The following is a 72089-nucleotide window of genomic DNA, read 5'->3' as shown; positions in this document are numbered from 1 at the left end:
ATCGATCACCTATGTTGTGAGAAAACATACACATTGCAACGCACTCTTTGCACGGCATTATAAATACAACAATGCTGAATTTCTCAATGAAATTATTATGATGATTATTTATACATCCTCTTTGATTTGCAAACAACAAGACACATCTAATTTCAAATGCTACAAAGAATAATCAGCTTCTACACTGAAATGATGCCAAATATTTGCAGAACACACACGAAAGCAATAATATCTATGATTGGTCATGTCATGCATTAAAAATATTTCATAATACATAATGCACTCTCTAAATAAACCAATGCATGAAATAACGCAAGTAAATCTTCAATACAATCACACAATTGAGGACTACTTGTATCCAGTCAAGGATTATAGCTCTTATATTGTGCAATCACAATGTATATCAACCAAATCTATGATGGTGACAAAAATGAAAGACTTCAAGGATCAATATATGCCCAGTACACTAGTACAGGACATGTGACCCTTGACTATCGACTCATCATTTGCATATGCTCATCTTCGAAAACCAATTGCAGCCCTCATATGGACCAATGGCTTCGTTGCAATGAGCATGACTCTCCAAATTCTCTTTTTTTTTGGATTCGTACCTTTATGTTCGATGAAGGATTCAAATATCTTTAGAAGTGGTTACCAAATTAAGAATCACGTTCGTCCCGAAAAAAGGACCTATGATTGTAACCTTAGGTCAATTCACAAGGACATGACTGTACCCGGCACTCGGATACACTCCCCAAGGATTTTCCTAGTCAAAGCACCACAATAAGCATGCGGTCTACTTTATATAATTACACCTGCCGGGTTTTTTTATTTTCTCGGCGAGCCCGTTGAAAAAATATTAAAACCTAGCGGGCCCTTAACACTAGAATGGTAACAGGACACTTTTATGTCCTTGGACACTTTTGTGTCCTGTTAAGTGACCACTTTGCTTGAATTATTTGAAGAGTATGAGAATGGATTTCTAGGTGCTATATATCCACAAATTTGCCTTATGAGCTGAAAAAAACTTAGCATTTTTTTTGGAGTATCGATCTCACCATTAAGCTTACTCTTGCACAACATTTTTGAACCTAAACTGTGTGAAAAAACGGGTCCTGTTTTTGGCTTTTTTTTCAAGTTTTGGCAACTATACCACTCTAAACTTCATGTTTGTGAGGTTTAGATGGCTAGAGGTTAGGCCTTCATAGTTCTCAACATGTTTTGATGCTTGTAGGGAGAGCTAAGTGTTAAAATTGAAAGTTATGAACAATTTACAAGAATTGCATAATCCTGTTTTTTGGCAAAAATAAACACTTTTATGATTTTTTTGGGGGCTTTCTTGATATCCAAATTCAATTTTGATTGTGTAAGTGTAACATATAACATAAAGCTAATCTTCCTTGAGTTTTTGGGGACCTAATATACTATATAGCATAGTATATGATGATGGTTGAGTTTTTTGATTGCTGAAGAATACGATACATTTTAGAGTAGCAAGTATATCTTTCTCAATATTGCTAGTTTCTTAGGCCAATTGTGTGTATTTTGTAGGTAGTAACCATATCTAATCATAGACTACAAACTTGGCTAGATATTGAGTAGTTTCTATGGGTTTCTAGAGGTCATAATGCTAAACCTAGTTTTTTCATGTTTGCTGTATTTAGCACTTTATCATTGCCCCCAAGGTTCCAACTGTAAGAGATCCATTATCCTTTTGACGTGCTCCATGGCTCCTTTTGAATCCAAAGGCCCAAAGGGAACTAAGAAAACATGTATATAGTATCTGTATTGAGCGTGACTATAGAAACTTTGATGATAGGTCCGCAGAATGGCAAAAATGCAACTTTTTTGTACCTATTTTTTTTGCCCAAAAAAAAAATTAGTGAGGTAAAAGCAACCATATGTTTTGGTCACCAACCCATTGAAGTTAACGGGGCATTTTATCTCATGTCCTACAAAAATCCCCACTCTTATTTATATGCAATCAACCGTAAGAAATTGGTGTTTTGGGCAAAATGCACCGGTCCATCAACTTTGGAGGCTTGTAGTGACCAAGGGAAGATAAAAATTACAAGTTTCTCATTTTTTCCATCTGTAGTAGTTATAGAACTATACGCTCATGAAAGGATTTTTCAAAATCAGTGGATCTAATATGGTTTTGGAATTTTTTCCCAAAACTCTGAAAGGACACTTTTATGTCCTATTAGGTTACCATTCTAGTGTTAAGGAAATATGTTTTTACCCGACATGCTAACCGGCTCTATAGATTTTTGTAGGTCATCATCAAAGTCACGTTAACCATTAGCGTGATCACGTCTTTTTCTTGTGTAATTACTAGAGTTATTAATGTAATCGTATGATCATGATCACGTCAATGAAATCCCTACTCTGCATTGTGTAGTGGATGGCCATAAATTTCCAAGCAGATCCTCTTTGTATTTTCTTAGATCGCTTGGTGGAGGAACTTCTATACCTTCTACCGTCCTTTCTTTATCTCCGCATCCTCACTTGGCCATATTGTTTTGATCATATCCTTGGTCACTTCTTTATTGATATCTTTCCATTGCATGTGGTTTGAATGTGCCCATTTTGATAGGCATTGAGCAGTGCACATCGCTTGTTGTGCTAACATACCGTGCGCTAGAGATTTCATGCACCGAAATGCATTAACATGTGCTTTTTGTTGATCATCAGGCACTGATTGGGTACCACAAGTTTGTCCTTCATCAACCATAGTATCTTAGAATTGCAATGGACAAATAGAGAAATATTCAATGTCACTGCAAAAATACATTCTCACGATTCAACAGTCTCACAGATACACAAATACAATAGCGTAGTTCACTACATCACATGTCGTAGGCCCCTTAAATCAAATCACAATGAGAAAAACAAAATCACAACTGAATGAACCAATTGAACCACAAGACAAATGACTAAAGATAATTGATCCGATTGAAATAGAAGACATAACTCAATGAGGTGAACCAGCCCAAACCCAGATAATAGACTTCAATACAAATGAAATACCCAGACAACAAGACAAATGTGTAGCACAAAAATTTTCAGGGTGGGTAAAAAGATGGTGCAAGTTCAACAAGCGGTCGTTGGACAGGATTAGGATCTGTCTTTTAAATGCTCTTTGAAAAATATCAAAACATCGGATGTATTTCTTCTAGTTTCCTGCTCTCTTAACTTCATCCAGCATTATATTTTTATCTGAATGGCCCTCATGAAATCTTGATCGGGGTGGTAAAATACTTCTTTTAGGCACTAAACTTTCCTGGATGCACTCCAAAAGTCTATCAACATGTCGAATAGATAGCCTAATGCATAAATGTTTCTTGCTTTTGTGTACGTATTTGTGCACCGTGGATCATATATGTTTGAAGCAATCCACGATTGCTTTGGAATCTCTCCTTCCCTTGCTTTTTGTGCCTCCAAAACTACAGGGTTCGACTGTCCGCTTGGATGCAAATAATTATTTGATACACACTTAGCTCGCCTTCTAAGCATCATTTCCCAATCAATGATATCAACATGAGGTTTATTTGCGCGAGTAAATTCCAACATTATGTTGAAAGGTTGCAAGTCGTTGTGCATTATACTAGCCAAGTGAGCAGCCACAATGCCATCAATTAAAGTGTGACAAATTGCTGGAACCTGCTCAATCATTGCTTTGATCTGTGCGGTCTCTATCTCTGGTAATCGTTGATTTGTTGGTGGCAATGACCTCCAACCGTGTTGTAGCCTCTTATGTGGCATCTGAACACTTTGGTGGCGAATGGCAAGCGGCACATTATGTCCCCCAAGGTGCCCCCATTGTAGTATGGAAATATTGTGATCTAGGGAGCTTTGGTGGTAAATCCAATGCATCTTACAATAGAGGGGTGAAGTTTTTTCATTCCTTGCTCTATCTAAAAGCTATCAAATTTTGTCTCACTTCCTCCCTTGTCGCATTTTTCCACATATGTAATGTGCTCTGGAAAGAAAGATATGCCTTTAATGGTGTATAATGTGCACACACCAAAGAGCCTTCTCTAGCCCTTGTACCTTCTACCGAGGCCTCATGGGGAATGCTAATCAGATTAGCCCATTTGGCATTCAATGCCATGCGCATGATTGTGTCGGTGCCGTTGGTATATGATGGAACAACCACAGCCACTTGCGCATCTTGGGCCATCTTCAATATCTTGGGTAAGGAAGTTTTGTCATGAGCTTTCACCCACATCATCTTGACCTTCTGTTCCTCCCCTAATTTATCCTAGAGCTCTAATTTTTCCATATTGCAGGTGGGAGGGATATCTTCCATTGAGTCTCTGCAACAGACTTTTATATTGCCGAACACTGTCCTAACCTTTTGGTGGGGGTCAAATTCTTGAATCCCTGCTGAAATCAGCAACTCATATTGGTCTTCACCTCGCAGCATACGCTTTGTGTTCTCCCATATAGTGCTAGTGAGGTCTTTAGTAAAGATGTCGCTTTCACTAATCTGATGTATGCGACCATCTATACATGATGATATTTCTAAAATTCATTCTTTTTGAATGGCACGCATAATAATTTTCTTTTGATCTAGCGTCATTTTAGAACTGGACAATTAAGAACAACATATCAAATACAATTTCATGGATGCACATTGCACTAACACTCTCACACTACTTCAGACAAACCATAACCATGACTTGAAGACTTCAAGAAATGTGCACGATTATATTGATACACATTGGAAACTATTTTCACTTTAAAATGCAATGTTTACCCGTGTAAAATGCAGAGCAAACAAGTAGTTTTTAAGAACTTCATCCAAATCAAACAATATAGGTTAAAAATTTGAAACATTTCAACATATTGTGAGTTTATTACTTATATTTTTTACCGTCCACTCTCACACTAGTTCAAACAAAGCATACACTGACTTAAAGACTTCAAAAAATTGTGCAAGATTATATTTATTCAGGTTGATAATGATTTTGACTTAAAATTGGTATGTTTACTCGTGTAAAATGCAATAAAAATAAGTAACTCCTAATAAACTTATCCAGACCTAATAAAACATGTTAAAAACCCAAAACAATTAAAAAAAAATTGATATAACATAAGACCTGAGTTTTTATTTTGCACGTTATCACAGTTCATTTCAAAAAAAATACCTCTTAGAAGATACATGCATCGTGATGTCCATATTGCCAATTTTATTTTAGCTCATTTTTAAAAATTATGACTATACAAACCAATCATAAATTACAAAGAAAGTCTTGCTCTTTAAAAAGATAAAAATGAATATTTAACATGCAAATTGTGTGCATATACTTTTTTACATAGAATTTTGTGAATGTAGCATTTAAAATAGCGATGATAATTGATGAATAAAGCATTCTTTTGAATATGATTAGCTAGTATATATTTTCATAAGAACACTTAAAAACAACAATATTGAACAATTCAAATATTTGTATATGAAATAATCTTCATGGCCGTGTTACCGACCAAGTATTTCATATACTTAATACTTTAAAAAACGAACTGCACATGCACATACAAATTATATGGCGTTCGTACGTCTGGGTTAATGACCTCAACGCCACATTTATGAGTACATGACCACACAACGCATACAGACACACACACGCACACAAAACACATACACGGGTCGTGTGGTCACGTACTCTGCTAATGCCGTGCACTGCGACGAAGAGCACGCTCCCACACAACCCCCTCTCTCCTCTTGGATATACCTACAAAGAAGTTCGTCGATCTCTCTCTCTCTCTCTCTCTCTCTCTCTTTCACACACACACACACAAAAAGGCTCAAGGAATAACACCCACCGGGCCCGATCGGGGCCCTATATATATTATTTTGCATCCCCATTGGGCTACTGGATTTTCTCAGCGGGCCCGGAGGCAAAATGGAATAGCCCGGCGGGCCTTTTGTGGGTTTTCAAGGTTGCTCTTAACCGGCTTGTTTGTGATCATGTTAAGTGTGATTAAGTGAATGTATCAATAAGACCTTGTGATCACACAAAATTTTGGTAATTACGTAAATATGAAATTCCTGGTTGTGGGTGAAAAATACAAGACCAACAACCCTCACAAATAGCAAGATAGTGTATATCTCTAGGAAAGATGATGGATCCATGCCCATATTTAGGTTTTGAGACAAATATAAAAATCATTTACATCCATGACACAAGAATATATAGTACGTTGTATCAAGGGTATTCAATGAAGCATTGCAAGTCAAGAGTAGGAAGAGTGGATGCTCCACAACCTTCCATTGACAGTATGAATACAAGAAAGATGTTCTACCATTCTGGACATGTCAAAGAGCTAGACGATTTGATGCCACGAGATTGGTTTAATGGACGAACCCATGCAACACCTCGATGAAAATGGTGACATCATAACTACATGCAAGTTTAATGAGTCACACCGATTGACTACTCTGTTCGATGATCTTGGACCAATTACACCAGTATCAAGGAGAACAAGTCCAATAAACCAATGGCAAGTGAATCTTGCAAATTTCCCAAAAGGGATGAAGAAGTACGACAAAAACGAAGATCCACATAATCACTTGGATTATGTTTAAATAATTTCTCATAGTTGAGAAAGTCTATGACCTCCATATGTAGTATAAAGGATTTGGGTCAACACTTTAAAAACAGTAATCAAACATGAGAATGTTGCTCAAATTTATAGCTTTTAGTAGAAAATAGGAAAATTGCATGAGATTGTACTAGCAGATTTGAACAATATGTTGCACGATGTCCTAAGAGAGAATTTCTTGGATTAGAAAGACTAGTATCGTTGTTTTTAGAGAGATTGTGTTAACTACTGACGTCCACTTCTAGTAGTCATGGGCCGGGCTTGTCATTCCAATAGGAAAAGGGTAAAAGTGATCGCCGATGAGAGGTGCACTATAAGAGGTTGTGTGCTCTTGTGACTCTGTTAGCGACGGAAATACACTGGGTTTTTATAACCCCCGACGTCGCTAATAGCGTCGCTATATGCGTCGCTATAAGCGTCTCTATATAGAGACGCTCATAGCAACGGTCATAGCGACGATTATAGCGACGTTTACACAGATGTCTATAGCGACGCTTATAGCGACGCTCCAGATCCATAAATAGCGACGGTTATAGCGACGCCCAAGAGAAATTTTTTTTGGTGACAGGGCATTGAATGCCCTGCCACCCATCAAGCATATTGTACTTGATTCACTTTTTAAAAAAAGTGCAAGGGTAGATAATAGACCCAAAATAGTCACCCACAAGATGCATTGTTTGCAAAATTGACAAGCGTAAAATTGACAATTGTACACTTCATAGGCAAAATGAATTGATTGGAAAATGTAATAATGACAATTGTACAACATCATAGGCATAAAGAATTGATTGGCAAAATGAACTGCGGTGACAAATGTAATAATATACATGGTTCAAAAAGACGTATAAAATCCGTCTCATGATACATAAGCTATGAGAAACCCTAAACTAATGCTATCTAGCTACGGCTAAACTGACGTCGTCTAGTCAGATGTCTCATCGCGTCCAAGCGGCTTATCTGTCGGATTCTGCAAAAAAAGACAATAAGACAGCTTTCAGTAAGTATAAACATATAACGACATTTATAAAACAATACAAAAAATAGAAAAGAGTAAACCCTAATACTAACCATGCCGCCGCGAGAACTGAGAATGTCCATCGGGCGTTTAAGCCCTTCCTGCCTGCGTACTCGCGCTCGTACGGTGTGGGATCACGTCCTGTCATCGACCACTATCAAAACATACAAAGATTTCATTATGTTAGAATTAAAAAACTCATAAACCCTAAACTATCGAACATAAAGAGCAATGTAAAAACACTTACAAAATTGGCCTCAAATGATGCCCATCCACAGCTCCCCAAGTGGTGCGAGCTCCCTGCCTCTACTCGCGCTCTGGCTGCATCCTTTTGTTGCTTCCACTTGTCGGGATTCTCGCGCGCTGCTTTCTTCGCATTCTTCCAATCTTCTTTGGCCAGCCAATCTAGCCTGTTCCACCCATGCTTGATTGCTTTTTGCACTTCGGAATGCTTGTGTTTGCAGTATTCGCGCATTCGAATCTTCATCAGGTCTTCATTGAAGCGATGATCCCGTGTTGGAACGGGAAACTCATCATGAAGTATGCTGATGACTCTGTTTTTTAAATCACTTGGTACTTCACTCCATTTGTTTAGTATGTAGTGTCTAAACAGCTGAGAGCAAAGACCACGCATGCGCGAGATCACCTTCTTGCCGTCATCATCCATGATGATGCCGCCGCTGAAGTCGACGGAGTAAGGCAAGCCCTCTGGCCGGTGATGCATGAACCTGGGTGTCCCGGCAGGTGTCTCTAGCGGCGTGTCGATGGGGGTACGAACTCGCCAAATTCGCGAACGTGCTGCAAAGAAACACGTCTTGTCCATCGCACAGCATGCTTGCATTGATTACAAGGACATAAGATCCTCGTTGAGAGATAAGTGTTTCGGTTGGACGGTCCCACATCCTCGTCACTACTCATAATGAGGATAAAAATCTTATAACCTGGACAACAAATTTAATATTCTATTGGCATTCTTCGTCTTATCTCTCTCTCTCTCTCTCTCTCTCTCTCTCTCTACCTCACATTCTCTAGTCATGTCCAATCCCCGCACACCTCGGTCTAGAGGTGCACGGAGATCAGAACCACCGGGTTATAATCTCGTCTTTATTGGTCAATACCTATATTTGTGGGTACAAGAAATCTATAGACCCACGTCTACATGATACTGCATGTAGTGGACAAAACCCCTTTGCCTCTTCTCTAGCTGTAGCACTTCACAGCATCTTAACATCTTTTCACAGTAGATCTTTTCACTGTTCGTCTAACTCTAAACCCTAAACCGTAAGTAATTCTTGCGTGGACTCGATCTAACGTAAATAAGCGTAAATCTAAATAAACGTAAATCTAACTAAAAATAAACCTAAATCTAATTTAACGTAAGTCTACATCTAACCTAATCTTTAACGTCTTTTGGGATAGTTTCCTACGACGTTAAAACTCTCTTCTTCTTGTGTGTGTGTGTGTGTGTGTGTGTGTGTGTGGGTAAACCTAAATAAACCTAAGTCTAATCTAATATAACATAAATCTAAATCTAACATAAATTATGTTATATTAAAAACAAAGAACTAAACTAATAGGGATTATAAGAACCTTAAAACTGATTTAACACATAATTTTTCACATAACTCGGCAAGAGTTGGCATTCTCATCACTAAAGATGTGAGAGTTAACTTCCGGCGGTGACGCTGCCTCATCTCCATCCACATCTGACTACAGCAATTGGCCCTTTGGACCGTTCTTGCTCTTGTTACTAACTTTGAAGTTGCTGTTGAATGACTAGAGGTTGTCTAGATGGTCATTGTCGGGGATGTAGTGACTCTTGCCGCCCTGAAGATCCACCTTCTTCCCTATCTTCTGAAGACATTTCACCAGTACTTTTGGATCGACGGACCCACCATGAGTGAAGGCAGCAATATCCTATATTCCATTGAGGGCTTTCTTCACCCGCTTCATGCAGGCATCGCAGTCTATGGAGACCTAAATCTAATCTAATATAACGAAAATCTAAATCTAGCATAAATAAACGTAAATCTAACTAAAAATAAACCTAAATCTAATCTAATTTAACGTAAGTCTACATCTAACCTAATCTTTAACGTCTTTTAGGATAGTTTCCTACGACGTTATAACTCTCTTCTTCTTGTGTGTGTGCACGTGTGTGGATGTGTGTGCCAATAAAAAGAGATAAATGGTATAACCTTTCTATCACCCATGCCAAGTATGATAGATTGGTTATGCCATTTCCCTCTTGAATAATAGGTCTTGAGTTCAACTCCTCGTCAGCTAGATCTTTAGGTCTTTTAATTTTAATTAGTTTCCTACGACGATAAATTAGTTTCTCTCTCTTTCTCTCTCAATGTGTGTGCGTTTTTTTGTTTATGCATGTTTTCTCTCTCTTTTCCTCTCTCAATGTTCGGTTTTTTGTTTATGCATGTTCTCTCTCTCTTTTCCTCTCTCAATGTGTGCGTTTTTTGTTTATGCATGCTCTCTCTCTCTTTTCCTCTCTCAATGTGTGTGTGCATTCTTTGTTTATGTATGTGTGTGTGCGTTTTTGTTTATGTTTGTACTCTTTCTCTCTCTCTCTCTCTCTCTCTCTCTCTCTCTCTCTCAAAAACACTATGTGTGTGTGTGTGTGTGTGAGAGAGAGAGAGAGAGGGAGAGAGAAAGAGGGGAAGGGAACATGAGAGTGAGGAGAGGGAAGGAGCATACCTGGCTCTCCTTCCTCTCCTCGTGTGTGTGTGTGTGTGGAGAAGAAAGAGAGAGAGAGAGAGAGAGAGGGAGAGCGTTACCTGCTCCTTGCTTGAGGGCGCCGAAAAACTCAGATCTGAGATCTGAGTTTTTGGGCTCTCTCTGTTATTTTTTTTAGCCCAGTCGGCGTCGCTATGAGCGTCGCAACTTTACTTGTAAATTTGCGACGCTCATTGCGACCCTCATAGCGACGCCGGGAAATTTTCTTTTGAGCGTCGCTGTGTGAGCGTCGCTAATATGAATAGCCTCTTGTAGTGGTGCACTCTAACTGGAACATTCAAGGGTCAGTTGACTAAGCATGGGCGCCCAAGTGTGAATAGGCGAGCTCATATAAAAGTCATCTAAACCTAAAAATCACTCATTCTCTCATTGGTGCAATTGAAGAGTGCTCTTGCTCCATCTCCATCTTCTTCTTCATCTCTTTGTGTGTGTGTGTGTGTGTGTGTGTGTGTATGCGTGAGAGAGAGAGAGAGTATGTGTGTGTGTGTCGAGCATTGCAACGGCACGGCGACGGCAAGGCGGTTGAGCACAGCACGGCGGTAGCTCCCCCTTCTTTGCAGCAAGGAATCCTCCACAAAGGCGAGTGTAGGGCGGTGAGTGACACACCCTTGCTCTCTTGAGCTTGCTAGATTAATTTGGTTATGTGCTTGCAGCCATTTGTGGCTCGCACACAGTGTATAGCAAGACCCTTGCTTTGACACGTGCGATAGATACGCGCACATTTTTGGCACCATTGCCGGGGAGATGCCCTGCACTAAGCTCGAATAGCACTCTATGATGCTTTGTGGTGCAATGTGAGATGTAGGAAAGGTAGAGAAAGAAGGTGTGTGGCTGTTGAGAAGGATTTGTGAACTTTGTTTTTGCTGCAGTGTATTGTTTTCTGTTAATAAGGTGTTAGATTTTTTTGTTGCAATGTACTGTTTTTTGTTCATAAGGTGTTACATTTAAGGTATTAGATCTATAATTTTAGATCTATAAGGTGCAGTAAGTAGATTTGTTAGTTAATTATTTTTTGTAGTACTGTGTTAAACAGTGTGTAACAGTAGCTATGTTAGTTGCAAGTAGGTAGGTTAGGTGTGTTTGTGCGTGCACGCGTTGCGACCGCGGCAACCGTATCCTCCCAAAAAAAAAAACTTAAAAATTTTGTTTATTTAAAAGGAAGGACCGGTATTGGGAACATTCCCCAAGCCCAAGCCCAGGCTCAGGCGTCAATCACCCGTTGGACTTACTTATTTTAGCCTCACGTCCAAGTAAAAATATCCCTTTTGAGGATCATCAGAGCTTTGGGTAACCAAACGTGGTGCTATAAGCATTCCACAATCCCCTGAGCGATACGCTTGTTTTGAGCTATCACACGCTTTAATCCAAAAACCGATTGTAAAAAGACATTAAACATCAAAAAACAAGTGAAAACAGGGTGCAAAACGCCCAAAAAATCAAGTGGTTAACCTTCAAGGATATTGGCCAATGCTTGTAGGGTGCCAAAGGCACATGCATTTGCACTGTGGTCGTGTGCTAGAGGTCAAGAAACTAGTGAGCACTTCAACTTACATGGGTTCTCAATACCCACCAACCTTAGGTTTTGTGCCCTTGGCAAGGACCCAAGGTAGTACAACCCAAGACCCAAACATAGCGGCTAGTGACTTTTCATCTGACTACAATATTATGAAAGGGCATCCTACACCAAACCCCGAGAAAGTAAACAAAAATGTACATGTTTGGACCCCATAGCCTGGATCTAGTGAGTCTAGTCGCTATATAGAAACTTTTAGTAGAGCTACTCGTCGTCCTGAACCTGCGGCTAGTGAAGTTAATGAAGGTGAGGGAGAGATAGATTCGCCTTTGGCATCTCAGGGGGAGACTATACTCCCCAAGAGGGTTAGCATTGCACCGCTACCTAGTAGCACAGTGCCCCCAACAATACCCACAAGTGTGCATCAAGCCTATGTACCTGTCGCACCTCATGCTTACGTAGCTCCCACACCCCCATTCATGCCAAGGGCTCACACTCCTCAATGGCATTATCCGAGCTCTTATTCAAGTGGGGCCATACCATTTAGCAATAACATGTCGTATCCGGCACCCGCTATGCCTAAGGCCACACCTATGAACTTTGGACCACCACATGGTACACCACCATACAAGGTATGGGACCCAAGGGCCACATATATGCCAATGCCAAGTCCAACTCCCATCCCACATGTAGTTCCAGGAGCGCATGCACCTGCGGCCACTATACATGCTTATTTAGGATATTTGGCAGCATTTTCTCAAACCATCGGTTGATCTATTGCTGAGAATATGCATTACACGCCTGATAGAGAGCCTAGAAGTAAGGCAGTACAAATAGCCAAGCTCACACAAAAATTTAGTGGAGACAGGGATGTGAGAAATCATATCGAAGTGTTTGAACAAATATGCGATTCTCTAGGAGAACACAATGACCTGCATAAGAGTAATTCTTTAAGCCTGACCTTAAGTGGAAAGACTCGGTATTGGTATAGAACCCTAAGGGTGGAAAAAAAAACAATTTATCCTACTCTTACGAGATTGTTCTTGAAAGAATACATACAAGAGGGAGTGCTTTGGGGTGTAGCCTCTCAGCTCCACAAAGCCCAACGAGAGGAAGGAGAGTCGGTGAGAGACTTTATTAGTCGCTTGAAGCATTTGAATTCTTGTTGTAATCCAAATGAGCGTTTTAATAATAATCAATTGCTTGATAGATTCATTAGGGGAATACGACATGAGGATATCTACAATGGCCTGGTCACTAGAGGTATCACCACTTGGGAACTAGTCACCACAATGCGATCCAATTGGAGGATAATTTAATGATTCAAGGAGAAAGAGTATCTTTTTAGCCTAAATCTACTAGCTTGCAAGAATCAAGGCATCAGACAATGACCCTAAAGCCTATTGCTAAGGAGCCAAAGATATCTGAGATGAATTTAGCAAATCTCACCAAGACCATTCAAGAGAGTCTTAGAGACAATACTGCTCCACAAAACAATATATGTATCGAACAAGGGACCAACAATGGTGCTTAGTATGCTATGGTCCACATAGTACCAGTGAATGCCTTACTTTTAGAGTAAAATTCAATGGGAATTGCAATGCATGTCGGAGGTATGGTCATCAAGCTAAGGATTGCATAGTATTTAAGTGTATGATGGCCAATAGACCAACCTTAGCATGGACAGACACACCTCGAGTGCTTGCATTGATGCCAGCCCCACCTCTTGAACAAACGTCACAACACATGGTCCCTAGGGCCCAAAATTTTGTTCAAACAATACCCTTACCACCTCCAGTGCTAGGACCACAACCACCACATCCAAGAATCACTTCTGTGAATCAAGTGGGTTGTGAGTCATTTATTGCTTGTTTGGAAGGCTATGAGGAAGATATAGACCCTAATATTGCCTATGGGATTGATGCGCTTGAAGATAGTCCACAATAATTCATGGAGGACTATTGGGGACGAGTCAAACCTGTCTATCAAGTAGCTGCTCTTGCTGCAAGAGGCCAAAATATCAATTACACTGCCAAGAGACGACCTCTTCAATGCTATGAGTGTGGAGGTCTACATCATGTGGCCGAGTGTCCTATTAGGCTACAAAAGAGCGTCACACTAATGCAAACCAATCAAGCAAGCACGTCTAAAATGCGATACTCATGTGTAATCAATGTGGCATAGATCATTTGATTGCCCAATGTCCAAATAATCCAAATGCACCAAAGATCACGCTAGTGCAACAAAGTTATGTCGGTCTAGTAGAATGGTTCTTGCATTGGTATGGATTCATGCAGATACAGGTCAAGGCGGTGAAGTCAATACCAGATGCCGGTAGTGGCAAGCTGGATCATGATGTGTATGCCAAACGTAGCAATTAGCAGGTCAAAGATTGGTTTTTAATCTCTAATGTTCGGTATGCTTGCGGATGCATAAAACATGATATCCGGTTGCTCTATGATTCAATCATTTGGTTACGGGGTTTTTTGGAGATCCATTTCACATTGAAGCTAGGCCGAGGCCATCTACCGTGGTTACATTGAGGGTTGAAGCATCCAATGCTTGTAGCGACAATATCTCCGAGTATCAAAGAGATGGTTTGGTTCTCAAAGGCCAATTGTTATCCTCTTTCAAAGCTTTTGGAGGTGATCGGCGTTAGGTGGGAGTGACCACTAAGTCGCAAGGTAAAAAATCTTGAGTTCTAAAATAACGCCATGCTTTAAAAAAAACCAGAACGAGCTACTGTGTTTAGGGTGGCGCCATCAGATGGTGGGCTAGAGCAGGGAAAGTTGATGAAGGAGCTCTAGGCCACCAAGTGGTGCATGCATTGAAGCAACTAGAGTGCTTCGTCAGCCTGTATACTGGTACAAGCCTTCAAGGCGACTGCAATTAGAGAGAGCAAGCAATGAACAAGAGTATAGATCCGTAAAAAATATTGTCAAAATGAAAGGTGAGAGAGAGAGAGAGAGAGAGAGAGAGAGAGAGAGAGAGAGAGAGAGAGAGAGAGAGAGAGAGAGAGAGAGAGAGAGCACGTATTAGTTGATTTGCACAAATCTTCTTACGCCAAGTGAGTGTAAGTGACTGAAATGATTTGATGAAAATAGTATGCCAAAAATTTGAGGAATTATGAACGGAACATTGTATGTAGCATGCAATGATTTCTTTACAATGAAATGGACAAATCTTCTGTGCAGAAGAGGAGGAGGAATATATTGGTAAGATGCTCTTCAGAGTTGCGCGTGTGGGAAACTAGTTGACAGAAAAATAGTGTGAAACAAATTGTTTAGCTGATTGAAGGTGGCTGGGGACCACGTTAGAGTAATTTAATTCTATGGTCTCGAGTAGGCCGAGCACGTCTGCAATCTGTACGAACAACATACAATGGTGTTTTGTGAAGCAACTAGCCAGCAAGGCGATGTCGATGGTGATTTTTCGACTGAGTGTATCCCAGGTGATGTAATGTGGATGCCATGGGGTAGGTGGTTGAACTGGCCATGGAATGAACTCGCTCCATTTATGCATGTAGTGTTTGAGGACCCGCTCTTGCAAATGTGGGTAAAGACAGTATTGGAACTTGTACATTGCAGTCTCAAATTATGGCTGCTGCTCAATCAGATCAGTTGGAATTGGCCTACCCATTCTAAACTGAAAAGAAAAGGCATTTAAATCAAAACAGTTGATAAGTTTTCATGTCTGCCATAGTTTGAATGGAAACAAAAAGACATTGTTGTAGGCAATGATCAAAGTTATGTGACAAAGACAGTGAACAAAACAATGAAATGAAGACGGCAGAAGTTCACAGCTATACCTTCTTGTTTTTTTTCAAAAAATAATATTTTCTCAACCTTGGTGGATGTCCAGAACAAACGTTATAACCTAATGCAGTTGTTGTCTTGTGTTGTTTAATATAGAAATATTCTAAGTTTCTAGCTTTATGAATATTGGTATTGGTTGCTAAAGTGGTAATTTCAAAATTGTCCTCGAAAGGAATGTGTGTCTTCATGTCCGCTCGCATTCTATTCCAAGGATTGCGCTTCTGCTGGCCAATGCGTTTATGGATGTTATTCGTAACTCCGATATATCTCCTATCGTTCTTCGTGCAGCGTATATTGTAGACTATGTATTCTTCCCGCGACGCTGCTTTTTCTGGGGTGGAAGGCCGATGCTTGTCTCTAGTTGTTGATGAGTGTCTAAATCTGCAGTACATCCAGATTGGTTAGGTCAATAAAAAAATGACATTGCTATGGAGAAGTGAATGGAAGCTAGTGATACTTGTTATCCATACTTGCCTTGGTCTGTTGCAACTGGCTTGTATGGGGAGGCTGGTTGTCCATAATTTATTGCCTTGTGTTCGCTATAGTGCCATGCTACCTTCTGAATTGTGATAGGTGGATTATTTGCGTCGTGCGTGTGGTTTGCCGAAGTCATGAAATTTGTCAAGATAACGGCACATTTTTCTTGAGTAGCTTTTGAAAGTTCAACCAAGTCAATGTTGTAACCAAACCGCAGCTGCTCCATCGCGTACAATGTAATTCCTTATGTTTTTGTGTCGAGGAGTTGTTGTGCTTCAACATTACGCAACATACTCTCATCATCATCGTACTGGATATCAAGCTCTTCAAGTATTTTCTTCATGAGACCTGCAGGATGTAGGAGCAAGCTTCTTAGCACGACAGATAGAAGGCATTATATTTTCCTTTTCTAATAGTACCTGTTGTCATCCTTTCTGTGTTTCGTGTGGCCATCGTTTGGTCTAGAGATTTATATCTTGCGTCGCACTTATTCATGAAGTTGCGACGTTCTTGAAAAGTATGGAACCCCTCAATATACACATGGGGTTTCTCGCCTGCTGAGTTTGCCAATCTCATTTGCTTAGTCGTGAGGTAAAATCTCTTAGGTTGTATCGCTGGTTGCATTTCCTTTGCGTTGTTCGTGTATTGCTTGAAGAGTTGTAAAGAAAAACGAGTGATTGATTTGCATGTGTATACACAGGCAAATGCAAGATCAAAGAAGCGTGCAAAATGTACCGTGTTGTGATCCATTGTTTGATTCAGTTTCTTGCACGTTAAAAAAATTATTTTGATGACATCTTGAAGTATTTTTGAAACATAAGATCTGACAAACGTTTAAACACAAATGAATGAAGTGAAAAAGGGAAGAGCAGTAAATTTACAGAAGGTGGATCAGAGTGAGCAGGGGTGATAGGGAAGGTGTCTCAGCAGTGCAACATATTGAACATGAGAAGTCCACAGAAGAGAAGACAAGCAGTTAAACAAAACTTCCTGCTTTATATAGAAGGCAGTTACAAGGTGATTTCATATGTTTAATAGAAACAGGAATTGATACTGAAGAGGATGTAGGAAACATTCCCGGCTAGAAGTTCAAAAATCTAGATGGTGTGAACATCTCTGGCATAGGTAGCTCTAGTAAATGTAGCCGGGTTCGCTCAGTGACGCGTGATAGCATCACGTATAGAAGGCCAGGGGCGAAAACTTCTTTTACAATGAGCAAGACGTTGGAGTTGATTGTTGCGCCTTGGGACTTGTGTCCAGTCATAGAGTAGGCGAGAGCTAGTGGGAATGTGGATTTCTGGTACCAGTGCCCATTAAATGTCCGTCTGCTATGCTTGGAACGTCGAAGCGTAAGTTCCTATTTGGATGTGTCGAGTGTGACTTTGATTGCTTTGACGTCTCCTTCTTCATCTTGGAGGATTTCGTCTACGCGACATAGTGATCCATTGGCTGCTCCAATTGTTAAGTCTATGTTCTTTGTTATCATTGCCTTTGCTCCTTCTGCTATTCTGTCAATTGCGTGGAAGTCGGGATCTTCAAGCCATGCTTGGAGCTCAGGGACGTTGTGTGCGTTTGTCTTGAGGCCGATTCGGATGATGTGACTATGCTGATGGAAGCGTTCAAAGAGAAGGTTATTATAATATCGAGCGTCACTCTTGTGTGTGCAAATGATTGTCATATTCCTATCCATGTGTTGCTCTATTTGATCCTGCGTTATGATGCAATCACCGAGCGCATCGTGGATCTCTTTCTTTGTGGGGAGCCTGACTCTTATTGTATTGAGGAACTCTATGAAAGAGATATCTTTTGCATGGCACACTGAGCAAGACATAATGTACGTAGTAGTAGTGGACCAATAAGTGGAGCTTGTGATGTGGCATGAGTAGCAATGATCACTTTGATGCCTGCATACCGGCGGCAACTGTGCCAAATCACCGAACAATAAGAGCTTTTTATATTTGAATGGGTCTAGCAGTGTGCCGTTGGTGACATTCACAATTTGTCGTACTATGAGATCAAAAGTTTGCTTTGTCAACATAGAAATCTCGTCTATGATAATCGTGTCTGCTTCTTTGATACTGACGTAGCTGTCATCAGTTTCGAAGATTGATAGGGGATACTGCTATGTGCGCACCGGTATCTTGAATTGGTAATGGACAGTTGTTGCAATGCTGCTCAACCTAGTGGCCGCTACACCAGTCGAAGTAGCGAATGTGACAGTTTTCCCTTGCATTATGAGTTGGCTTGTGATATATCTTATGAGGACGCTTTTGCCACTGCCAGGAGTGCCTCTGATCACATGCACACCACCCTTTGCTGCTGTGAGCTTCTTGTAGATCTCTGCTTGTTCAGATGTCAGTGACGCGTTCTGGACGTTTTGAAGCTCGTTTAGAAGGGCAGAGATACGAGAATTCGTGTCATGTTGCTCGTAGTCTGTTGCACATCTGGAGATTGAAATAAGGTAGCCTTTGTTGAGGATGTCTTCTGTAGTATCATATTCTGAAATTGGTGTGTTTGATCTGTCGTGAGCATATTTCGTTGTGTATACTCTGTGATGTACATCTCAAGGTCCTCATCTATCAGTATCAAATTTCTAAGTTTGCACTCAAGATAGTATGACCTGGATGTGTTCTCCGGTGAGAGCAGCTGGGATTCGTTTCTGAAGGTGATCCTCTTTAGCAGCACACTGTAAAAGAAAGCCTCCGGATGATGCCCTAGGTGGAAGTCTGTGAAACGGACCAATCAGTGTTGTCGCTCCAGTGATTGGCTGTAGGTGTTCGCCTCTGAAATACTTTTTTTCCTTTTTTTCCCTTCATCACTGTGTAATTCTTGTGGAAGTCGTAGAACGTAAGATTCTCCAGACTTTGTGGTCGTGCGCAGTACAGATCAACAGGGTGCAGCACGACATCATTGTTGTGAGAAATGATTCGTTGTCGTAGTGCCTGGGGTGATGAGTAGACGTATTGGACGGTGTCACTCTTTGAAATGATTGGGATTTGCAAATAATTTAATGCCACTTTTGTTGCTGAGATAGGCTTCGACAATAAAGAGGCTGAGATCAGCTTCAATTTCACATTGTCAAGGCCACCTAGGCCTAAGCGCTCTGCATCTTCTGAGCAGATGTTGAGATGGCCCATTGGTTCATTTTTGAGTGCATACTTCAGGGCGTAATAGGACAATGTTGAATTGGTGACCCGCTGTATATTCATATGTGCACCCCATAGCAGAAGCAGTGTAGGGTGGTACGGTACGACATTTCTGTCTTCATGCTGGGGCCTGAAGTATTTCCATCTGTGATTTTGTTCGTTGAAGACTGGGTTTGGGTTTGGCTGCGCATGAAATGGAAAACCGTGTTTACATACTCCATCTCTTTGATCGTGGTAACAACTTGTACGACACTTGTGAAGTTTTTTCCTGAGCACGAGTTGTCGGAGGTGGCTCACTTCTGGCAAAACCACAGTGCTGGTTTCTTGCGGGATGTATGCAGTTATCTCAGCAGATAGTTGCTTTGTCTTCTTCATGCATCCACAGTATGACATGAGCATGCAGTGATCCTCTATTTTGGACCTCATATCTAACCAAGTGGTGTTGCACACGGCCCAACACACCTTTCGCAAGTATATATTTGGACATAAGCATTTGGAATTTAGTGTGGAAGGTGAGGGCGCATTCGACCGGGCAGTCTGTCCAAGTGAAGGAAGCGTTCAAATGACGTGCAATTAGCTCGATCGTGTCAATCTCAGGCCATCTTGTGTCTGTGACCTCATCGGAAGTAAAAGTCAAGAAGAAATCAGGCATTCCCCATTCGTCCACCATTGCTATCAAGTCCTTTATGTTCTTGCGGTGCCACGAGAAGGAGCCTGGCATGCTGGAAGGGGTGCTGTACCGAAGCACATGTCTCACAGTGTCCTCGTCAGTTGCTGTACGATTGGCCTTCTTGTAGTTGTCAATGTCCCTTTGCAACAAGCTCGTGTGTGTATTGTTAGCCAACATAAGAGCCTGCTTTACTTGGTACATTATGAGCAGGTATGGCTTGTACAGGGTGTAAACGAAGAACAAATTCGATGCACGTATCTTTACATATATACTGAAGTTGATTGTACCATCATATTGGCCTTTCCCGAAAGGAAACAGGAATGGAAACGCTGCTATCTCTATTGTGATGTCGTTCACGGAGCTTGATGCGGCAGGCATGCCATTGGGCTTGAAAGTAACTGTTCTCTCAAGCAATTGTTGACGCCCACGGAGCTGCAAAGAAGCAAATTCGTAAGTATCGCTAGCGGTGAATGCTCTTCTCCTGGCTGGTTCAACGATGTTTTCGATGATACCAAACATCAAACTCGTGTCAAGCTACGCCATCAGTGCAAACAGTGCATTGTTTTGTTGGTGCTGAATGATCTTGCTCACACTATCTTGACTTAGTATGCAGAGGCCAAGCTTATTATTCGGTCGTTCAGCCATCGACATGTACTTCTGTAGTACGAAGTTGTTCTCAAGATTGAATGCAAGTATGTCTGCCACTTGTGATGTAGCTAGGTCTTGCTCTGTGAAGGTTGTTCTATGCTCTTTACTCCATGACAGCAGAGGGTTATCTAATGTTGAACGTCTGTCTAGTGTACCACGTACAATTGTTGTCACTGTTGAGATGGTGTTGATAGATATGTCAATGATGCTCAGTAGTTGTATGTGAAGCTGATTTTCGTTCAGTATTCTTCTTGTGTATTCTGGAAGTAGCGGCACACAATATCTGCGACGTGCACTTGAGTTCTCACAAGAGGAGCACTGCACCCATTGTGTTTCTATTTGTGTAGCCTCTAAGCTAGATACCAGTAGACTGCTAGCGAACATTGCAACCGATGTCTCATCTGGAGCTTGAGTACAATGAAAAGAGGCACTTCTTTGGATGAAAACTACACCACAAACAAAGCATATGCTTAAAGGTCTGAATGTCGTTGCTATTTCTGAACTCCATCGGTGTACTAAATTGACGATATCAATCCATGATTGTGAGCATGGTAGAAATCTAGCCTTCTTCTTGATTGAAGTGCGATGTCTCGCTTTCAATCTGCTGAGGTGTATCCTACGCTTTCGGTGATGGTCCATTGAAGGCTTCAGTCAGACTCAATCTTAATGGTTCAGTCCGATCAAAACCTTGTGATTTAGTTACTAGTCACGGCTAAGCAGCGAATAGTTCAAGTGTTTGAAACAACTATGTACCTGGTGCTGGATTGCGCTGTTGTGGGGTTTCGGACTGAGAAGAGGCAAGCGGTTGCTGATTTCTTGAATGTCCCTTGCAAATAATAAGTACGAAGTGTTAGAAAAGTAATAGCACAATGTTTAAGGTTCTGAGAGTAATCTCATTATTTGTATGTGTTCTTTATCTCTTATGTTATAGAAAAAAAAGAAAACGTGCTGGTGTCCCTGACGGGGGAGTTTGCACAGTCCTCCCCAATTTTTATAATACGAGAGAACGTGCCATTCCCACGGCAGCATGCAATTTTCTATGTGTTCCTTTTTACTGTGTCCTCAGCGTTCAAGATTAAAATGTGGCACTTTGTACTCACCGCACGTTGGAATATGGCGCCGTTGCAAATGTAGAGGAGATGCGTCCAAGTTTCTCTTGATCTGTCTGCAATGAAACACGTTAGAGTTAGACCATAAGTAGTTGCGCCTACAGAAATGAGCTGAGTAAGGTAGTTGAAGGTGGACATACACACATAGCTGCTATAATTGCTAGTGAGACCCCTTTATCCTCAGCATGGACACCCCCTACCCGTGCATAATAACTCTCCCCTCCTAGACGTTGCAGAAGGTGGACATGGTCTCAAAACATCAAATTAGTTATCCATGCAAGATGCACTAGCAAGTATTGAAGATCTACAGGACAATTGGCAGCATTGTGAAATGAGGAATCACCAACCAAACAATTAGAGTTGATAAGAGGGATTTGCTAGTAGTGTTGTGCGATGTGACTAGCCTTGTCCTGCTAACGCCATCTGTGTTCTCCATGGCCCTCAAGGTCCTCCAACTACTCTTACCGACAACAGGCAGTAGATCGTATTGCCCCAACGCTACTACCACACCCTGCATCATCGCCACAAACCTTGGAGCATTGAGTTTTAGGGCACCACGACTCTGTCTAGTGGGTATAGTGGGCCAAGTTGGGCTCGGCAAAGAGACGCTCTTGGCTCACATTTCAGAAGAGATGCAACAATCGCAATGTGCATTCAATCATGTGGCACATGTGGAATTTGTGAATGAAAGCCCTGATAGTATTGGGATCAGAGAGACGCAATCATCCCTGTTGTGGCAATTAGGAGGTCAAGCCATATACTTCCAAAGTGTGCTGGTGGGGAAAGGAAAATTGAAAGAAAGGTTCGAAACTCTACAAACATCAAGAGCATCTGTATGCATCGCCATCGACAATGTCTGGAGAGCACAAGACTTGGAAGATCTGCTTCCTGCAAGATTTTCAACTCTTCTGCCATCACTCCATATTTGCATCATAATCACATCATGAGCGACGAGTACAGTGGACATACTGAGTTCTCACTGAGGGGAAATTCTCAGGTTCTGACATTCAAGCACCATATCTGCAGAGCCACGTGCACTCAAAAAAGAGGCAATTCCCCTCTGACTGCATCATATCAATAGAGGTATTTACATGTTGCATTTGATATATTATGATTGCCTCTACGTATGCCTTTACGGGCCTTCTGAGAGAGAGAGAGAGAGAGAGAGAGAGAGAGAGAGAGAGAGAGAGAACCAAGTGAGAACTAACGCTTTTTCACTATGGAGGAGATTGACGCTTTACTTTAGAGGCCCATGAGGCAATTCATTAGCTAGAAGCTGACCCATCAGCAGTGGGAATGCATGATGAAGGAGACCATGACCTGTCAGCACGTGGAATGCAGCATATTATGACATGTCAGAACTTGGATGCGATTCGTGACTTCCCAATGATTGGATGCCCACATCATCGTCTGCAGAACTAAGTACAGCAGATCTGCAGCCCGGGCGTGATCAGAAACTGGAAGCTGATTGGCTGAGCGTCACGAGAGGCCTTCTGAGAGAGAGAGAGAGAGAGAGAGAGAGAGAGAGAGAAGAGAGAGAGAACCTACCTGAAGCTGCGAACTGAAGCGACAAGCACCAAGAAACGTATGCCTTTACGGGCCTTCTGAGAGAGAGAGAGAGAGAGAGAGAGAGAGAGAGAGAGAGAGAGAGAGAGAGAAAGAGAGAGAGAGAGAGCCTACCTGAAGCTGCGAACTGAATCTTGCGGAGTACGAACTGTCAATCTGCTTCAAACTGCCTATGAACTGCGTTTTTTGTACTCTGCGTGTTTGCTGCGTTTGTTTTAGAGCTTTACAGAGCGCGGCAACTTTTCACTTTGTTAGTTACTTCACAGCTTTTTATTTTTGCTTGACGACGCTGCTTTTATTAGAGCTTCATAGCGCCGACTTTTTTAGAGCTTTAGAGGGAGATCGTGTCAAGCCACGTGGACTGCTGAGAAGCCAAGAAGGGGGAAAATCCGCCACTATGCTAACGAAGTTACCAACGAGTTGAAGTCCGTGCTGTGTACAGGTGGAAGTCGTGTAGGGGAAAAATAGTCCACGGCATGTGAGAAGAGGAGGGAAAGTTGGACCAGATGGGGGGGTTGCCAAGTGCGTGGGCAGAGGCAGGAGAAAACCGCCATGCAAGGGAGTGACAAGCGAGGGCATTAGATTATTGAGAAGAGCCTGAGGGGCCGCCAGGGTCATCAACGACCTGGAAAGGCCAGAGGACGAAGGTGTTACGGGGGGTATTGCTGCAAGCAAGGAGGCGGAGGCCATCGCTTGGGGAGAGAGGCGGCCTGAGTGGAGCCAGCTAATAAGGGAGCGCAACTGGGAGCCCAACAGTTTCGAGGCTGCACTGCATGTGGCAAGGGGTCCGACCCTGAGCATGATGAAGAAAGGCAGCGTGCAGAAGAGAAGGAGTCCCATAAACATATGAAGGCGGGAAAATATATATATACAGGCCAGCGTTTGAAGTCCCGACAGGCTGCATAGAAAAAAAAGGCTTTATTAGGAGGTTGTCCATGGGCAGGTAATCGTCAAAGCTGCGAACAGAGGCCATCAACAAGGAGGGCGCTGTCGGGGGGAGGCTAAGCTAGTATAGGCTACTCAAGAACTAAGAGGACCTCCGTCTGCAAACTCGTGAGAGGAGGAAGGTTGTCCAATGTTTTTTTTGGTGTGAAGACGATACCATTGTACCTTGCTCTCATACTTTTGAGATGAATTGAAGAGGGTCATAACCTGAAGGTCCCTCTATTCCTCGTCATCTTCTCTATTCTCAGCTCGACCAGATCTTGTGCCTTGGCTTGGTTGTGTGCGTGTGTCGCCCCCAAGTTATGTGTGTGTACAAGCCAGTTTCTTACAACATTTTTGAAAGGAAGTATCACCTATGGATATGGACGCAAAGCCAAAAGCTCTCAGGCAAGATGTAAGTGAAGAATTTAATGTTTTTCTTAATCGGTTTGAAGAATGTTGGGCAGAATTAGCCACATCAATGCAATTGGCCAACGGTGACTATTTCAAGATGAACAAATTTATGTCATGTCTACATCCCAAGGTATGAGAAAAGGTGGATTTTGAAAGCCCCCAGAACTACAACGGTGTTGTAGCAATTGCTCGAGCAAAAAGCAAGAAGATCAAGAAGAAGATTGAACAAGGTATGATGGGATACGAGCAACCACCGAGCTCTCAAGGCGAGGTTCGTGCATAGGATCAAGCGAATCCTCAACACTGGGTACGTACTGCTCAAGATTTATCGGAACAAATGCAAGAGCTTCGTTTGAGTGTGATGGACAGAGGGCAGCAAAGAGTGGGCAAAGGAAGAGCTAGGCAGTTGCCTGGCCGTTGTTATAATTGCGGCAAAGAAGGTCACTATGCACCGTATTTCCCGTATCCACCAAGGGTAAGAGGAGGTATGTATCCACTCTTCGGAAGAGGAAGAGGACAAGGGCAACTCAACGGACAAAGAGAGCAGCAGTCTGACAATCCTATACCTCCTGCCCTCAAGGTAATGAAGAAGCTCATCGCGTTAATATGATTGGAGTAGATGAACAGGTAGTAGATGTTTTGGCCAACAAGAGAGCACGTGAAGGAAGAGAGACGGAGACAGAGCGGGAGACTAGAGCTTGCAAATGCAAAGGAAAAATCGATGAAGGTAGAGAGCAGGCAGAGACGAGAAAAAGAAGAAGGCGTAAAATCAAGCAATCCGACTACCAACTTGGAAGGGATCATCTCGAATATGACTTGGTGAGTGATGTCAAGAACCAAAAGGCTAATATTACTTTCGGTCAGTTGCTTGCCTTAAATCCTAAACTGCGATTTCAGTGGTCTACTAGTGCTAGCACCATGCTTCCACGGGACAAAACAAGAGTGCATATTGTGGGGAATCTAGCATTGAGGGTTGGGAGTCCAGCAAATGTGCTTCCACTTGTTGATGCTCTTATTGAAAAGAAGATGCAGGTACAGACATACATCGATGGAGGGGCCCAAGTGTGTGTCATGACAGAATCCGCCATGAAGGATGCCGGAGTTAAAACAGTGGTAAGATCTAATGTGCGAATGATGATGGCCAACCATACCAAGGCCAGGTGTTTGGGCATAGCACAGGATGTGAAGGTAAAAGTTATGGGTGTTGAATGCCTAATTTTTTTTGTTATGAAAGCTGGCGACAATGCTTACCCTATCATATTGGGTAGACCATGGCTTCTTGCAATGGGGGCCAAGCAGGATTGGGAAAAAGGGGTATTTACTTTATTTGATAAAGAGAATGATAGAAAGGTGATGCTTGATCTATGGACGAGGGAGAGTTGCTCTCATCCCATGGCGAAGGATGAGGGAGGTGATTCTACAACAAGCTACGAATACGAAACAGAGTCAACCTATGATGAAGGCTACACAGATATAGAAGAGGGAAAGAGTGATGATAATCTCCTCCAAATTGATGCTGATCTCTTTGGGGTTGCTATCGATAACTCTATTCCCAAAAAAGGTATGCAAGCTCAAGTTTCTCCTCTTGATGCTCAAGAGGTAAGAGGTATGCTAGGAGAGGACTTAACAAAGAAAGAGAAGGAAAGTTATGCGCAACTTTGTGCATCCTATTCTAATTTGTTTGCCACTGAGTATAAAGATTTGCGAGGTTCCAAGGAAGTCAAACACAGGATACTCAAGGAGGGGCATAAACCAAAGGCACAAAAGCTAAGGAGGTTAAGGGAAATTCAACAGGAGGCTCTCTGGCAGGAAATCAACAAGCTATTGGATGCAGGTATTATCTATCCCGTGCAAGAATCTGAGTGGGTCTCCGCGGTTGTCATAACACCTAATAAGAACGAAAAATGGCGAGTGTGTGTTGATTATAAGCCTTTAAATGTTGCTACCAAGCGTAACTATTATCCTTTACCCTTTCAGGAGGAAATTTTAAATCAAGTTGCAGGTCATGAAAGGTACTCTATTATGGACGGCTTCTCTGGATACTTCCAGATAGGCGTTGCACTTGAAGACCAGATGAAAACCACCTTCATTTCACCATGGGGTTGTTTTGCCTACCGCAGAATTCCCTTCGTCTTGGTGAATGCTTACGCAACTTTTCAAGATTGGATGAATAAAGTGTTTGGTCCCTACCTTGGTAAGTTCATCAGAATTTTCATGGATGACATAGGGTGTTACAGTTCCAAGGCTGATCATTTGTCCAAGTTAAAGCTATGCTTTCAACGATTGGATGAAGCAAGTAGTCAATTGAATCCTAAAAAGTGTAAGTTAGCTCAACCTCGAGCTCGCTTGCTAGGGCATGTGGTCTCACAGAATGGTATCAAAGCAGATCCGGACAAGGTAAAGGATCTTGTGTTGATGGAGCCTCCCAAAAGTGCTACAGGTTTGGCATCATTTGTGCATAAATTGAAGTACCTCTCTTGATTATTTTGGATGCTTTCACAGTATGTATACCCTCTTCAAAACATGAGTCAACAAGTTCATAACTTTCAATGGAATGAGGACACACAAATAGCTTCTGACAGGGTTAAAGAAATCTTATGTCAATTGCCTATTGTTTGTCCTCCCAACCGTGAGGATGATTTTTATGTTGCTATGATAGTGGGTACAGTTGCAATTGGTGCAGTCCTACTACAAAAGGTAGGGCGGTGTTACAAACCTGTCTACTTTGAGAGTCGGGTCATCAGTCTAGGAGAGATGTCTTACACAGAGGTTGAGCAATGCGTGATGACACTAGTGTTTGCTTGCAGGAAGTTCAAAGTGCATTTAACTGTTTGCACGTTTTATGTGCTTACCCCTAACAATTTATTACCTGAAGTGGTGCTTCACCTACGATCAGGGAGACGCACTATGAAGAGGGTGCTAGAGTTACAGGAGTTCAATTTTGAGTTTAAAATTGATCACACTTGCAAGTCACATCTCGCAAATGTTTTGGTAAATAAGGGTGTAGATTTGCCAGTGTATCCGAGGGTGGTTCGAGAAGAGACAAACAATGAACCGGATCTAAAGGAAGCTTTTGTCATGTGGTTTGATGGTGCTTACAGGAGGGTTGTCAAAAAAGCCGAAGGTGGGGCCATTAGACAAGATCCACAAGATAACACTATTTTGTCAAAAGCTTATGATTTGGAGGATGTGCATACAAACAATGAGGCAGAGTACTTGGCTCTCCACTTGGACCTTAAACAGTGTATCGAGTTTGGAATATCCAGGCTCAGAGTGAAGGGAGATGCCCTTTTGGTTATTAAACAACTATTGGGGCAATGGCAGGTGAAGAGGGATTCTCTCAAGCATTGGTTTTTTTCTATTAAAACGTTGTTGAAGTTTTTTGAAGTGGTGCAATTCAAGCATGTTAGGAGAGAGAAAAATCAAGAAGCTGATTAGTAGCTGAGTACAGATACATGCAACAGGTTTATATGTGACGTCGGCTAGCTATGCAGGTAGGGAAACACTAAAATATGTGGATGATTTCTTGTGTCATAAAATCTAATATCTAACCAACCCAAACTATTTTCTCATATTAAATTGATCACTTAATGTGGGAGAATAAACGGGAACAAGTGTTAAGATATAGATATGTGCTTATAGATCTATCTCAACACGCGGCCAATAGTAAAGGGGCTCAAATGGGAGATGGTCTATCAAGAGCAAGGCTAACCAATGGAGCTTAAGACCTTAGGGTTAGCTTCATTGAAGACCTCCAATAATGTGTGTAAAAGTCCTTTGACCTTAGGTAAGCTAGGGCTGAGCTTGAGGTGGGAACCCGGCCCAAGCTCGAGGTGTTTGTCATGCTTGAGGTGCTTGTCATGCTTGAGGTGTTTGTCCTACTTGAGGTGCTTGATTAAGGTGCTTGAGGTGCTTGACTTACTCCATGCTTGAGGTGCTTGACTTGCCGCTTGATTAAGGTGCTTGAGGTGCCTTGACATGCTTGCCTGAGATGCTTGTGGGAATACCCCCTAGTCCAAGTGCTTTGTCATGCTTGATGACTAAGGTGCTTGAGCTCCTAAAGTCAAAAGCATCCCTACAAGAGGGGGGGCGAGCCCTTTTCCTAGGTATTAGAGAGAGAACACACACTCACACTCACAAGGGAAGCCCCAGCTTGAAGAGGCAGCAAGGACACATGTCAGGTCCCTACCCATGTTACCTTCATGTGTTGCTTGAAGCCTATTGGCTAGGCTTCAAAGGGGTCCAATGATAAATTACTTGAATTATCTAATTTTTTTTGCATTTATCAAGTCCTCTCTCTCAAAGGGGAAAGGGGGACACTTGTCCCAAGGCTATCCCTGTAGCTTGTAATGGCTTCTGCTTGTGATTGGCTAGGCCTGGAGGGGTCCAATGAGCTTCAAGCATGAGCTACAAGGGGGGGTCGACCCAAGCAAGCTAGGGGGGTGCTTAGGGGGTATACTCACCCACACACACTCACAAGAACTCTCATTGTGTACTATGCAAAGTGCAAGAGCTCCCTCTCCTTCTCCAAGCAAGTAGAGGTTGAGAGCCTACACCAACACTCTTGGCTATGGAGTGCAAATCCAACCAAGAGCCATGCTTCAATGCTTAAGCTTGCCATCTCCTTCTTCTTCATTACTATGCTATTATGTATGCTAGCAACAAGAGTATGATAAGTGAGGAACTAATTCTTTCTCCTACGAAATGTTTCTTCTTCCTCTTCCCTACCCTCATTCCCTGCTAGCTCTCTCCACCTTCGAAGGTGTTTGAGGTCTTGGGACTGAGGCTTGGGATAGTTAAAGCTTTCTTCAAGTTTATGTTATGTTTGTGATGCATGAAGCCTTCCATCTTCATGGCATCACCTAGGTCACAAGGAACACAAAGACTGTATTGTAACAAGTCTCTCTTTATGGGAGAAATCATAATACAAATGCCTATTGGAGGGGGGGACGGGATCCACATAAATCCGGTCCTCAACTGTTGTCATGTTCTCTAAACTCTCTCTCTTGCAAAAGTATTGTCTATGCCAAGTTAACTAATTGCTATGATTATGTTGCTATCTTCAATTATGTCAACCCGCTATGCTCACAAAATCATTTCTTGAAAGTACTCTCATTAAATTCCGCTACTCTCTCATTGAATAGGCAAATCCCATTACATCTTGAGCACAGGTCAAGGTCCCGCAGGCATGTCCAAGCTACAGAGGAAAAGGATTACCCAAAAGGCTAGCAGGTTCACTTTGATAGGTGAAGACCATATGGTATAAGGCCATGATGGAGTATTGAGGAGGGTTATCTACAAGGAGGAGATCGGCATGGTTTTGACACAATGCCATGAAGAAAGCGGGCATCAAGGTAAAGATCAGGTAATCTTTCGCATTCTCAGAGCACGTTTTTGGTGGCCATCTCTTGTAAGAGATGTTCATTACTGTTGTAAGACATGTCACGAATGTCAAGTTATGGGTGATCGGCGTTTAGTGGCGGAGTCACAAGGGGCTATCTTGGCCCAAAATGCATTCGAAAAGTGGGGATTGGACGTTAGTGGCCTGCTTCCCAAGTCTACAAGTGAAAAAAAATACATTTTGGTAGCCATCGACTACCTCACTAGATGGGTAGAAGCCAAAGAGGTCAAGGAGGTAAATGCTCTTTCAGTTGCTCAGTTTGTATTTGATTCTATCAGATAGAGGACAGGGATTCCGTAGCAAGCTAGTATGTGCTTTGGTAGAGAAGATGGGAATTCAACACAGATTCTCATCTCCCTATCACCCACAGTGTAACGGTTTGGTTGAAAGTGCAAATGGTGAGATCATTAAAATACTCACCAAGTATATTTATAAACAGGTGGAAGATTGGGAGGAGAATCTTGATAAATGCTTATGGGCCTACCGAACTTCTTATAAAGTGGCCACCAATTTCACTCCCTACGAATTGGTGTTTGGCAAAGAAGCAGTCTTACCTGTACACATCCAACTAGGCGCATTTAAAGGTTTATGGCGAGCTAATGTGAATCAAAGAGATGTTTTGCAGGACAGGATCACACAATTGGAGACTTTGAAGATGGATCAAGAGGCTGCAGCAGATTTCTATGTGCAACAAAGAGAGAAACGTGTGGCGAAGTTCAATCAAAGATTGCCAAAAAAGGAGCTACAAGAAGGGCATTTCGTTATGAAGTACGAGAGCTACCTTGATTTCACGTTCCAGAAAAAGTTCAATAAGAAGTGGATTGGGCCCTACAAAATTACCAAAGCTTTCCCTAATGGTACTTATCAGTTAGAGCGGTCCAATGGTAAGCTCCTTCGACACAGGGTAAATGGAGTTCGTCTCAAGCGCTATTTCAACAGAGCTCTCACGCCAGATGTTCATCAAGTTCTTGTTGAAGAGGTTGGGCATCCCACTTAAGGGTGCAGTCCAAGATAGCAAAAAGACATGAATAAAACTTTGTACATATGACTTTACTTCATCTTTGCATAGTGTTAGCAGGTTTACAGTTTTGAATAATAAGAGCTTTCATTGGTTGAACATAAATGTTCAACTAGTGGGTTGGGCAATGATGGTGCAACAAAGTTATGTCGGTCTAGTAGAATGGTTCTTGCATTGGTATGGAGTCATGCAGATACAGGTTGAGGCGGTGAAGTCAATACTAGCTTCCGGTAGCGGCAAGCTTGATCATGATTTGTATGCCAAACGTGGCAAATTAGCACGTCAAAGATTGTTTTTTAATCTCTAATGATCGGTATGCTCGCAAATGCATAACACATGCTATCCGGTTGCTCTATGATTCAATCATTTGGTTACAGGGTTTTTTGGAGATCCATTTCACGTTGAAGCTAGGACGATGCCATCTACCGTGGTTACATTGACGGTTGAAGCATCCAATGATTGTAGCGGAAATATCTCCGAGTATCAAAGAGATGGTTTCACTACAAGAGGTTGTGTGCTCTTGTGACGTTGTTAGCGACGGAAATACACTGGGTTTTTATAACCCCCGGCATCGCTAAAACCGTCGCTAATAGCGTCGCTACGAGAGCGTCGCTATATGCGTCGCTATATAGAGACGCTCATAGCGACGGTTATAGCGACGTTTACACAAAAGTCTATAGCGACGCTTATAGCGATGCTCCAAAGCCATAAATAGCGACGGTTATAGCGACGCCCGAGAGAAATTTTTTTTGGTGACAGGGCATTGAATGCCCTGCCACCCATCAAGCATATTGTACTTGATTCACTTTTTAAAAAAAGTGCAAGGGTAGATAATAGACCCAAAATAGTCACCCACAAGACGCATTGTTTGCAAAATTGACAAGCGTAAAATTGACAATAGGATATTTCACGCCAACTTTCTCTCGCGCAATAGAGATGGTTATGACCTACATTTGAGCGAGCTTTTCTTCCGACATCTCCAGACAACTGGTTACAGCAGGATGACCAAGTTAGACCATGTTCATTATTGTTTATTTTTCCATGTTTATATATTTACACTAGAAACTAATGCTTTTGTGCAAAGCAAAGTACCGCCCAATGACTTGGCATCATGGTCAATGGCACACAAGTTTGGGGAACTGGCAAAATAGGGAATATCACTCCCTACCAATACCTTTGTGCAAGGCACTTATGGTTTTGGCTCTCAAGTTTGAGGCCATCACTTTTGCCAAGGGCTTAAATTTCTACATGCACGGCATGCTAGCTAGGTACATTCAATTCTACCGCCTTATGAAATATGCTCCAGACACTTTGTCACGGACAAGATAAGTTATGGATTGTTTGACATGATTTTTGGTGTTGTCAACGCACAACACCACTAAAAAGAACCTAAAACATGGACTTGATTCACCGGCAAAGTGCCCTATTCAAGTCATCCTCATACTGTCACAACCCATACACGATAGATGGTCAAGATTTGACTTGTGTTTCCTGTTGCCTCTCTTGATGAGAGTCTCATACAGACAGATTGTTGTATACTTATAGAATAAGTGTAGACGGCTGAGATAGTTTCACTAGGTGGGAACGCTCTCTTGTGAGACGGGTAGTGAATCAGTTAGTAATTACTACGGTAATTACCATGGTAAACCCAAGGCATATAAATAGGGCCCATTACATTGTAATCGGGTTAGCGTTTTGGTGGCAATTGTTGGCAATTGTACTCGAGTCATAAATCACTGGCAGTTGTTGTCGGCTGTACTGTGTCTATCCTTTTGTTCATAAGCCACATCATACTCATTCTAGTCCTTCATCTATAATTCCAACTAAAGCAGTATATTCCAGTTATACTTACTCTGTACTCAGTAATCTGAATCTGAATCTCATTCTCAATACATAGTCTGGTTCTTATTCCAGTAGGTGTATTCCAGTCAGTTTCTGTTCCTTTGTCCAGTCTATTGTCTAAACTAATACATCACCAGTAGTTGAAATCTTCTAACACTGGAATTAGCTATCTCAAGAGATCAGCTCTGATTCCAATAAGCTCCAACCTAGGCATAAGATGCACACAAGCACATGGATTGGGTACGCACTACATTAGGTTAAGAAACCTTCCTGAACCCGCATTCTCTTTTTCTCTCTCTTTTTTATTTCTCTCAAAGAATAATGAAAACTTTCTAAGTAGCTTTTGAACATGTTTTTTTGGGAGTCAGCCTCAGCTAAGGTGCTCTAACTCTCAACTAGAAATTGGGCAAAACGCCCTCTACATTAGTCTTCATCGTTTTGTTGATTGAACACTAATTGCCATAAGGGCTATGAGCCACACATGCTGGTTAAGAGTCATTGTCAGATCTTTCTCGGGTACGACCCAACTGTTGGCATTCCTTGGGTGATTTTTCTTAAGATCGAATAGATCTACCTAGTGGAGTACACAACGACGTTAATGAACAAGCAAGAGTCTTGTCATTACGGATGTTGTGGGTGTCATTTTTGCATGACATGTTTTCAGTGCACCACTTGAGTTGACTTTTTGATAACCATAAACTCAACTCAGCTGATCTCTAACACGGATTTTAGATGCAACAAACCGTTGCGACAGCATGGCTGTCCATAAGAGCTAGGCTTCATACTTGGTGGATCTCCTGCTCTCTCTATAGCACTACGAGTGCCTATGGAAGCATTGTTTTAGGGTAAGACCCACGGTGCTAGTTTGATTTATTCCTGCTACACTTTCAAGGAAAGAATTCCGCAATCTACCACATGGTCGCGAAAAAATTCAACTTTTCAAGTTGATTCTTATCATTCTACGGTTAACTATGTTGGTTACTGTTACCTGCTAGTTGAGCAGTTTCTACAAAGGGTCTTACCAAGGGGTTTGACTACGTTGATCCTACCCAACGGGTTTGGATTGCGAAGAACACCCAGGGTTTCCAGTGCAATGTTGCTTGGTTTTTTCACAGGTGGGAGACGTGCTCCTGTGCATTTGAATACGGGTAACTGAACTTTCAGCTCAATTCGCACGGCCATGCCAAGGGCATGTCGAAACAAGTATTTTGGGCCGTAGTGTCCAATGTACATTATGTTGTTATGAATTCACTTGTCGGATTCGATTTGTCACATGTTGTCACATGGGATACAACATGGTCTAGGGACTCAAGGAGTTCGGTTTAGCCAGTGTGGAGTAATGAACGAGGGTCCCCTTTCACTCTTGTTGCGGAGTGTTTATAGTTACCTCCACACACAAGTACATCTTGTACTTGTAGGATGTTCTTTTTTCAGACATCCTTAGTTGAGACATATTCCACATGTGGAGAATATGAGTCTCTGGGACTAGCACTGGCTCCCCCTACTTCAAGTATGTGTCACGACAAAGTCCCTAGGTGCTGGTCAAATCTGTTTTCTAGACCATTTTTAGCATGACGTATCAGGAGCAATTTCAGTGGCCAAAAATTTTCGGATACTTAGAATGACTTGTTAAGGTACAAGTGCTGCTAAACAACATTACAGATGGTTGTTTTACATATAGAAAGGCTATGAGTTGCTAATGAAAACGTTTCATTGTTTGTACCTAGAAGTGATCATTGTTTCACTTTCTATTATGGTTCAGACGTTTCAGCAAGGATTGCAAATGATTGCAACTGAAAGTATTTAGTTTCTTTTCAGAACTATTTACATTCCTCTTTAATATGTGCTAGGGGCATCACATTTTCCATAAGTATGGGCAAGGATGATCATGGATATAAAGGTTCAGATCTGCTTTTTGCTAAATGCATGCACACTAGGTGTTATGGGCCCTAGTGTTTAGCAAAGGCTGATTTGGAATGGCATGCGTATTCATCAAGTTGTTGCTTATGAAGCATTTTGCACTCTATGTGCAGTATCTCTATGAGATTACTTTTGGGTCTACCAATCACCAACAGAGGTCATGGCTTGGTTTGGGTGCTTGTGGATTTTTCAAGTTAACCACAATGGTTATTCTGGACATTGTTGATTCCCAGTCATCTGGGAAGACTGTCTATAAACCGTGGGGGAAACACACCTCAGTACTGTCAGTTATCCAAGGAGATAGGCAAATTACAAAGTGTAATCTGGTACTAAATGATATGCAAAGTGCGTACATTAGCACCAAGAAATCCAGTTAATAAGCATTTATTGCTCTACTTGGAGTTTGCTTACCATAAGTTAAAGCATGTTTGTGACTGGGTGTAGTCTCTTCATGTATAAATTAAGTTCTCAACCTTGAACACTAGTTATGGTGGGGTTGTTTATTGCTGAAATTGGAAAAAATTCAAGGACTTAAACTTGGTTGCTGATGAGTTATCTTAGCAAGTTACTTTCATGGAAAGTGAAAAGAGGTACTCTTTAGGGTACATCCTTGTGTGATAACTCGTTTTGCATACTCATGTGTGTTCTAAATGGAGTCTACACACAATGATTGGATATGAATTGGTAACACAAGATGGTTACAAATGGACAACAATGTGAAAAATCAAGATGTTACTCCTGGTTTCATTGAACCTCCTGCTGAATCATGTTCCGATCAACCAAACAACTAGATCCATGAAAGATGCCACTATAGAAAACATTAGTGTATCATAACTCTTGTTTTCGAGGACGAAAACACTTCTCCAAGGGGGGAGTAATGTCATGCCAAGGGTAGGACCAGGTACGGACATGGGCGAGGATGGACATGAAGTCAAGGGGTCCCTATATTTGGCAGGCCAAGGGTCTATAAAGGGCACGGCTGGGTGGTGATGAGCATGGTCCAGTCCCATCTGTTCTTATATTTTCCATGGCATGTTTGATTTTGTATATGTATGCATCCTAGCCGCATATCTTACTAGGTGGTGCCCCTATTGTGTACCTCCCATGATAAGGCCATTGTGCATAGTCTTGGTGTAGAGGCCACCGGGCCTGTTTTGCACTTCCACCTCTCAATAAGTTGGCCAAATTTTGATCCACTTCAAAATTTGATAGCACAAATGCAACACTGATAATATTTTAATCACCATAATCATACTAAAATGGAAAATTATCACAAGATGATGATGAGACAACGAATTTCTTTGAACCTTACCTTTTAAACTTTGCATTATCCTTACCAACTTGACACAAGTCTCAAGGAAATTCCATCATCCTTTTCCTAAATTAGCATATAGCTATCAAGGTCTCATGTAAGTTTCCCTACTTCCCAACATCCTAAACAGTCTCTGTGAGGAGTCTATAAGGTACCTTCTAGCGGTGTGAAATCAAAAAACATTTTTTCTAAATGATTTTAAAGAAAGTGATGGATTTTGAGTTTTTATTTGGTTGAAATTACCTCATCCTTGTTACCAATGTCAAAATATCGGCCAACTACCAAGGCTTACCATATCAATGGTAGCAAAGTGAGAACCAAATACACAAATATGCCAATCCATGGACGTTGTTGACTCAACTAATGCATGGAGGATACGAAAGGTAGCCAACCTCTCAAAAAATCCAAGTCTACCGTGTATATTCAAAGCGCATGTCACAAGTGTATGTCAAACACAAAAAGCTAGTTTACTTTTCTGTAAGCTCCAAGTGATGATATGAGGTAGCTCTAGCGCCCCAAATGCACCCAAACATACTACATGAATAGTTCATACCATAATACATGTCCTTGTGATGTAAAATCCCCATTTATACACCTTGGAAAAATCATGCCTATTTTCAACCACCTATTTTTAGGAGATTGGTTTGGGCATCAAAAGCAATAGCATCCCCCAAGTAAGCTTTACCTACTTCTATGCTCAAAAATTAATTTGGAAATGTATTTGTGGACATAATTAAAATCACAAAATACTTCAAAAAACTTATATTAAATGAAAGAGCTTTCACAGGTGAGCGCATAGCTATGCTTGGAACTACAATGCTACACTGTAGAAGGGAGATATGAGTTCAAAAATAGGAAAGAAGACATAGTTGACAACAATAGTTGTATGCTCACTTTCATCATCCCAAACTTAAGTTTGTTTTTACAAAATTGGCCTTGATACATTAGCCAAGGTTTAAATAGAGACTTTTACTCAAACTCATGATAAAATAGTGTTGATTATCATATCTAAGCAAAAGATAATTACAATCTGGAAGCTCTTGGCCCCTATTACATATCAAACATCTTCAAATTAATAAACTCAATTACAAAATGTTGAGCTCGATGAGAATTTCATATAATAATCAAAATGAAATTACAACGGTTGGGCTCAAAATGATAAAAGTGGTGTTCTTGCTAGCTTGGCTGCTAACACACCTCTAATCTGCCTCAAAGAAATTGATATCAAGTAAAGACTCTGAGATTATAAGGATTTAGGTTGAATTACTTTAATCCCCACACCTCAGATAACTAAGGTGTAGAGGATTCAATGTGTATACAAAGAGCATGCACTCAAGTGGGTAGATGTGTTTGTGATTATGTGTTTTGTATACCCATCCCAACATACCCTCATATCCTTGTGGAGAAACTAGTCCAAAGGTTCTATGGATTCAAAGCAAGGAGTCTTGAGAAAGAAGATGTCTTTCCCCTACTCAAGTAAGTAATATCCTCTATCTTCTACTACCACCAAGGGTGGAGGGAACCCATGGTATACTCCACCTAGCTTTATATCCTTGAATTTATCAACAATTGTGTACACATCCACACCAAAAATATTAATATTAGAGCACAAAATACGCCTACCTTCTCTAGAATTTCAGCCATTGATTCCATTGAAAGAGTGCCACAAAGGTAGTTTCCTTGGATCGAGACACTAAATTCTCTTCAAAGATCATTTCTAATAGATCCTTCGAAAGTCTCTTCTAATTACTATAAGTAGAGATCCTAAATGATACAAATTTTGAAACCAACATGGTGCTGACAAACCTTAACAGCATGAAGAGCTTAAGGGTCCAAAAAGGGATGGAAAATAACAATGTTTTTAGGTCTTTAAGTGTTTTTTTGTATTTTGGTTGGATTAAAAAAAAGTTACAAATGAGAAAATATTTAATTTGGGTGCGTGATTATGCATGTTAAAATCCCTGGATACGGGTAAGATTTCCTCATTGTCGCTAAGATCATTGGGTGCTAGACACATGCATAGATTGTTTTGGAGCCCTCTCTAGTGCTTAAATCGCTTTAACACCATATTAATGAATATGGCAATTTCCCAATTCCCACTTTCAAAATGATCTTAAGATTTGACCACATGGCCACATCTTAGCCAAAGCTTTTAGAGCATGGCCTAAAAGATCTTTTCGAGGACTACCTTGTGGAAGAATTGGCCTTAAAAATTAGTTTGAGATTTGTCCATATGGAAAAATCTTTAAGACATTGGTGATTCCCAAAATTCTAAAGTTTCAAACTCTCCAATATTGTGTTTTTTATGCTATTTGTCAAAAATCAAGGTTATGGATCTTGAGAGGATAGCTCTAAGCAACCAACACCCCTATATATCACCAAAAATTGTAATAGCCCAAAACTATTTGAACTCACATCTTTTGTTGCTAGTAGTATATTTTGACAAAATTTTGTAAGATGGAGCCCGTTGAAGGCCTTAATGGAAAATTTCATTTGCTAATGTCAAGTTTTGATTGCAAGCTTTGCTTAAATTGTTTACAACACTGGTACCCAAATGAAGTTGTAAGCAAACCTATGGGTCCTAAACCGTGTTGCCATACTTTACATTCCAACAATGCAATCTTAGCCCAACCTAGTTTTGAGCTTTGTGAGTGTTGCATAAATGCAAGGAAAATGAGAAATCTTTTTGATAATATCATAAGGCTATCTCCACCAAAAAACAAGGATTGCATATTCAAAACTACATGGTCTATAAATAAATAGGGGTAATTTAGTTACAACCACAAACTGGCTTGTTGAAAAAATGATATAAATTGGTGGACTATCATCTCAAGACCTTCTCTCCTCTTTGCTTGATAATTCAAATCTTTGTGACTATTTTGTTGCTTTGACGTAATCTTTTAGCTTGTTTGCATTTGCAGGCACACAATAATACAAACCATCCCTTATATTTTCTCTGATTCATGAATGGGTTAATGATATTTCCTCAACAACATTCATTAATCCCCACATGTGGTATCATATACTCATGAAATTAGTAGTTCCTAATCTAATTAGTAAAGTATCTCTCTAGTTAATTGGTATCCTTTAGTTAATTATTGTACCCCACTAATAAATTGCTTAATTGATCATGGGTGGGCATGTTCTTGGTTTACCTAGTGAGCCACTACCCTTCACAATTAGCTATGATTGATTGGGAAGAAAGTAGAGTTTCCCTGTCATTTAGACATTCATTAATCCTAAATATATTTATGTTATAGTAAACTCTTTGATGAGTGCTCTAGGTAGATCTACTATTCCCCTTGTCAATTGAGCCATTGGAATATCAATGATTATTTGGAGATGGATGTGTTGACATGCTATTAAGCATTTTACTAAATTAAATCAATGTTATTTGAGGAGAAATGATCATATCATGATTGCAACAATGCTTTATTAGTTTCCAAATGGTAGGGGAAGAGATCCAGCAAGTAGCATTGTATCCAATCGGGGATCTTGAAAGTAAGAAACATTGGGAATATGTAAGACAGTCTCCCCATAGAAACATGATCGATCAAAGTGAAACAAGTTTTGGCCAAAAAATACGAGATCCATCTATAATTACCTCCATGATGATAAGGATAGCTTTTGGAGTTAACATCAGTGTGTCGGAAGGAGAATACCCACGAGTGGCCTTAATGTAAAATATGTTGGGCACATCTTCCATGTATAGCTCTGAAAGACGAACTGATACACAAAGGGTAAATTTCATGATAGAGTAATAGAAGCACTAAGATCATAAGCTTTGAACTTGACTACATTGTGATCTACCAGTACACCATCCTCTTATAAGGATCAAGGAAAAAATAGGACGAGACATGTCAAAGTGGCTCCATAAATGGGAGGAATAGTAGGTGACAAAGAACAATACCAAGAAGCCCCCTCCCAAGGAATAATTGTGGTGACTACAACCTCTCAACCATCCTCTTAGATGGAAAGGCCTTGTCTAGAGTTGAGAACCCTCTAGAGAGGGAAATCGAGAGATATGACCCATCAAATAATGACCATAGGGTCCCTTATATGGACATGAAGGGGATAATCAACACTGAGATGATATCAAGAGGAGGTAGGTGCCCAATGCAACTAGCTATGCCCCCCAACACATAGCCAATGGTTGCCAAAAATTCTAGTATGAGTTAAACAATAGGTAGAAACTATAGTGGTTGAGTCCCATACAATGCAATACTACACATATATAATAGAAGGGCAGAAGAACATCCAACTGGATTCTAGAAAACATTCTTCAAACTTTGTCCATACACTGTAGATAGCACTACCACATAAAACTACTACAATCAATTACAGGCTTGTGGCTCCAAGCAAGAAATCAATAGCAATACATGAAAAGAAACTACAAATAACTGAACTTGAAAGAGAGAGAGAGAGAGAGAGAGAGAGAGAGAGAGAGAGAGAGAGAGAGAGAGAGAGAGAGAGAGAGAGAGAGAGAGAGAGAAAGAGAGAGAGAGAGAGAGAGAGAGAGAGAGAGAGAGAGTCAACACAAAGCGGTAGAGTTTCCATTCCAATATTTCTTTCCGCCATGTTTTGCTTGTGAGTTAGCCTGAGCCAAGGTGCTCTAACTCTCAGCTAGAAATTGGCCAAGATGCCATCCAAATTAGTTTTCATCGTTTTGTCAATTGAACACTAATTAACATAAGGGATATGAGCTACATAGGCTGGCTAAGAGCCATTGTAAGATCTAGGGTAAGACCCAACTATTGGCATACCTTGGGTGATTGTTCTCCAACTTGAAGAGAGCTAACAAGTGGACTCCCCATCAATATTAATGGCCAAGCAAGCATTGTCAGGAGTTTTTTTGAGCAAGGGATTGCGCATATGTACATACACATGCATGGTGCATCGAATAAAGGATTACCTAATTTCCATAGCCAGGTGGTTACGTGGGGCCCACATGTGTATAGGTAGGACAGCATGTACATAGTGCAACGATTTTCACTATTATCAATACTAGTGTGTTTTTTCTACAATAAGGAGGAGTTGGTAGCGTGTAAAACTTCTCGAGGAAGCTATCCGCGGGCCGACGACGTAAGGTCAGCAGGTGCGTCAGATGACATCTAGTGGCGTCAGGAGGGCGAACGGGGTCAATATTTGCACGCGGATGAGGACGGACACAACGTGGGTGTTTGCTTGTGAGAATTATGCAGAAAGGTCATCATGAGGACCTTTTTTTGGGGCCACTTCACGTGGTTGCGGAATGCATTATTGGGGAAAGCTGAGTGCTAGGTGTGCGGATGATGAAAAAAAGGTGACAAGTATGCACTGCGAGGTCAGTTTTTAGCCTGTTCGGGGTCCGTTTGAGGTCATCTAAAAGGCTAAGGGTGCCCAAATAAAAAAGCTAAGTGTGGGAGCTGAAAAAACTGAGAGAAGACCAGAAAAAACGTGGAGAAGAGAGGAGGAACAGCCGCAGGTGTGTTTTTGCTCATTTTGGAGCCTGTTTTGGCCGTAAACTGCTCATCCGAGGTCGGATTTGAGCACTTTGACATTGTAGACTGGGGTTTTGGGCTGTTCCGGACGCGATGGCGCTGTCCATTTTGCCAAATTCCTCACTCTTTTCCTGCTGTTTTTCTGTGTAAGTTCTCCTATGAGCGAAGTTTCTGCTCTAGTTTGTGATTGTATCTGGCTTATTTTACCCATATTGTGTGAGCTATTTGCCCCATTGGTGTTGGCCCAAGCTCAATTGTATCTAAACATCAGAAATTCTCCTCTTTTGAGCTGAGTTTTTTGGGTGTGTGTGTGTGTGTGTGTGTGTGTGTGTGTGGAGTGGGCAAGTGGATAGTCTCTCTCCTCTCACTCCAGAGGTGTGTTCCCTGTCTTGGCCAGGTGTGTTGTCTAAGCCGAGTGGTGCCCCATAGTGTGTGTGTGTGTATCTTCCCAAGGAGTGTGTCAGGTCGTTATAGAGGCGCTGTGTGTGTTTTCATCCCGCTCACATTCTTTTGGTGCCCCCACGGAGGATCTTCTTCGAGTACCTTCTGCTTCGAGCTTCAAGCTTCGAGCTTCGGGATTACAGGTTTCAGATTACAGGTTACAAGTTACAGGTTACAGGGACAGATACAAGTACAGGTGATTCACACAGGTACAGGTAGCTGGAGTATAGTGATATACTAGCAGTGATGTCACTTGCAGTTGTTGTGGGAATGCATCACTTGGCGCCTATTTGAGCGCATTGTCTGCTGGATTGTACGTTACTTGTGGAAACTGCCATTGTACGCATTTGTGGAGCCATACTTGGTTGTATTTGGCAGTCCCAGCCATTTCTGAGACTTGGTCTGGAAGATAGTCATTTATGAGACTTGACTATATGCGATTTGCATTAGCCTTTGTGTGAGGGTCGTTAGCGTGAGGTTTTTATTGAGCTGGGGGATTCTCAAATGTAGAGATCCTTTCGGTGATACATGTAGCTGGAGCACCCTTTTTGTGACCTCGCCATAGGCTATATACTAGTGAGTCCTATTTGATGCTCGGGTTCTATTGTTGGCAGTTTATGCATACAGATACAGTCTATATTTTGGGTTCTCATTGCTCTACTTCTGGGGAAACTCTGTCAAAATTTTTCCAAAGTATGATGGCTGGTCTTTTGGTCTTTTGAGCCATTTTATGCTGTTATGCTGCTGAAATTTTGGCAAAATCAGAGGATAAGACAGGTGTGCTTTCTTGGGAGCTTCATGGTTGGCTTTAATGGATGATCAAAATGGCCCTCAGTTCACTCCTTTTCATTTAACTCAAAGAATTCAGATTAATGTTCATGTGTCCAGGAAGATCTTTTTCCAGCAGCGCATAGTCTTTATGTTTGGGTCAAGAAGATTGAGAGAGATCCTGGAATGTCCTTTGCCTGTTGTAATTTCGATGATCAACTATGAAAACTCATTTGATGTGCATGTGTTTGTTCTCATCTAAAGCTGAGCTCCATTGAAGTTTCTGGGGATTGGGTAGTGAAAAGTTTTGGGTTCTTGCACGTGTGTTTGAAGGGGTCCTCTAGCCATGGCTTTCTCTTATCCGGAGTTTCATGGAAGAAGTGATGAAGATGTGGAGGACTTTCTGGAAAAGATGGAGGTTGCCTGCATTAGCAACCAGATTCATGAACCGGCGCAAATGTTACGTCTTCTCCAAATTTGTTTGAAGAGTGATGCACGAGCTTGGTCCAAAGCATTTGAAGAGGAGTTGCGTGTGGCTGATCCACCTGTAAGGTTGAGTTGGGACAATCTACGACATGGGTTGGAAGTGGAGTTTGTGAAGATAGAAGATCCTGACAAAGTGTGGCAAGAAGTACAGGCTTTGGTGCAAAAGGAAGGTGAGCCAGTAGATGCGTACATACGTAACTTTTCATTGGCATGGGAGCGAATGTGCAAGGCCTTAGCACCACAGGTACCCCCGCCTGACATGATGAAGAAGGACAGGTTCTTAGCTGGTCTTTGGGAGAATATACATTGGAGAGTGGAGCTAAAGAAGCTTAGGACATATGAAGATGCACTAGAGGTAGCAAGGAACAAAGAGTGGAAGCTGAGGAAAATGAGCCAGTTAGGGGTGGAGTCTTTGCCCATGAGGTATGAATTTCAGCCTATGGACTCTTTACAAGGTCGTATGTCAGGGGTTCATCATGAACCAGTGGTTCCTGTTACTACTCAGGTTATGCCAGCAGTGGTCACTACAGCAGTGCAAGATGATGGCCTAAGGCAAGACATGAGTCAAGTGGTTGATTTGATGAAGAATCTCAGCCTAAACATGCTAGGTCAAGTGGGAAATAATCGAGGTCGAGGGCGGTTTGCAAATCAGCCAGGAGGTGAAGAAAGGCCTAGGAATGGTGTTGGACAAAGCAATGGTAGGTTTTGGAGGCAGACGCCCACATGTTATAATTGTGGAGAGTTGGGTCACATCAGCGCGCAATGTGATAAGCCACCAAGGATGGGGGGAGACATGTATCCATTGCCAAGACAGGTGCTAACTAGGTCAAATGATTATGGCATCGAAATTAAGGGAGACAAAGGAACCAGTGGACTGACCCAGGAGGAAAAAGTGAATACAAAAGTGCTAAGTGTAGTCACCTTGGAAAAGGCATCAAAGCTAGAGGATACATTAGTGATGCCTATTGGGAAGAGGACCACAGAGGAAAAGGAAGGAAGAAGTGCCCCAGGTCCTAGTAAGAAGAAAGGAAAGAGCCATGAAGGCGAGGATGTCAAGGTCAAGAGAAAAAGGAGAGCTCGTCGAAAGTTTCATGTTTCAGATTTTCCACTAGGGGATGGGCAATTAAGCTATGACTTGAAGGAGGATCTGACGAGCAGCAAGGCAGATGTTACTTTTGGGCAGCTTATAGAGATGGTGCCTAAGCTAAAGCGACAGTGGAAGAGGATGGTTAACCCAATGGAGAAAGAGCCAGAGAGAGGTTCAGTGAAGGTGTTGGCAATGGACGAGCTACCAGACATTTGTCCAATAGTAGATGTGTGGCATAAAAGGAAAAATTTGGGACAAGGTTATGTGGATGGCGGAGCCCAAATATGCGTCATAACACACTCATGCGTTGAGAAGATGGGTCTCACAGTGGCTGGGGTGTCAGGGTTTCGGATCAGATTGGCAAACCATCAAAAAGTAAAATGCTTGGGTGTTGTAAAGAGCTTAGAAGTGGAGGCATATGATGCAAAGGTAGTGGTTGATTTTCATGTGGTGCCATCAGGGTTGGGAGCATATCCTATTATACTGGGCAGACCATGGTTACGTGCAATAGGAGCTGTTCAAGATTGGCGACATGGTACGATTAGCCTCTATGGAAAGACAGGTACCAAGAAGCTTTATAATATGGACCCAAGGAAACGATTAGAGGAGCTTTATGAAGATGAGGATGAGTCTAGTGATGAAGACTCTTCCACGGTGACAGATGAGGACAGTGATAGCACTACCAACAGTGATGAGGATGCTGATGTTGCATTTCTTCTGATGGACAAAGAAATCCAGGAGTTTGGTTTAGTTGCATTTGCGAATGAGGTTGAAGATGAAAGTGAAGGGCCTTATGAAGTGATTGAAGGGCTGATGCAAACCAAGGTTGAGTTGTCAAAGAAGCAGGAATTGATGACACAAATGATCAGTGGAGACCTCTTAGCTATGGAGAAGGATATATATTTGCACATGCTGGCTAGTTTTCCTGATTTGTTCATTACTTCATATGAAGAGATCAGAGGGTTCAAGGGCAAAGAGATGCATATAGAGCTGAAAGAAGGTGCTAAGCCAGTGCGGAAAAGGCTAAGAAGGATGGGTCAAGAGCAAATGGAAGCCTTGCGGGTAGAGGTGGACAAGTTATTGAAGGCAAGGTTCATAGTTCCAGTGGAGACCACAGAATGGGTGAGTCCAGTTGTAGTCAGTCCAAAGAAGGATGGGAAGTGGAGAATTTGTGTGGATTTTAAACCCTTAAACGCAGCCACTAAGAAGAACTCATATCCTCTTCCATTCATCGATCAGATCTTGGATTCAGTGGCAGGTTATGAGAGGCACAGTGTGTGTGATGGTTTTTCAGGCTATTTTCAATTGAAGATTTCTCTTAAAGACCGCACAAAGACCACTTTTATTACGCCACGGGGCTGCTATTGCTACATAGTATTGCCATTTGGGTTGTCAAATGGACCTTCCTTCTATCAAGAGAGAGCAAATTGGGTGTTGGAACCATTCATTGGTAGTTGTGTTAAAGCTTTTATGGATGACTTCTGTGTCTATAGCAGTAGGGCTGATCACCATGAGAAGCTGCAGATGGTATTGGCTCGATATGATGAATGTGGAGGACAACTAAATCCAAAGAAATGTCATCTAGCACAGCCAAGGGTGAAGTTATTGGGCCACATGGTGTCAGAAAATGGCATTGAGGCTGATCCAGACAAGGTTAAGTCTATTATTCTTCTTCGATCACCTATGAGTACGAAGCAATTGGCAACCTTTATACACAAAGTGAAGTACATGGCACGGTTTATTCCATTGTCTTCGCAGCTTCTTTATCCATTACAGCAAGTGGCAAAGCATGATCCATTGCAATGGGATGACAAGTGTGAAGAAGTGTTTCAAGAGGTGAAAGAGGTGTTAGGGGGGTTGTCAGCCATGCAGGCTCCTGATTGGGAGAAAGCTTTTTATGTAAATCCATCAGTAGGGGATGATGTCATTGGAGCCATGCTATTGCAAAAGGGGAAGGGCAGCCATTATATGAGGCCAGTGTATTGTGCAAGCCGAGTGAAGTTGGTAGCTGAGAGAAATTTATCGGAAGTAGAGCTAGTGATGGCCAGTGTAATATTTGCTTGTCGACGATTTCGTCATTACTTGCTACCACGGCTTTTTGTTTTCTTGACGAGTTATGCCTTTTTGCCACAGTTAATTAATGGTACTAACATGTCAAATGTGGTGAAGAAATGGGTAATTGAGCTGCAAGAGTTTGAGTTCTCTTTTCTAGTGGAAGATAGTACAAGGGCTACCCTAGCTGATTTGTTGACCTACAAGGAGAATCCCCTTATTGTTAAGGAAGATGTGGTGAGAAAGGTAGTTGAAGAAGTGCCACAGATCAGCAATGCACATGTGTTGTTCTTTGATGGTTCATACAGAAAGAGCCACGATGCAGCTTCAGGGGGTATAGCACTTTATGGTCCAGAGGGGAAGCTACTATGCAAGAGAGGGTTCAAATTAGATGCGCATAGTAACAATGAGGCTGAATATGCTGCATTGGAAGCCGGATTACACATTTGTTTGAAGCATGGGGTTCGAAGGTTGAGCATAAAAGGTGATGCCTTGTTAGTGGTGAAGCAAGTGCTGGGTGTGTGGAAGAGCAAGAACACCTCATTGAAGGAAATGTGCTTCATAATTAAAGGCCTGTTAAAAAAGTTCGAAGCATGGAGCATCAGACACATTGAACGTGCTCTAAATGGAGAGACATATGAAGCAGCTCAAGGCATGATTGGGGAGCTATTTGTGTTGAGGACCACTTTACCTCTTTATCATGGCCGGGAAAGTTTGGCTCAAGAAGAGGAGTTTTTGCTAACAGGAATCATTCCAAAGGAGATTCAGAAGTCTAAGAAGTATGGCTTTGTGCGTAGAGCATACAGGTACAAATTGATTGGTGATGTCTTATACATGAAAGGGGCTGATCTCGTGTTGAGACGTGTACCTTGGCCGGAGGAGCTTTACAGAGTGTTGGAAGAGAATCATGAAGGCGCATGTGGTGGCCATTTTGCTCTAAAGATCACCTTGCATAAGATTTTGCAAGAGGGGTATGTATGGCCTAGTTCGCACAAGGATGTTCACCATTGGTGTAGGTCTTGCAATAGGTGTCAAGCATTTGGGAAGAGAGTGTTGAAGCCAGATCTACGAAAAAACATTATGGCGTTTGATGTGTTTGAAAAGTGGGGGATTGATGCAATAGGCCCGTTACCTATCACAAGCAGGGGCAAAAGCTATATCTTGACGGCAGTGGACTATCTCTCTAGATGGGCAGAGGCTATAGCAGTAAAACAGATCACTGCAAAGGATGTGGAAAAATTTGTGTATGATGAAATATGTTGCAAGTTTGGGGTGCCATTAAAGCTACTTTCAGATAAGGGGCCAGGATTTAGAGCTAAACTACTAGACTTCTTATGCACAAAGATGAAGATTAGGCACTAGCATACCACTCCTTATTACCCGCAGTGTAATGGCTTAAATGAAAGATTCAATGGTGAGTTGGTACAAATTCTTTCTAAAGTGACAGAGCACCAAGGAAAGAATTGGGATTTGGAATTGCCTAGTGCATTATGGGCTTACCGTACTTCGGTGAAAACAGGTACAGGGTTTACTCCATTTCATTTGGTGTATGGAAAGGAAGCACTATTGCCTGTGGAGGTAGAGTTGCCTGCGGTCAAGATGTTAGAGAAGTTGCTTGGGCCGCCTAGTGATGCATTCAAAGAGAGGCTCTTGCAGTTACAAGAGGTCCAGTTGGATAGGATGAGCGCATTGGAGAATTATGGGCAGATGCAGGATAAGGCTTTGGCAAAGATAAATGAAAAGGTTAAAAGTAAGGGTATCAAGAAACATGACTTGGTTTTGCGCTACAATAGTAAGCTGGACAACACCTTCCAAAAGAAGTTTCAAATTAAGTGGGAAGGCCCTTTCAAGGTAGTGGAGTGTTTTCCAAATGGCACATATCAGCTGGCTAACCTGGATGGTGTTCTACATAAGTCAAGGGTAAATGGATTGCGTCTTAAATTGTATCATGCTAGATTGATGATGGTGGAGCAAGATGAGCTGTCTGTGGAGCAAGCAATGTTGGTGAAGGATGAGGAGACCTGTGATGCGGCGAGTCTCATATCTCTCTTTGCTGCTGCTGATCATGAATGATCTAGCAGGCTAGGGGATGGGCAAATTATGTCAAGAGTTTTTTTGAGCAAGGGATTGCGCATATGTACATACACATGCATGGTGCATCGAATAAAGGATTACCTAATTTCCATAGCCAGGTGGTTACGTGGGGCCCACATGTGTACAGGTAGGACAGCATGTACATAGTGCAGCGATCTTCACTATTATCAATACTAGTGTGTTTTTTCTACAATAAGGAGGAGTTGGTAGCACGTAAAACTTCTCAAGGAAGCTATCCATGGGCCGACGATGTGAGGTCAGCAGGTGCGTCAGATGGCATCTAGTGGCGTCAGGAGGGCGAACGGGGTCAATATTTGCAGGCGGATGAGGACGGACACAACGTGGGTGTTTGCTTGTGAGAATTATGCAGAAAGGTCATCATGAGGACCTTTTTTTGGGGACACTTCACGTGGTTGCGGAATGCATTATTGGGGAAAGCTGAGTGCTAGGTGTGCGGATGATGCAAAAAAGGTGACAACTATACACTGCGAGGTCAGTTTTTGGCCTGTTCGGGGTCCGTTTGAGGTCATCTAAAAGGCCAAGGGTGCCCAAATAAAAAAGCTAAGTGTGGGAGCTGAAAAAACTGAGAGAAGACCAGAAAAAACGTGGAGAAGAGAGGAGGAACAGCCGCAGGTGTGTTTTTGCTCATTTTGGAGCCTGTTTTGGCCGTAAACTGCTCATCCGAGGTCGGATTTGAGCACTTTGACATTGTAGACTAGGGTTTTGGGCTGTTCCGGACGCGATGGCGCTGTCCATTTTGCCAAATTCCTCACTCGTTTCCTGCTGTTTTTCTGTGTAAGTTCTCCTATGAGCGAAGTTTCTGCTCTAGTTTGTGATTGTATCTGGCTTATTTTACCCATATTGTGTGAGCTATTTGCCCCATTGGTGTTGGCCCAAGCTCAATTGTATCTAAACATCAGAAATTCTCCTCTTTTGAGCTGAGTTTTTTGGGTGTGTGTGTGTGTGTGTGTGTGTGTGTGTGTGTGGAGTGGGCAAGTGGATAGTCTCTCTCCTCTCACTCCAGAGGTGTGTTCCCTGTCTCGGCCAGGTGTGTTGTCTAAGCCGAGTGGTGCCCCATAGTGTGTGTGTGTGTATCTTCCCAAGAGTGTGTGTCGGGTCGTTATAGAGGCACTGTGTGTGTTTTCATCCCGCTCACAGCGTCTTTTCATTACATATGTTTTTGAGTATTTCAGACAGCATGGCTACCCATAAGAGCTCGGAGTCCCGCCCTACATGGATCTTCTGTTTTCTCTATAGCACTGGGCGTGCGTATAGGAACACAATTTTGTGGTACGACCAAATAAGTGATTACTAAATCACTCAATATGTGTTGATGGTCATTTTTGGACACCTTCACACTTTGTTTTTCAAGAAAACTATGTACCAAGGGATAGACACAAAGTTCTTTCCAAACTTTCACCAAGGAGGTTGGTTTGGTAAGCTATACCTAGGGGTAGGATTGCCGAGGCAACCCCCAATATAAGTTTAATTTCTTTATCTTCACTAATCTCTAATTTTAGTGACTAGTAGGTCAAAGAAATTTTGATGTGGTACGCTTACAAATTGAGGGATGTACTTGACCTCTGGGTAAGTATCAGGTAATTTCCACCTCATTGTAAGTATATGTTCTTTTTGGTTTCTTTTCCTTTCCAATTACGTCTGATTAAGTTCTGTACAAGGTATGTTTGAGCTAGAAGGATTTCATCCATCTTGCTCTTTAGCCAAGTGACAAGGTCATGGAAGACCATAGCATTTTGAGAAAATAGTGTTATTTTCTCTCTTCCCTATTCCTCAAGATACCGTGATGGGTTTGATTCTTGTTGAAACAGTTACATGCCTACATGGTATGGTTTTGTTTGGCACATGTTGTCACATGGGATACAACATGATTTGGAAAATCAAGGAGTTTGATTTAGCCAGTGTGGAGCAATGATAATAAGGGTCCATCTCACTCACATCGCAGGGTGTTTGCAGTTACCTCCACACAAAAGTACATCTCGTACTTGATGGATGTCACTTTTCTTGACATCCTTATTTTAGACATATTCCACATGTGGTGAATATGAGTCTCTGGGACTGACATGATGCCTAATTCCTAATGATGTGTCGTGACAAAGTCCCTACGTGCTGATTGCATCCGTTTATTAGACCATTTGGAGCACACCATATCAGGAACAATTTCAGTGGCCATAAACTTTTGGGTACTAAGTACAGACTTGTTGCAATTACAAGTGCTGTGAAACCACCTTAATGAAGGGTTGTTTCTACATATAGCCAAGTATTCTACGTTCATGAGAATGTCTCATGGTTGGTACCTAGGTGGGTGGACACAATAGTTGTGTCCAGGACATCACTTTTAGGAGAGTGAGGAAGCTAGTAATTCTCGTCCTTTGAAACATTAAAATCTATTTTTTGGGACTACTATTTTTAAAACCTGGTCAAACTCACGAAGTACAATTTCATTATGGCAAGTGAATTTTTTTGAACGTGGTGATGTAACGACCATCCCACACTCTGCAGTGTCTGTGTTCTTGCAGCTCTTTCTCTCTCTCTCTCTCTCGCTCTCTCTCTCTCTATCTACAGCTCTGTGTATTGCTCTCTCTCTCTCTCTCTCTCTCTCTCTCTCTCTCTCTCTCTCTCTCTCTCTCTGTGCAGCTCTTTATGTATTGCTCTCTCACTCTCTCCAAGTGTATTTCTTCTGCTTTCTAGGTGAGTAGAACTCATGGTGGAACTTGCATCTTTGGAAGGGAAGGATAAAGAGCAGGTGCCTTGCCATTATATCTATTTCTCTCCCTCTCTTTTTAAGTGTTGTGCTTTGGGCAGGTTTGTTTTAAATGTACTTATTATTTTTGGGGTGGGAGTGAGGGCAGAATTCAAGGAGATATGTACATATGGTTAGTCACACGATCTATAGTCTCTAATTTATTCACAGTTGTTGCCTTGTATTGTAAAATCTAGGGAGGTATGTACATATGGTTAGTCACACGATTAGTGGCTATTATCTACACCACCAAGGATATTATGATTGTCTTTGATTTATCTATGGTTGTTACATTGTATTGTATTGCTGGGAAGGAGGCACTCAATGTAGATAGTAAGCATAGAACACCACATGGTGGTCTAGAGCAACATTCATGACATCAACACAATGAAATGGCACAAATAGCTGTAGAAGTGAGAATCCTTTAGATGTCAGTTTCTCTGTTCGGGGTTCCCATTCATTGCATTCCTCGTGACGATTTGATCCTGAAAATACTTGCTGTTTATGTCACGATAGCTCATTATTTCATCCGAACATTTTTTGGGTTCCTACTTGCTTTTGTAGCACTTTTTTTCATGAATCTAAAGATGCCTTGGTGGGCTGTTTCCCTAAAGTCTCTTTTTTATTATGATTGCACTATCTAAAGCTCCTTGTAGCTTAGCTAATGATTGTAAATAAGTCACTGTGTTATTTATTTTATGGTTGGTTTATTCCAAGACTTGAAGCAAGCAATGGTGATCAGGGAATATGAAGCTTTTCGCAAGAGAGAACAAAAAGCCCGATTGAAGAGAAGAGCAGATGTAGGTTTGGTTGTTGAAAGAGAAGGGAATGAAGCAGTCGAAGGAATAGAAGACTTAACAAAGGCAAAAGCTGTGCAGAAATTGTCAAGAATGAAAAAAGAGCAAAGATAGCGAAAGGGATTTCACGATATGTACTTCAAAGCACAAATGGAATGGACATGGACACGAAAGAAATCTTCAATCGGATGATTCAACACCCTTCACTAAAAGATATCCAGAACGACAAAGCATCAACACCCTATTTTGCAGATTCACTAATAGGAAATATTCGGAACACACTTCAAGACTTGAAGAGGCCACAAACTGAAGATGAGATGTTCCTCAAGAGGTTTACCATGATGATGCATCTGAACGAAAAAAACCTAGAGGAGGCACAAGGCCTTAATGTTAATTTTGTCTCCAAGCTACTTTCTATTCATAGAAGGAACCTGTATGGAGCCAAGAATCGGCTACTCCAACAAACTGAGAAGACCACTTTGTCCTTTGCCACATGTCATCGGAGTCTTCCAAAAACTAGCATACTTGAAGAGGTAAAGGAGCTAATAGTCAACTTTTGGATGCTTGAGACTCATGTATCCCCCAAGAAAAAAGACATATGTCGAAAGAGAATTGGTCGGAAGGAGTATAGTGAACATCCCATCCGTTTATTGGAAGTATCACAGATATGGAAGAAAGTGTATGCCATGTAGTGGCTTTTTGTATTTGTTAGATACTCTTGCTGGGTAGAAGCTTTTTGACTGCACAGCTATTGGAATTACTTACATAACTATTGTCAGGGTTTAGCTGCCAATTAATTACCATTATCTATTTTTTTTGCTGCCAATTATGTGTTTCATGGCTGTTCGTTATAGTTATTCTTTGGTAGAGGCTAGTTAATAGCTGTCAAATTTTGGCTGGTAGCTATCTGTGTTTTATAGATAACTCTTGCCACACTAATAGCTATCAAATGCAGTTTAATTCATAGCCACCCACTAGCTATGATGTACCATCTTATAGCTAGTCAAATATATGTTGTAGTTGTTCACTGTATTGGCCAGTTGATAGCCGTCAAAGTTTGATCGGTAGCTATGTGTTTTTACATAGCTTTTTCCAGGTTATTTGATTGGTATTGTTATTGATAGCCAATAATGACTATTTTTGTACTTACCTACTTGTTGATAGTGATAGATACTAATAACTGTTCTGTTTTTAGCAGTTGTGTAATAGCTATTGATCAGGTATTTGCCTTAGGTGAAACTATTTTATAGCTAACGATTTCTATAAAATATCTCTTGATAGCTCTTTGATAGCAATTGATAGCTTCTCATGGCTTGTGATTTCTATTTCATAGCCAAAATTTGCTTTTTAATAGGTAATCAATAGATATTTTAAAGCTAGTCAATGACATTCTATAGCTAGTGATGACTATTGATAGCTAATAATCAAGTATTTTCTTTAGGATGAGGTATTTCATAGCTAGTCATACCTATTTGATAGTTATTCATGGCTAGTGATTGCTATTTCATAGCTAGTGTTTGCTATTTGAAAGATATTTTATATGTAGTAGTTGCTATTTGATATCTATTGGTAGCTCTTTGATAGCTACCGATAGCTATTCATAGCTAGCAATTGCTATTTTATAGCCATTTATTGGTATTTGATAGCTAAATAATAGATATTTCATAGTCGATGATTTCCATTTTATAGCTAGTGATCGCTATCAATAGCTAATAATCAAGTATTTTCTTTAGTTAAAGCTATTTCATAGCTAGTAATTGCTGTTTGATAGCTATTGATAGTTGTTCATAGCTAGTGCTTCTTGTTTCATAGCTATTGATAACTATTTGATAGATATCTCATAGCTAGTGTTTGCTGCTATTTCATAGCCAAAGCTATTCCATAACTAGTCATTGCTACACGATAGCTACTAGAACAGCTCTTTGATAACTATAAGAGCTAATGATAGCTATTTCATAGCTAGTGTTTACTATTTGATAGCTATTTTATAGATAGTAATTGCTGTGAGATAGCTATTGATGTTCATAACTACTATTTGATAGCTATTAATAGCTCTTGGTAACTGCTATTTGATAGTTTTTCCCAGGTAGTGGTTGTTTCATAGATATTGACTGCTATTGAATAGCTAGCTATTGGCAGCTATTCATAGATAGTGCTTGTTTTATAGCTATTGATATCTTTTTGATAGATATCTCATAGCTAGTGTTTGCTATTTCATAGCCAAGGCTACTTTATCGCTAGTGATTGCTACTCGATAGCTAATAATAGCTCTTTGATAACTATAATAGCTTTTCATAGCTAGTGATTGCTATTTCATAGCTAGTGTTTAGTGATTGCTAAGTGGTTTCTATTGGTAGCTCTTTGATAGCTATTGACAAATCTTTAATAGCTATTTATAGCTGGTGATAGCTACCTCTCAACTATTAATAACGGTTATTAGATATTTCATAGCTTCTTATAGCTATTGATTTTGATAATTGCCATTTGATAGCTATTGGTAGCTCTCTGATAGCTATTGATAGTAATAGCTATTGATAGTGAATGATCAGGTTTTTGCTTTAGGTGAAAGGTAATTTATAGTTAGGGATTGTATACAAAAGCTACTAGTAGCTATTTGATAGCTATTTATAGCTAATGATTTCTACTTTATGGGTATTTGATAGATAATGATAGCTTTTTTCTATAGATATTTATAGCTAGTGATTTTTATTTCATAGCTTTTGATATCTATTAATGGCTACAACTTACTATTGATAGCTAATGGGTAGCTTTGACACATGAATTCTTTATCATTCAAGATTTCTTGTTGTGGAATGCAGGCTAAGCTCTACCAACATTTCAAGGATGCCAATTCGGATGTAGCAATTTAACTTCGTGCTTTTGAATCATAGAAGCCCTACTTTGTGCAAAAGCTAAAGGATAGACTGACATGTTGTTGTACTTACCATGTGAAAATTTCATATTTGAAGGAGGCTGTGAATCATATGTGTAGTCAGGCATTTGGAATGCATGGTGGGTTGTGCAAATGTGCATGCGCTGTGTGCAATGATTCATCACTTGCAGGAACATGTGTTGCTACAAAGTACATTGTGAAGAGCATTTCAAAGCTTATAGATTCTTTATTGTGTCCCAAGCAAGCTGGATCTACCTACCATGGTCTAAAATGCCACATGGGTCAATGTACAAAATGTGGGGTAGAGAAATTTGTATGCTGTCCACAGGAGCTGCTAAAGGATGCAAGAACCATCAAAGTCAAAGTATTTAAGGATGTGGAAACAGGAAAATGTGAAGGTGGAAAGAAGAAGAAAAGGAAGGAACTTATATGCGAGGAGATGATCACTACTGATTTGCTATAGGTATTCAAAAAAGATCTCCAATTTTTCATCAAACATGACTTTGTGTATCGATGGTAGGCTGAACAGTTCAAAGCGTGCATCATGAATTTTCCTGAAGATGTTGTATCTGTGGTGGATTTTGTTGAGAATTATTCATTCAAGGAGCAGAATGAGATCCAGTCGATGCATTGTGTAGACGTTTGGATAATCACCATGCGGGAACGTGTTCTTAGAAGATGGACAACGAATTACTTAGTAATTACTAGAGTAATTGCTACAGTAAAACCGAAGTGTATAAATAGGGCCCATTACATTATTATCGGGGGGGAAATTGTTATCACTTGTATTAGCGCTTTGAGCTACAATTGTACTTGAGCATTAGTGGCAGTATTGTCGACTATACTTTCTCTCTGTAATCATATTCGTTGTAATCTCAATCATGGTATATATTTCAGTGATACTGACTTCTCGACCAGTCTTCTGAATCTGAATCTAAATCTAAATCTTATTCCAGTCTATAAGTCTAATTCTTATTTAAGTATCCACATGTCAGTATAGTCTCTGATTTCTGTCTAGTCTGCTGTCTGAAATCTTCCCACACTAGTAGGTGAAATCCTTCAACACTGGAATTAGCTGTCTCAAGAGATCAGCTCCAATTCCATTTTGGTGATCACGCTGGATAGAGCTGAAGATCGTTGGCTGAAAGACTCTTCTCCCAGTTGAAGTTTTCAGCAATGGCACCAAAGTCCAATCGTGGCCGGAAATCTACCAATCGTGTGGACCCCATTCCTGAGGAGTAAGGAAGAGAGTCTGACCCCAAGCAAGAGAAAATGACTGACACTGAGGCTCACGAGGAGCATAGTCAGGCTGAGGAGGCGCAGGACTCACAGCACTCCAATCATTCTCGATGCAGACGGGCAGAAAGAGAAGCACGAAAGGCAAAGAGTTCCAAGAGTTCTCAGTCTCGCCAGAGAGATGAGCATATCAAGGGCATAAAGGGAAGTCACCGTACTTCTAGCAGGCAAAACAGAGAAGATACTGATACTGAGACAGAGACAGAGATTGATTGGGATGCTGACCCTGACAATTGCAAGAAGGCTCCCAAGCGGCATTCTGAAGCCAACAAGCGAAGTGGTGGGATTCACTGTAATCAAAATGATTACACCGCTTCCCTGAAGATTTCCTTTCCCATATTCAAAGAAGGGAAAAAGGATGATCCAGATGTTCACATACTAGCTTTCGAGCAGTATGTTGAACTAAAAAACATTGATGAAGATGATTGGGGGGAATATTTTCCACAAACCTTGAAGGAAGCAGCGAGGAAATGGTATTACCACTACCCTGCATGCCAGCTGAGATCATATAACAAATTACTTAAGGCCTTCAGGTTGGAATATTCCGACAATCGAGGCGACGAGGATATTCTTTGTGAATTGGATCAGATCAAACAGAGGAATTTGTCAGTCCGCAGCTATGTCGAAAAGATAAAAGAATTGACCAGGCAGCTGCAAGAACAGTCGTCTGAGAAGAGATTGAGGGCATGGTTTCTGAATGGGTTCAGAAGCAAAAAGCTTAGATAACAAGAAGTACCAACCCCTACAAAGAAATTCAATGATCTAGTCCAGATAGCATTAAAACTGGAACAGCAGGCTAAGAAAGAAAAGAGCCACAAGAAGCGAAGGACCAGTAGCAGTAGTTCGGCTACTGAAGCTTCTGATTCCAGTGCAACGTCCAACACCTCCGAAAGAATCTCCAATGAACGGACAAAGGAGAAATCAAAGAAGGGATCATGGACCAAGAAAATTGAAGAAATGTCTAGGAAGATTGCAGAAATTAGCCACACAAGATAGCCGGTCCGGAAGATGGAGATCAAGATGTAAATCCAAGGACCACATCTCCACTGAATGTCCACAATGTACCTATTGAAAGGCCTTTGGTCACCTATGGAATAATTGTGGCATCAGAATTCACCATTTTAAGAAAGGAAAGGATCTATCAGTGGTTGCCTACACTGAACCAGTGAAGGCAGAACCAATCAAAGTAGCTCAAGAAGAGAGACCAGGTACTAGTGGTACTGGTCAAGGACGTGGCGGATACCAACCAGGAATCGGCAGAGGAAGAGGAAGAGGCAACTTCCAAACCAGGAGCATGAATTGCTATACCTGTGGGAAGTATGGTCATTTTTCAGCCCAATGTCCAGATGCACCGGTAACGACTGCTACTGAGGCTAAGGCACCAGAGCCAATCCCAGTCATAGTAGTTACCAAGAGCAAGGGAGTGATCATTGAAGAAATCCCAGATATTTTAGAAGTACCAGTCAATCCTAACAACAGCAAGTGGGCCCAACAAAGGGAAGTTTGGAAGGCCAAAGGTAAAGAAAAGGTGGTAGATGAGTGGCACGAGCAGCGGGAACTAGCAGCTAATATCACAGAGGATTTAGCTAAGAAGCTGCTAGAGCAGCCAGAAAGTTTCGAAGCTAAAATCATTCAAAAGATACTAGCCCAATCGACTGATAAAGATCAGTCAGTACCGGCCATGACAGAGACCATGCTGGCTGTAGTACATGGACTAGCTGCTGAAATGGGAGTGGAAGGAAAGAGTAGAAGTACTGCTAAAGAAGAATGGTAGTGTGAAGACATTAGTTCTTCAAGCTCTGACAATCAGTCTGACCAGGAGCGAGAGGAAATTCAGGTGAAAATTTGTGATAGAATCCAAAAGCTGACTGTAGAGCTGGAGGATATAAGAAAGACCTTACCTGAGGTGGCCAACTTTATCAGACAACATAGGAGGACTGAGGCAGAGGCCAGAACAATGGACCTGATAGCTGTCCAGGATGATGAAGTTCCACTTATTCAGGTAGACTACAAGGTCAGGAAGCATTGGGAACCTCTCTCAAGCATCATACCGGATGGAGGAGCAGGAGTCAACATAATGGGAGCCCATCTTCAGCAAAGAATGGGTATCACTAACATGAAACCAGCACCATTCAAAGTAAGAATGGTAGATCATCGAGTCGTACAAGCGACGAGTATGATTGAAAACATGCAGATAAGAGTTGGGAAGGAGAAATTCAAAACCAGTTTCCTAGTCTTGGATGTGCAGGGAGCATATGGAATGCTACTAGGCCACCCATGGTTAAGAACAGCACATGCTGTTCATGACTACGCAACCAAACTTTAACCATAGAAGGGGCTAGTGGCAGAATCAAAATCCAAACCAACAACACCAGGATCTAGAAAAAGGAACTGAGGCCGAAGGAGTTGTGTCAGAAATACCGAGCTAAGAAAATTGAGCGAATGCTAGCAGCTATGAACATATTTCCTTTGGCAGAAATTGATTTGAATGCAGTCCTGCTGAACAAAGAGCAAGCTAACAAGCAGAAGAGACAATTCCTTGATTAGTTTACTGAAGTCAATACAGGGGAAAGAACAATTCAGCTAACTGGAAGAATGGAGGAACCAGCTGATACTGGTATAATGGAAGAACTAGTATGTTTTGAAGAGTATCCACTGGATCAGAATACTGACTCAGAAATGAATGGACCTTCTTGGGACTACGCTGAAGAATCGACCAAATGAAAAGGAGGCGGACCAAACTGGTTGCTTCTAGATGATCAGGAAGTAGAGGAGTGGAACCTGGGATCAGAGGAGAACCCCAGAATGATCAAAGTTAACAAACACCTGAAATCGGCAATGAAGGAAAAAGCACGGAAAATGTGCCAGAACTATAAAGATGTATTTGCCTGGGAACATACAGATTTGAAGGGAGTAGATCCTGAAGTCTGTCAGCACCAAATACCACTGAAACCGGATGCTAGGCCAGTCAGATTGCAAAGATACCGGATGAACCCCAACTATGCAAAGAAGGTCAAGGAGGAGATTGATAATCTTCTCAAGGCTGGGTTCATTATGGAAGTAGCAAGCAGTGATTGGTTATTTCCCATAGTCGTCGTTTCTAAGAAGAATGGGAAATTAAGAGTGTGTGTCGACTATAGGAAACTAAATGCCCACACCATTAAGGATCCATTTCCCTTACCGTTTACTGATATGTTGCTTGATGAGATCGTAGGATATGAGATGTATAGCTTCATGGATGGTTATAGTGGCTATAACGAGTTTACAGATTTCTCCTGAAGACAGGGCTAAGACCACTTTCATCACTGAGTGGGGAGCATTCATGTATCTAGTGATGCCTTTTGGCATGTGCAATGCACCAGATACTTTTCAGCGGTGTATGATGGAGATGTTTAATGAATTTCTTCATCGGTTCCTCGCCATTTTCATGGATGAATTTACTGTCTATTCAGATGACGAACAGCAACTTCTATTCCTAGAGATGGTTTCTAAACACTGTTAGGAGAAAAGGATTTGTTTGAATCCATTCAAATCTGTATTTCTGGTTTGGAAGGGACATCTACTAGGACATGTGGTTTCCCGCAATGGAATAAAAATGGCCAATGACAAAATACAGTGCGTCTAGCAAGCTAAAGCACCCTAAACTGCTTCTGAGTTGAGTTATTTCTTGGGGTATGTGAATTTCTATAGAAGATTTGTACACAAGTTTGCTTCTCAAGCAGTACATTTATATGAGCTTACAAAGAAGACTAGTAAGTTCAATTGGAATGCTGAGTGTGAGGAGAGTTTCCAGAATTTGAAAAAAGCCATTACCAGTAAACCAGTCCTCAGGCAGCCGAATTGGGATATTATTTTTCATGTACATGTAGATGCTTCAGGATTGGCAATGGGGGCAATATTACTCAGCCAGATGGCAGAACAGACTATCCGGTCTATTTTGCTAGTCGGAGATTCAGTCAGGTTGAACAAGGCTATACGACTACTGAAAGAGAGGCCCTCGGAATGGTTTTTAGCGCTACGAAGTTCAGGCATTACCTATTGGGAAAGTTATTCCATTTTTATGTGGATCATCAAGCTCTTCTATTTCTGATTAACAAAGTTATTATTCAAGGCAGGCTGATAAGATGGATGATGTTCCTTATGGAATTTGAATTCAAAATTTTCCATAAGCCTGGCCGAAACCACTATGGAGCTAACTTTCTCTCCAGAAGTACACAAGGATATCCAAAATCACCTCTGAGAGATGAGCCAGTGGATGCTGATTTATTTCAGTTAGAAGTAGAAGAATCAGTGGATCCTGAATGGTATGATATTTATCAATTCCTTTCCCAAGGTGCCTTTCCAGAGGATTGGAAACAGGATCATAAGAAATCTCTGATCATAAAAAGTCGGAAATTTACCATCATCGGAGGAGTACTTTATCGATTAGGTGAGGATGGTATACTTCGAAGATGTGTCCCTATGGAAGGAAGAATGCAAGTTATTTCAGAAGCGCATAATAGCGAGTCTGGTGGACACTTTTCCAACGAAGTGACCTACAAGAAGATTCTGCAAGCAGGTCTGTGGTGGCAAACAATGATTGCTGATGTCAGAAGATTTTGTAAAACTTGTGACATATGCCAAAGAATGGGCCGACCAACAGCTGCAAACATGACTCCCTTAATGCCGATACAACCATTGGGAGTATTCATGAAATGGGGACTGGATTTTATGGGACCTTTTAAGAAGGTGACTCCCAGGAAGAACAAGTACATTGTGATGGCTACTTGTTATGTTACCAAGTGGGTTGAAGCTAAGGCTCTTCCTGACAACACAGCCAAGTCAACTGCAAGGTTTCTGCTTGAGAATATTGTTTGCCGATATGGATGTCCAGTAGAAGTTGTGACCGATCAAGGGACACATTTTATCAATGATACTATGGAAATCCTATTGGATATGCTTTCAGTCAAGCATCGGAAATCTACTCCTTACTATCCCAGATGCAATGGACAGGCTGAAAGTAGAAATAAGAAAATTAAGACTATTCTCACTAAGGTGATGCAAAGGGAACCAGACCAGTGGGATTTGAAGCTTCAGACTGCTCTATGGGCTTATAGGACAGCTCATAAGGTGACTACTGGAATGACACCATTCAGAATGGTGTATGGTAATGAAGTTGTGGTTCCTATGGAGTTTGTAATCCCCAGTCTAAGAATGGCTGTGAAGTATGGATTAGACTTCAACCATAATCTTACACTACAAGAGGTTGTCTGCTCTTGTGACGCTGTTAGCGACGGAAATACACTGGGTTTTTATAACCCTCGGCGTCGCTAAAACCGTCGCTATAGGCGTCGCTACATGCGTCGCTATAAGCGTCGCTATATAAAGACGCTCATAGCGACGGTTATAGCGACGCCCGAGAGATTTTTTTTTTGGTGACAGGGCATTGAATGCCCTGCCACCCATCAAGCATATTGTACTTGATTCACTTTTTTAAAAAAGTGCAAGGGTAGATAATAGACCCAAAATAGTCACCCACAAGACGCATTGTTTGCAAAATTGACAAGCGTAAAATTGACAATTGTACACATCATAGGCAAAATGAATTGATTGGCAAATGTAATAATGACAATTGTACAACATCATAGGCATAAAGAATTGATTGGCAAAATGAACTGCGGTGACAAATGTAATAATATACATTGTTCAAAAAGACGTATAAAATCCGTCTCATGATACATAAGCTATTAGAAACCCTAAACTAATGCTATCTAGCTACGGCTAAACTGACGTCGTCTAGTCAGACATCTCATCGCGTCCAAGCGGCGTATCTGTCGGATTCTGCAAAAAAAGACAATAAGACAGCTTTCAGTAAGTATAAACATATAACGACATTTATAAAACAATACAAAAAATAGAAAAGAGTAAACCCTAATACTAACCATGCCGCCGCGAGAACTGAGAATGTCCATCAAGGCGTTTAAGCCCTTCCTGCCTGCGTACTCGCGCTCGTACGGTGTGGGATCACGTCCTGTCATCGACCACTGTCAAACCATACAAAGATTTCATTATGTTAGAATTAAGAAACTCATAAACCCTAAACTATCGAACATAAAGAGCAATGCGAAAACACTTACAAAATCGGCCTCAAATGATGCCCATCCACCGCTCCCCAAATGGTGCGAGCTCCCTGCCTCTACTCGCGCTCTGGCTGCATCCTTTTGTTGCTTCCACTTGTCGGGATTCTCGCGCGCTGCTTTCTTTGCATTCTTCCAATCTTCTTTGGCCAGCCAATCTGGCCTGTTCCACCCATGCTTGATTGCTTTTTGCACTTCAGAACGCTTGTGTTTGCAGTATTCGCGCATTCGAATCTTCATCAGGTCTTCATTGAAGCGCTGATCCCGTGTTGGAACGGGAAACTCATCATGAAGTATGCTGATGACTCTGTTTTTTGAATCACTTGGTACTTCACTCCATTTGTTTAGTATGTAGTGTCTAAACAGCTGAGAGCAAAGACCACGCATGCGCGAGATCACCTTCTTGCAGTCATCATCCATGATGATGCCGCCGCTGAAGTCGACGGAGTAAGGCAATCCCTCTGGCCGGTGACGCGTGAACCTGGGTGTCCCGGCAAGGGTCTCTAGCGGCGTGTCGATGGGGGTACGGACGTCAGGTGTCTCCACCGGCGTTTGGGCCCCGAAGCGAGGAGTGTCGAGTGGGGTGGCTCCTGGCGGAGTAGGTAGAGGTGTGTAGCTGCTAGGAACAGTCAGCCGCGCAAAACCTGGCGTAGATGGCGATGCTGTGGCTGGTGTGGGGGCGGGCAAAGAAGGGGAGGGTAAAGAGCCTCGTCGAACACACGAGGCGGTGTGGAGGCATCGGCGGCGGAATCCCCACAACAACCGCCACCGCCACCACTAGAGCGCCGGTGTCTAGCCGAGTGTGAAGATCGTCTCGTCGACGCCGAAGCTTCGGAGCGCGCCGAATGCTCCGAAAGAGAGGGAGATGCGGATGGAGTAGGAACGCGCGATGATGCGCCAGAGCGATGACGCTCCACGTACCACTGTCTCTGCTGTGGTGACAAAGAAGAAAGAAACTCCTCATCATCCATACCTGCATTAAACACACGAATATTTAAGCTTAATATTGAATGAATAGAGTAGACAATGATGCAAAGACCATTAAATACAATGACGTAATGACGCATATAAATACAATGACGCAATGAATTGAGTGATAGAAGAGGCAAGTCGAAAACTCAGAATTTTCAATCAAAAGATATGAGCGCGAGTAGAAAAGAGCGTTATACACCATGGAAAGTACTTAGAGAGCCAGAGCTTTTACAACACGGAGCAAAATTGTTCAAATACAATATTTGTGGCTTTAAGAGATCTCTCTCTCATCCTCGCATAACTCAGCATAACTTCCTATATCTATATAGAGCTCTCCGTTTAAACACATATCCTCTGTTTCATTTTGTAGCTCCTCTGCATGCACCCCATATAGAGTAGTAGCATCTTGATGCTCGTCTGGCACCACCGCAGCGGCTTCTGATTGAGCATCTTCTCTGATCTCCTCCATTGATGCCATTGTGATTGGCACATGGTAGCCTTCATACGTCCTTGCACTACGAGGGGCTACCTCTATGACGTACCACCAGTTTGATGTAGACTTTGTAGGATGAAATATTACCTGCCAGAGCCACATAACTTACATGAGAGCTTTCAAGCACATAACTTGTAAAAGGGGGATGTTAACTATTTACATACTTACTTGTTCACAATGCTCGGGTAGTACGAAAGTGTCTCTTAGGTCAGTCCATTTCTTAGTAGAATCCACCTCAAGAAAACCAGACTCTCCTCTACGCACAGTAGCGTTGCGACCCTCCATGATTATCTTGAACCATTGCACGTCGAACAAGTCGACAAAAAATCCTCTGTAATCGATCCTCAAATCTCTTGTAGCGTGCCGAAGTAAGTGAGTTCCGCCACCACAGGATCTGCATCAGAGGAACGTCAGCGACTAGACTGTTCAAATTTTGCCATGATTCCACAATCTTGAGTAAAACGCTTTTTGTCGATCCGTTCCACCCTAAAATGTCGACCTTTACACCATGTTGCTGTGTATGACTTATACTACAACGAACAAAGATTATGAGTGGCCGTTCAAACGTTTAGAAATAAAGTCACTAGCTAGTCGTACATTGCAAACTTACCTTGGTCGCGCAACCCCGAGAGTACTCCCACTCTTCCTCAGTCAATTCGTCACCGCATTGTTGTGCGCTTTTCAATTGGTTGTGCAACCATCTTAAGCTCATGAATGTTGGTAGGCTCTCCAAACCCGTCGGATAGTGCATCGGTGGTCGTCTTCCACGTCTCCACTCGATTCATGCCCTTTGTCGCTCTTGCTTTGCATCCTCATATTGTGAAATCCACTTTTGCATCACTGGATTGTGAAGCATGCAAAATCGGTTGATTTTAGCCTCTAGATCTTCCGTCATCTTCTTCTCAACACCGAGATTGCACATGACAATCCCAGATATGCGCTCATCATCTATGGTTCTCCATAGCATGTACCGGGCTTTATCAAATCCGTCTAGCCACTCTCCAATGTACACTAGGGACTCTGATACCAACCAACCTTCTGCCATGCTACCCTCCGGACGTGCCTTTTGACGCACATATCCCTTAAGCGTTTTCATGAAACGTTCTAAGAAGAACATCCATCTGGAATGAACTGTGCCAGCTATTTCCACCTCATCAACTATGTGAACAAGAAGATGCACCTGAATGGTTAGCATGGTAGTAGGAAAATGTTTCTCAAACATGCACACAAGCTCCGCAGCATTTAGTTTGGCGAATGGTATGGAGTCTACGTTGATCTCCTTTTGTGAGATCCATTGCACCAGCTTTGCAAGTTTGTAGATTGTGCTACGGATGTCGAGAGACAAAAATCCCTCAATGGCAACCGGTAAAATAAATTGTAAAGTATGTGCAGCAATGATATTAAAGTCCACATTTTATGCAATGATATTAAATTCCACTATGAACATACCTGACACATTTTATGCCAATCGTGTGACTTCAAACCGGTAAGCTTTCCTTCTTTAGTAAAACACGTTCGGAGCGAGTGCATTACGCCAGTGGGGGTCCGCAAAGATCGAATGGTCTCTTTTACTTTGCGTTCTTGGGCTCCTGTGAAAATCCATGGTGCTTTAGGGAGTTTTATCGATCCATCAGACGCTGTTTGCGGCCAATATTGCTCCATACGATCCACATTTCTAAGGTCAACACTGGCTCCCAAAGTATCTTTCTTGCCGGTCAGATGGTCCCATAGTAGATTACCCACATTCTTGAATATGTGCATTGGATCGAGCAAGTGATTGATCATGAGTCGGGGCCAGTTGGTAACTCGTACCATAGAGATAGTCTCTTCATCCCTGGAGGCAATCCGTCATCTCACATCTCCTTCTGCTCTAACCATGCTTGTGCAGACATCCTTGGTGGCTCTCTTCCCAAAAAGCCATCGCGTAACACATGATTCTCTAGAAGATACGCTTGATGACCTTCGTAGATTTGCTTCTTCAGTCAGGGCGCCCTACGTGCATTCAGCCTAGGTCCACATGTGACACATGCTCTGTATCCGCTTGTTTGAAGCCCTGCATGTATACACATGATAATAGATCAACTATGGGAAAAAACAAGATTTAAAGTGTCTGAGTGAGGAGTGTCAATAGATCACCTCAGCATTCTGTTAGCCCGAGATAGTCATGCATGGTCCACATTAGAATGCCTCTGATCGAAGCACTCCGTCGTTCTGTGTGTCAGCTCATATCCAACACCTCTATGCCAATCCACAATTGTTGTAGCTCTTCCAATAGTGGACGAAGATACACATCCATATTCTCCACTTTATATCGCCCTGGCACAATCAAGCTTAGCCATAGGTGCCTCTTCTTCGTAGTCAACCACGGGGGAATGTTGTAGTTGACGATGACAACGGGCCATACACTGTAAGATGTTGATCTTTGACCAAATGGATTTACGCCATCCATAGCAAGGCCTAAGCGCAAATTTCGAGCTTCCCTAGAAAAATCCGACCATGTTCCATCTATATGTTTCCAGGCTGCGCAATCTGCAGGAATTCGTAGCACACCATCCGAAGATTTATTCTCCTCATGCCATGATGCTAGGGCGGCCATGGACTTACATTCGAAGAAATGCTTGATGCGAGGAAGCAGAGGAAAATGTCGCAAAACCTTTTGTGGAATTTTTGTCTCGTGGAGATCTACTCGATATCTTTCGGAATCACATTTTGGACACTTCTCCATGTCTATGTATTCCCCTCTGAAAAGAATGCAGTCATTAGGACAAGCGTGGATAGAATTGTAATCCATCCCCAAGCTTCGCAAAATCTTTCTTGCTTCATCTCGGGAATCTGGCATCACATTGTCAGCTGGTAGTATGTGCTCTTTAAGCAATCTACACAACATAAAAATACGATACAGTCGTGTAAAAATCTATCAGATCATTATACATTTAGAGTTTTATTAAAGTAAACTAATTGTAATAGATCACCTGAAAAGCGCTGTGACGCTAGTGTCACTCCATCCAAACTTTGCCTGCATGTTGAGAAGAACTAGGAGTGCTTTCAATCTAGACATACGTGCTCCATTATACAATGGCGTATCGGCTTCACTTTTCATATCATCATAGATAAGCCTTTCTGAATCCATGATCGTCTCGATCATTTCATCAATCTCGGGCTCAAACATTGCCTCGTTGGGAATGTGCTCTGCATGATCCTCCCCCGAGCTGTCAGAGGCTACATCTTGTGGCCTCACATATGCTGCTTGACCAAAGCGCCTGCGAACACGTCTATTGGGTTGCAAGATTGTTGCTTGTTGGCCAGCGTCAGAGTCCGACGAGTTATAATTAGCAACAACTCGATCTATAATAGATGGATCAAACTCGCCAAATTCACGAACGTGCTGTAAACAAACACGTCTTGTCCGTCGCACAGCATGCTTGCATTGATTACAAGGACATAAGACCCTCATTGAGAGATAGGTGTTTCGGTTGGACGGTCCCACATCCTCGTCACTACTCATAATGAGGATAAAAATCTTATAACCTGGACAACAAATTTAATATTCTATTGGCATTCTCTCTCTCTCTCTCTCTCTCTCTCTCTCTCTCTCTCTCTCTCTCTCTCTCTCTCTCTCTCTCTACCTCACATTCTCTAGTCATGTCCAATCCCCGCACACCTCGGTCTAGAGGTGCACGGAGATCAGAACCACCGGGTTATAATCTCGTCATTATTGGTCAATACCTATATTTGTGGGTACAAGAAATCTACAGACCCATGTCTACATGATACTGCATGTAGTGGATAAAACCCCTTTGCCTCTTCTCTAGCTGTAGCACTTCACAGCATCTTAACATCTTTTCACAGTAGATCTTTTCACTGTTCGTCTAACTCTAAACCCTAAACCGTAAGTAATTCTTGCGTGGACTCGATCTAACGTAAATAAGCGTAAATCTAAATAAACGTAAATCTAACTAAAAATAAACCTAAATCTAATTTAACGTAAGTCTACATCTAACCTAATCTTTAACGTCTTTTTGGATAGTTTCCTACGATGTTAAAACTCTCTTCTTCTTGTGTGTGTGTGTGTGTGTGTGTGTGTGTGTGTGTGTGTGTGGGTAAACCTAAATAAACCTAAGTCTAATCTAATATAACATAAATCTAAATCTAACGTAAATTATGTTATATTAAAAACAAAGAACTAAACTAACAGGGATTATAAGAACCTTAAAACTGATTTAACACATAATTTTTCACATAACTCGGCAAGAGTTGGCATTCTCATCACTAAAGATGTGAGAGTTAACTTCCGGCGGTGACGCTGCCTCATCTCCATCCACATCTGACGACAGCAATTGGCCGTTTGGACCGTTCTTGCTCTTGTTACTAACTTTGAAGTTGCTGTTGAATGACTAGAGGTTGTCTAGATGGTCATTGTCGGGGATGTAGTGACTCTTGCCGCCCTGAAGATCCACCTTCTTCCCTATCTTCTGAAGACATTTCACCAGTACTTTTGGATCGACGGACCCACCATGAGTGAAGGCAGCAATATCCTATATTCCATTGAGGGCTTTCTTCACCCACTTCATGCAGGCATCGCAGTCTATGGAGACCTAAATCTAATCTAATATAACAAAAATCTAAATCTAGCATAAATAAACATAAATCTAACTAAAAATAAACCTAAATCTAATCTAATTTAACTTAAATAAACCTAAATCTAATTTAACGTAAGTCTACATCTAACCTAATCTTTAACGTCTTTTAGGATAGTTTCCTACGACGTTATAACTCTCTTCTTCTTGTGTGTGTGCGCGTGTGTGGATGTGTGTGCCAATAAAAAGAGATAAATGGTATAACCTTTCTATCACCCATGCCAAGTATGATAGATTGGTTATGCCATTTCCCTCTTGAATAATAGGTCTTGAGTTCAACTCCTCGTCGGCTAGATCTTTAGGTCTTTTAATTTTAATTAGTTTCCTACGACGTTAAATTAGTTTCTCTCTCTTTTTCTCTCAATGTGTGCGTTTTTTTGTTTATGCATGTTTTCTCTCTCTTTTCCTCTCTCAATGTTCGGTTTTTGTTTATGCATGTTCTCTCTCTCTTTTCCTCTCTCAATGTGTGCGTTTTTTGTTTATGCATGCTCTCTCTCTCTTTTCCTCTCTCAATGTGTGTGTGCATTCTTTGTTTATGTATGTGTGTGTGCATTTTTGTTTATGTTTATACTCTTTCTCTCTCTCTCTCTCTCTCTCTCTCTCTCTCTCTCTCTCTCAAAAACACTATGTGTGTGTGTGTGTGTGAGAGAGAGAGAGGGAGAGAGAAAGATGTGAAGGGAACATGAGAGTGAGGAGAGGGAAGGAGCATACCTGGCTCTCCTTCCTCTCCTCGTGTGTGTGTGTGTGTGTGTGTGTGGAGAAGAGAGAGAGAGAGAGAGAGAAGAGAGAGAGAGAGAGAGAGCGTTACCTGCTCCTTGCTTGAGGGCGCCGAAAAACTCAGATATGAGATCTGAGTTTTTGGGCGCTCTCTGTTATTTTTTTTAGCCCAGCCGGCGTCGCTATGAGCATCGCAACTTTACTTGTAAATTTGCGACGCTCATAGTGACGCCGAGAATTTTTTTTTTGAGCGTCGCTGTGTGAGCGTCGCTAATATGAATAGCCTCTTGTAGTGTTAAGAAAAGACTGAATGAATTGATGCAGTTAGATGCACTCAGGCAAAGAGCTATATTGGAACAAGAGATTGTTCAACAAAGAAGGAAGCACTGGCATGATCGCCGAATTAAAGTCTGAGAATTCCAGAAAGGAGACTTAGTGCTTCTATATCAATCTAAATTGGGTCCAAAGAAGCCAAATTTGAAGATTTCCTGGGCAGGACCTTTTGAGGTCGATTGGGTCTTCTCCAATGGCACAGTCAGATTGAAAGATTTATCTGGAATGATGTTGCCGGGAGTATATAATGGAGCAAAGATCAAACTTTATTATTCAGAGACCAGAGAAACTGGGTTGGAACAAGGTACTAAGTAACTGGAGGTTGTTGATCAAGAGATACCGGAATCAGACATTTTTGGTCTTTTCCATATGCAACCAGTTCCAACTTCAGAACCAGTACCAAAAGAACCAGATCAGGCTGACCTAAAAACCAGTACAAGTATGGTCCAGCCAGAGTGGGAGTTAGTTCAGAATCAGTATGGACACACTTTCCAAATTTTAAGTGGCCAACAATCAAGTGGTATGCCAATGGTAATTATTACAAGGATGTGTTGCAGTCTTGTCCAATGCATGTTTGCCACGACAGCAACGGCGCACACAAGTCTAGGAGCGGCGAGTGGTGGAGCTTTTATGGCGCGAACACGTATAACAGTAAGGAGAGTTAGCATTTTTCCTCATAAATCTCCTGCGCGACGCTTTCCTCCTATCAACCATTCGCCATCGCCAAGCTCCGAGGTTTCTTCACTACAGCTGCAAACTTCGACCTCTGACGAGACAACTGATGGTCAGACAGCCTTACGAACGACACCAGGAAACGTCTTTGACACAAGTAAGTACTCTTCGCCTTCGCCTCTTTCATCGTCGTCGACCTCGTATGGGTAGAAGGAAACGCTTAGAGAAGATGCAGGAAACTCTTGAAGAAACCCAGGCTATAGCTGCTGAGGCAAAGGCAAGCCTTCGTGTTCTTCCATACAGTAAAATCCAGCGATATGTCTTTACTGATCACGCAATGACTCTGCTACAACTCTCGGATCTGCGAGTTGTGTTGCAAGCTACAAGGATTGCTTTTGATGCAGATATCATTAAGCAAGTTCTTGATTCCTTTGATGCTGAAACTAGCACTGCTATGATAAATAATAGGAAGATGTCAATGAGACCAGAAGCCATTGCATTTACATTTCGGATGCCTAATGAGCCCAAACCGTCTGTGGCGACTGCGCAGTAAATAAGTATTGCTCTAAAGGAGGATGAAACAGCTAGAAAGAAGCGCAAGGCAAGTGCGCAAGGAGTTCCAGTAGCAGGACTGGAAGCCTCCGCTGCTTACAGGTTTGTAGCTGAAGCAGTCAGTCTTAAGAATAACCCAACGTATGTGTCAGAGACATTATTTGCTATGCTGTTGGCCAAGATACTAGATCCACAAGTCCATATCAACCTTTGTCAAATACTCTCGCATAATGTACTTCAACAGACTGCCAAGTTGAAATCTCAAACTGTTTTCAAGGCATGGTATGTCTGGCAATTCTTGTATTGGGCTACTGCTGCAGATGTTAATGAGCAGGTAAAGCAGGCTTGGAGTGAGCAGTCCATTTCTGAACCAAAGAAGATTGAACTGTCCTCAGACGACGAGGAAACAGACAATCAAACGATTTCCAATGACTTGAAAAGGAAAGCCACTGCAGAGGAGGCTGGTAGTTCAAAGAAGCCAAGAATTACACTGACAAAAAGCAGTGAGTTCTTGAAGCAAATAGAAAGCCAGGTTAAGGCATTGAGCACTGAGAAAGCTGAGAAAAGTAAAACTGAGCAGCAATTTTCTCAGAAAACCGTGCCTGATCAGTCAGTTTTCAAACATACAGTTGCTATTGGCTTTGGGAAAGATCAGGTGAAGCCAGTCTCACTGAGGAGAAGGCACCAGACCAATTAGTGGACAAAGGCAAGAGTAAAGTGAACAAAGGGAAAGGTCCAGCATCCTCGACTTTGTCTGAAGAAGTTCATGTCATTTCTAGAAATTCTCTGCAACTGGTTAAAAAGGATAAGTTGCAGCAAATGCAAACTCATAAATTGAGAGGGTATCTTTTGCTCAGCAAAAGTGATTATGCAACTTTACCCTATGTGGCTCCTGTAGCAATATATGAACCTGTTGATTCTGATCCAACCACGGTCAAAGATAGATGTTCAATTCTGATACAGTCTTCTTGGAATACCATTGTCAGTTGTATGGGACAATTGGTGGAGGCTGCTGGATCAGAATACGAAGTCAAAAAGCTTAAAGCTGACTTGGCAAAAGCACAACATCAGATTGCAACACTCCAGAAAGCCCAGGAAGTGCAGAACATACAACAAAGGGTATTGGAAGCTCAATCAGAAAGGGCTCAGGAGTTGTTGAACAAAAAGTTTGCTAAAGCTGAGTCTGAAATTATGATCATGAAAAGTCAAAGGAATGAAGCACTGAAAGCTGCCGAGCGAGCTGAAATGATGCTCAGAATGAAGCGGGCAGAATTCAGAAAGCTGTTATTGCATGA

At 41.7% G+C, this 72089-nt stretch overlaps 3 protein-coding genes and 1 pseudogene across 4 annotated transcripts; 3 read left to right on the top strand and 1 right to left on the bottom strand.

Moving 5' to 3' along the window:
* Window positions 1-16778: 16778 nt before the first annotated feature.
* On the bottom strand, window positions 16779-22717 carry LOC147441631 (uncharacterized). Its single transcript, XM_086483761.1, has 6 exons — window positions 22571-22717; window positions 21742-21806; window positions 21395-21467; window position 18488; window positions 16913-16942; window positions 16779-16834 (listed from the first exon to the last, which is right to left on the bottom strand). The coding sequence occupies exons 1-6, from the start codon at window positions 22715-22717 to the stop codon at window positions 16779-16781; spliced, it is 372 nt and encodes a 123-aa protein (XP_086339887.1).
* A 1147-nt stretch (window positions 22718-23864) lies between these two features.
* LOC147441630 (uncharacterized) lies at window positions 23865-28006 on the top strand (annotated as a pseudogene). Its single transcript, XR_015184372.1, has 2 exons — window positions 23865-26488; window positions 26632-28006. The product of XR_015184372.1 is annotated as an uncharacterized LOC147441630 (transcript).
* LOC147441629 (uncharacterized) lies at window positions 26677-31052 on the top strand. The gene is made up of 3 exons (XM_086483464.1): window positions 26677-27051; window positions 27157-27978; window positions 30495-31052. Exons 1-3 carry the CDS (start codon window positions 26677-26679, stop codon window positions 31050-31052), a joined length of 1755 nt encoding a protein of 584 aa, XP_086339590.1.
* Window positions 31053-52268: 21216 nt separating this feature from the next.
* LOC147441628 (uncharacterized) lies at window positions 52269-52805 on the top strand. Its single transcript, XM_086483802.1, has one exon. It carries the CDS (start codon window positions 52269-52271, stop codon window positions 52803-52805), a length of 537 nt encoding a protein of 178 aa, XP_086339928.1.
* The last annotated feature ends 19284 nt before the right edge of the window (window positions 52806-72089 follow it).

This window comes from Adiantum capillus-veneris, chromosome 15 (assembly GCF_014529385.1).
Source record: "Adiantum capillus-veneris isolate H3 chromosome 15, ASM1452938v2, whole genome shotgun sequence".
Lineage (NCBI taxonomy): Eukaryota > Viridiplantae > Streptophyta > Polypodiopsida > Polypodiales > Pteridaceae > Adiantum > Adiantum capillus-veneris.
Note: the sequence above shows the minus strand (reverse complement) of the source record. Positions and strands in the feature narration are given on the sequence as shown.

Bases quoted from the DNA above. Each gene is read 5' to 3' on its own strand.
- LOC147441629 (XM_086483464.1), top strand. From the start codon at position 26,677: ATGGACGGCTTCTCTGGATACTTCCAGATAGGCGTTGCACTTGAAGAC. The intron at 27,052-27,156 runs GTAAAGGATCTT...ATGCTTTCACAG, and splicing joins TCAAAGCAGATCCGGACAAG to TATGTATACCCTCTTCAAAA. The intron at 27,979-30,494 runs GTGAAGAGGGAT...ATTTATAAACAG, and splicing joins AACTATTGGGGCAATGGCAG to GTGGAAGATTGGGAGGAGAA.
- LOC147441628 (XM_086483802.1), top strand. From the start codon at position 52,269: ATGGACATGGACACGAAAGAAATCTTCAATCGGATGATTCAACACCCT.
- LOC147441631 (XM_086483761.1), bottom strand. From the start codon at position 22,717: ATGTCCACTGTACTCGTCGCTCATGATGTGATTATGATGCAAATATGG. The intron at 21,807-22,570 runs GTTTGTAGAGTT...GTTTCATTGCAG, and splicing joins TGCATACAGATGCTCTTGAT to ACAGATCAAGAGAAACTTGG. The intron at 21,468-21,741 runs GTGAGTACAAAG...ATTATTTGCAAG, and splicing joins GCGCCATATTCCAACGTGCG to GGACATTCAAGAAATCAGCA.